This window comes from Gambusia affinis, linkage group LG11, assembly GCF_019740435.1.
Source record: "Gambusia affinis linkage group LG11, SWU_Gaff_1.0, whole genome shotgun sequence".
NCBI classification, from domain to species: domain Eukaryota; kingdom Metazoa; phylum Chordata; class Actinopteri; order Cyprinodontiformes; family Poeciliidae; genus Gambusia; species Gambusia affinis.
In genome coordinates, this window is record NC_057878.1 from 5,495,305 (window position 1) to 5,567,393 (window position 72,089).

At 40.3% G+C, this 72,089-nt stretch overlaps 1 protein-coding gene across 1 annotated transcript; it reads left to right on the forward strand.

Annotated features, from left to right (window-relative positions):
• Positions 1-7,970: 7,970 nt before the first annotated feature.
• On the forward strand, positions 7,971-56,916 carry tbx15 (T-box transcription factor 15). The gene is made up of 8 exons (XM_044131739.1): positions 7,971-8,548; positions 18,215-18,422; positions 23,669-23,770; positions 34,394-34,565; positions 44,105-44,272; positions 44,535-44,599; positions 52,338-52,435; positions 55,431-56,916. The coding sequence occupies exons 1-8, from the start codon at positions 8,362-8,364 to the stop codon at positions 56,273-56,275; spliced, it is 1,845 nt and encodes a 614-aa protein (XP_043987674.1). The 5' UTR covers positions 7,971-8,361; the 3' UTR covers positions 56,276-56,916.
• The last annotated feature ends 15,173 nt before the right edge of the window (positions 56,917-72,089 follow it).

Below are 72,089 nucleotides of genomic sequence, written 5' to 3' on the forward strand. Positions count from 1 at the left end.
CTCTTCTGACCAAATTGCAGAGTTCAAGTTTTGAAGTAGTTGTACCAGTTGGTGTTACCATTAAGGCCAGATAAATGAGTCCTTGTCCAACCTTGATCATCAATTTTATTCTTTTTTGTCATTTAAATTACTGCTCTGTCTTCTATGCTTACTAAAAATTGCTTGTTCTTTTGTCTTTCCTATTTAAAGGGGCAGTATGGTGTAAAATTGGGTGTTTTTGAGCATCACATCATGTTATAGTGTTATTCCCTCATCAAAAACATACCTGCAGTGTTGCTTTGATTCTTTCATGCATGTTTGAGAAATACTTCAATCTCCATGGCAACCATTCCGCTGTGCAAAACACCCATGTGGACCTAGCCCCGCCTTCAAGGACGAAGCTCCTCCTGGAAGCTGCAGTTTCCAAGCTTCCGCCTCACGGAGCATCCCTCCCCCATGGCCGCCCCGCTCGGCTCCTTCAGACTAGCCAGCAGCAATTAGCAAACACCTGGTGGAACTGAGCTCAATATAGGAGCTACATTTCAGTGAAACGCTGGGAAGAAGAAAAAAAAACGTTGCTAAGGGGTTAATAGCGGAGCCATGTTGTGACGACTTCCTGAAGGCGGAGCGTCATAAAGAACAGGAGCTTCTTAAAGAGACAGAAGCCTAATTTCAAGGCGTTAAATTAATTTCTTTTAAGTCAAATTTGATATTTATAGCATTGTTCTTCTAACAAGTGAAGATGACATAGCAACATTAAATTGCTAGGATTGGCAATTTAAAGTGTCCAGACAATTTGATCAACGTAAAATACTAAAGTCTTCATTACAAAAGGGTTTCATTAAACATTTTTATTAGCAAAAATAACCCAAATGTATTTGTAAAAATGTAAATGAAAGAATGTACTTGCATAGAAGGTTGTATTTATTTTTATATGACATTTCTGCAATAATATGTATTTATTTAAAGGCTTTGTCACGTCACAGAGGCGCTGCAATGCATGTGCTGTGTCCACCTCTGCAATGTGTCAATCCAAATCTAAAACTTATGAGAAAGCAGAATTGCTACAGTTTATGTCATGGTTACTTTTACAGAAAAACCTCAACAGTCCAGTGTAAAATATAGGGATCTAAAGTGTAAACCAGAATGTAGTTTATATATATATATATATATATATATATATATATATATATATATATATATATATATCACTTTAATTAGTAAAAATAAATAAATGTATTTGTAAACATATATATATATATATATATATATATATATATATATATATATATATATAAAATGTATTTGATGTTGAACAGGAGGAAAAATACACATTGAATTAATCAGGACATGAAAAGTATATTTTAATTAACAAAAGCAGAGTCCAGATGTGAGCTGCTCATTCACAAGTTACCTCCATGTACAATTTAATATGACAGGCTGTGGCATTTCAAAATGTGTGCAACAAAGAGCCAACTTTGTACATAACAAAATATACAAAAATAAAAATATATTTTCTCTTCATTGCCTCCTTTAATTGTTTTATTATTATTATTATTATTATTATTATTATTATTATTATTATTATTATTATTATTATTATTATTATTATTACTTCAAATCACCATCTTCTTCTTTTAGTTCCACTCTTGCTTTGTTCCCCTCCTTCTTCTCCCTTTGAAGTCCAAATCTAAAAAGATAAATTCCTTATTTTGCAGCAGATTTATTTAGGTTGCACTCCCTCTGGTTTTTCCATCCATTTATCATCCCTTCATTTTCCCGTTCCCTCCGTTACTGTGCACATCCTCCTGTTCCGTTTTCTTCTTGAATAGACTCATCTATGTAGTCCAAAAGTCGTGGTCATGAACTAGACCACATTTTAGTTACGTTTTTTTTTTCCACCCATGTATTTGAACACCCATCAGATTAGAATAATATTATATATACTTAAAGGGGGGGAAAAAACAGAAGATAAATTCAGACATTCAGGGTGTAAATCACTGACCCGTATGTGTGTGCTTCAGGCCGAGCCGCTTTACGCACTGTTTACACCTTTAAAATATTCGTATAATAAATTTGCCGTTTAAATTAACATTGCAGGGAAACATATACAGTGCTACGAAATAAAAATCATTAATAAGAGAGACGTTTTACTGCTGTTGGTTTAAGGAGGAACTCCTGCTGTGAGCAGAAAGGAAACTCGAATGCATTTTGAAAATGATGCCTTTTTTAATTTTATTTTTATTTTTTTTAACTCACGTCAAAAATCACTGCGCCATTAATGCGTCACGGTAAGTTTATTTAGGATGCAGACGTGTTTGCTTTCGGTTTAAGCATGAAGCCACGCAGGGCTGCAAGATCTCAATAAGTCCAGACTTGAATTTATTTTCTTATGGGTTTTTTTTTCTTTTTTTGTCAATGTTTTCCAAAAATAAAAATAAAAAATACACCTGACATGGGGATAGATGAGTTTAGCATCTGAATAACACACTTCCGTTCTTTAGCACAACTTTAATCATTTGCAGCCGAAGTTCCCTTTAGAATTTAATTTTCTTAGCCTTTATATGGCGATGTATTTGGAGCTATATTTGGTACAAAAGCAATTTACCTCTGAAGTTGAAGTCGCAGATGAGTTTTGGGAAGCCAAGATGTAGATATAGTGGGCACATATTTTCTTGTTTAAAATCATCTATATAAAATTTACTATAGTTGACACTGGTGTAGCTTTTGACGCAAGTTTGAAAAACGCGGACGAAAATGTCCAGAAATTCAGCCCAGAAAGACAGAGCAACGTTAAGGAGAGCTAAGCTAACTTAGTTAGCGGTGAACATAGCTAGCTAGCTACTAGCAACACAGGGTGAAACCAGCCAACTGGTTTCGAAGAGCAATTTTTTCCACCATTGCCTGAGACCCCAGGTAAGCTGCCAGGTCCCCAAAAGAACTAATGTGAGTGAGTCTGACTTTGTCATTGCCAAAGGAAAAAGTTAATGACACGGTTAGCAGGCTTGCTAACCAATTTCACACCAGATGCTCCAGAGAAAACATGTTATTAATGAGAGAATATGTCTGGAGTTGAAAAGAATGGAAAATCAGCCATTAGAGTGACAGACTGTCTGATTTGGAGCAATATGGTCGACAATGTGGTGTGACACAGAGAGAGATAATGTCCTAGCCAAAGTTATCGAAGTATGCCAGGAAATTATACCAGAGGAGAGGCTTCCTGATGCTGTGTTGTGTTTGGAAACATTGTAGCATCATTGTGAGAAAATAATAATTAATGCTAATGGTTATAACTCAAAGCAAGAAAATGAGAACCCTTTTCTGTCCATAGAGAACATTTCAATAAGTTGGTGTAGCAAGTATCCTATGGTCACACAGGAGGAACCACACTGCACTAATTTTAGATGCTAATTTTAGAGATTAGCATCTAAATTTAGCATTTTAGATGAACGAAGGATAAATGGCCACCCGGTTTACGTAATAGAACAAATCCAAAATTCTCTATTCCAATGATAAAGTATATGGAAGACTAGGTCAAGAGTAGATTATTGGTTAGTATCTGACCACTTACTAATCACATAGCTATTTCAATTTTAAATAAAATTTGAAACAAGGAAACTATTTTAAAAAAACATGGGAGTCAGAAAGCCAAATTAAGGAAAGCAAACGATGTTAGTATTTGAAGGAATATCTGCACTATTTCCAAAAAAGACCAGAAACGTTACTAGAGGAAGACAAATTTGAAGGATCAAATCTCCAAGTGAAGCTAGTTGAATTGTGTTGTCAAAATGCGAAGGGAACCTTCGAGTAGAGTAAAAAAAAAACTGATTAGTTCTTTAGTGTAGAAAAAACATCACTACCATTAATCCTATTGCTAAGTTGAACATCAATGGACCCATTTCTGAAAATCGGACTGTAATAGTGAAATATAGTTTCCAGCTTTTATAAACGACAGCCAGACTTATTTCTGAACTCCATTAATTGATGGAACAGGTCCTGGATTTGATCCGGCAAGGGGGATCAGAGAAGTTTCTCTTGCTTTTTCATACGGAGACAAATACCCGTCAGGCATGGCGGTATTTCCTGTTTGTTAATACTAAGTCCGGCAGCGCCTCCTGCTGTACGGGCGTACAAATTACCCACAGGTAATAGTTTTGCTCCACTTTTGGCGTAACTAATGGAGCCAAAAAAAAAAAAAAAAGGAGCGCGAGGAAAAAGAAGATATTTGTGACTCACACGAGCGGCTTCGTGCCGTTGCATTCACTGACTCGTGTCCGAGTACGTTTGCTCCAAACGTGCTGGATTGAGTGGAGCAAAAAAAAAAAAAAAAATTAGAGCAGGAATTTAATATTTTGCGGCTTGTGGAGTGGAGTCTGTGTTCGTGCAGTGATGAATTTGTGAAGGTGTCAGTAGTTTTGTGTCTTAGTGGCAAAAAATTACATGTTATTTGTTTATTTTGGATTACTTGTGGCAAAACTGTACATGTAAGATCTTTTTTATATATGTCGCTCAAACAGTGTAATCCGTGTGTAACTGAAGAGGTGTAACTGTTATTTTGTATACGTGAAATTTGTGTTCCACAGTTATTTTATCACCGACCTCCATATTCATAATCCTTTTTACACGCTGTTTTCTTTTCTTTCTACTTTTTGCGATTTTCTTAAATTTAGCGGTTTTATCTGTACATATAAACCGATATTGGTTTGAATCTAAATCTCAATACATCTGGTCTGGCATTAGAAGTTACCACAACTTTTTTATTTTTAGTTTTAATTTTTACATAAATGATTTTTAAAAGTAAATAAAAACTCGACGTGCAGTAGACGATTAGATGACGGATGGCGCATGTCAGAGGTCAACGTGTTAGATGTTTGCGCCACATTTGATCGTGAAATTTGGCACATCTGCACTGGAGCAGTGAAATAACTCTGGAGACGACCTTATACGCGTTATATTTTATGCAGCTGTTGCCATATTAAATCTTCTCCGACAGGAATTTTAGCGCATAAATCTTCTTTGCCCTTTACCTGAGGAGCGGAGGGAGAAGGCGCGCTATTTGTCCAGCAGTATGGAAATAAATAATAATTTACTTCAAGATTATTTGCTACCGAACCGCTTTTAGAAATCATCTGGCGTTATTAATATATTTTTGTTTAAAAATAGACGTATTTGTTTAGGATGACTCTAAACTTTGTTATACAGTTTTTAGCTGCGGACTGTTTTGCGGAGATTTTCCTTCATCCCTTTATTGCCTGTATGTTCAGCTTCTCCGCGTCTTTTCCGAAACATCTCTGTTGATTTTTCATGTATGAATGACGCTCTCCCGTTGCCCTGCCAACAACAACAACAACAAAAAAATACCTCCATAATATAATCAATCAAAAGTTGCAATACTAAGTTTATTCTTTCCCTCTTTTGCATTCTGAATTTTAGATTTTTATTTATTATTAAAAAAAGTCAAATTCAATTTGTGCAACTGGCTTGATTTTATTTGGATTTTCACATTATAATAGAAAACCTCAGGTACGAAAACCTACGAATGTTTTTTTTTTTTTTTTATCAATAAGTTAATTTTACTGCGTATTCATTTCTGTGTGGGTCAGAAATGAATGAGAGCAGATTGAACCGGTCAGCCCCGCTGTTGCTCTCCACGGTGACTTTGGCGCTGAGGCTCAGTCTGCGGCCTCAGGCGATGCGGACAGAAAAAGTCCGAGTGCTGCTGGTGTGTGTATGTGTGTGTGTGTGTGTGTGTGTGTGTGTGTGTGTGTGTGTGTGTGTGTGTGTGTGTGTGTGTGTGTGTGTGTGTGTGTGTGTGTGTGTGTGTGTGTGTGTGTGTGTGTGTGTATCTGCCCTCTTGGCTGCTTGCTTCAGTTTCACTCTCCGTCCTTCTTGCGCTTCCTTGTAAATTAAACAACCAGTTAACGACCCGTTGCACGAAATCAATCAGTGCAGACATGCAGCTATGGGGGCCTGTGCGCAAGGACGCAACGGTCTGCCGACCGGAAGAGGAGAGGAAGGGTAGGAAGAGCGCGTGGACCCAAACGTGACAAGTAAAGTCTGAGTCCAAGAAAAAGAAAATCCTGAAAAGTTGGGATTATATGATTATTTATCCTAACAAAAAAATATCTATCTGTCTGTCTGTCTGTCTGTCTGTCTGTCTGTCTGTCTGTCTGTCTGTCTGTCTGTCTGTCTGTCTGTCTGTCTGTCTGTCTGTCTGTCTGTCTGTCTGTCTGTCTGTCTGTCTGTCTGTCTGCCTGCCTGCCTGCCTGCCTGCCTGCCTGCCTGTCTGTCTATCATTACTACTACTATTATTCATCTGTGTCCTCCATAGCACGTGCCACTTCCCCTGCCCTGATACTTCCGCCGCCTTACATCAGAGGAAGCCGTCATTAAGCCTGTGCGGTTGTTGTGTTTGCGGTGGAGGCGCGCGCCAGTCCCGTCCACGGTCCGGCCTGTGAGCCCGAGTGGAAAAAAAAGGTTCCGATTCGCTTCAGACCAAAGCCCGAAGCTACAGGTCTGTCAAATATACTTAAAAATAAATCGTCTCATAACAGCAGAAAACGTCTCAACACAGAAATGTCCACATCGAACATGGCGCTGATTTGATTGACTGACGCCAGTCTTGTGTTAGTCTTGTGTTACTGTTATCGCGCAGGTGTTATTTAATGGCCGCTCCTCTGCTCCAACATGTGGTCAAAACTAAATCCGCTCTGTGGGATTTTTCATTCTCTAAACAAGTCCGCTTCTTAATTTTTTATTTTCAGTATTTTTATGTTGTGAACTAATAAACTAAATAATTAATAAAGGGCTATAGCATTATTATTATTATTATTATTATTATTATTATTATTATTATTATTATTATTATTATTATTATTATTATTATTATTATTATTATTATTATTATTAAATCCCTGCCAACAGCCATCACCTTCTACATTAACCCCTTTGAAGAATTTGAATTGGGACGAGTGAGAATATCATTTAATTTATATCAATAAAATATTCTTGAATTGCACGTTTTGAACTGAGGCTCATTTTAATCCGCTTTGGGTTCAACATACCGACCGGATGTCCAGCAGTTATTGGGCCAGTCATGATCCGCTGGCCCAAACGAGACGCACTGAATGCCAATGAACATTTCTTCTTCTTCTTCTCTCTTTTTGTCCTGAAGATATTAGTAGGAGAAAATGTGTGACTGATCCGAATCCAGAATGCAGTTTTGTATTGTTTTTGTCGTGGGGGGGCCTGGGGGGGGGTTCATTTATCCCTTTAAGCGGCGACCTGCCTGCGCGCGGACACAGCCGCAGGTTAGAAAATATAAAGTGAAAATCAGCGAAATGTTAAAAGTTTTAGTTTAAATCGTGAGTCGAGGCGGTAATGTGGTCGTTGGAGCGGATCAGACGCGCAGCAGCAACTACATACCCCGACCCCTCACAACCCCTCACCCCGAAAAACAAAAAAACAAATCAACCCCAATTTTGGACACTCAGAAGAGAAGCCGCGGGATCTTTAATAAAAAGCAGTGGTGCGGGGGAACTTAGAAAATAATAATAATAATAATAATAATAATAATAATAATAATAATAATAATAATAATAATAATAATAATAATAAAAAGGGCAACGTTTTATTATCGGATGAGCTCACTGTAGAATAAATTTTAATTCCCCTCCGCTGTATGAGCTCCAACGTGCCTGTTTCATCAGTTCAAGCCGTCCTTCAGTGTTTTCCAGACTTCACGTCTCCGCCGCGCCGCCATTGGACAGAACCGTCCGTCTGGCTTTCCAGTCTGACTCCTCATTGGAGGCTGGGTGCTTTTTCTTTCTTTCTTTTTTTTTTTTTTTTGACAGAGTTAAAGGAGACCGCCCCTCCCCCTCTCCCCCCACTTCTCTCTCTCTCTCTCTCTCTCTCTCTCTCTATGCGCCTGAAGAACAAAAAAAATCCTCCAGAAGTGAGTATCAATCAGAGAGAAGTTAGTGGGGCACAAAGAGAAAAAGCAGGACAGAGAGCAGGGCGCGCAAAACGCCGCTGACCGTATCCAAACTATCAGTCCGCGCGCAGTCAGCGATGGCCGCGTCCGCGTTCAAAGACTAAAAAAACTCTCCGTTTTCTAGTCAAAGTTTACTGGGATTACTTTGGACACTTGGTGAGTTTGCGCCCTGCTGTAAACACTGACGTGTGCAGTTTCTTCTTCTTCCTCCTCTTCTTCTCCTCTTTTTTTTCCTTCTTCTTCATTGTTTTGCCTCGCTTGCTTTTGGACGGACGGAGTGAGGGGATTTGGGGGGGCTCGGGAGGTGGCGGGGTTTTCTTGTTGTTGTGAATTTTCGCCGCGTTCTCCTCCTCCTCCTCCTGCCCAATTTTCGGGTGGATTTGAGAGAAATGAGTGAGAGGAGGCGATCGGCCGCAGCTCTGAGCTCTAGAGCCCACGCGTTTTCCGTGGAAGCCCTGATCGGCTCCAACAAGAAGAGGAAGCTCCGGGGCTGGGAGGAGAAGGAGCTGGAGTTGTCCATGGAGAGCCTCGCCACGGACGGAGAGGATCCGGCGCACTGTCTGGATATGGACCCGGGTCAGTGCGCGCTCGCACGCACACACACACACACACACACACACACACACACACACACACACACACACACACACACACACACACACATGCATATATATATATATATATATATATATATATATATATATAGATAGAGATATATATATATATATATATAGATAGATAGATAGATAGATAGATAGATAGATAGATAGATAGATAGATAGATAGATAGATAGATATAATTTCCTTTAAAAACAAACACCGCTAAAAGTTCCCGTCAGGTCTCTCTGCGTCGTGGCTCCACGCTTATGGACCCCAGGCTGCTGACACAGAGCTCATCTGCTCCGCAGTCTAACCCCGAGAAACGCATCCGCTCCTCTGCGGCTGCGTTCCAGCAAAACACGGCAGAGAAACACAACTGTTGCAGTTCATTTTAAAAGGCAACGCGTGGAGGCCCTGCTGTAACCTCACACAACTATGTCATAGAAAGTGTTGATTTTAATTAATTAATTTAAAGAGAGAGAGAGAGAGAGAGAGAGAGTCTGTTTGAACCTTTAAAGGATCCAGTGTCTCTGGACAGTGACGCACACAGTCACGGTTGTGTGTCTTGAATACTTTGGTGCGTAAAAACCAAGTCAACCTTTGGGTAACTTAGGCCGTAAACCGCCCGCACCAAGACTCAAATAAGTGACTCTCATCGATCGAGCTTCACTGTAAAACAGGAGCAGACATCTAAGATTGAAACATCCTGATGCCTAGTGGACAGGTGCGTAAAAAGAATCAACTGACCTTGCGCAGAACAGGTCAGGCAGGGGGCCGCTTGAAGCGCAGAAAGGGGCGCAATGCGTAAGGGAAATGTGTGTTCCAGCCTTGTTTGCGTTAACATGCATACAACATGCATGCATAAAATGGAGTGGGGAAAAAAAATGTACAGAAAGAATATTAATAACAGCTTACATTTGACAAAAATAAAAGAGCGACCCTATTATTTATTTATATTATTTCATATTTCGTATGTCAACAACCACACTGTACTCAGCATAAAACTATATTTTTGGGGGGAGTGCAATAATAGTATAGCCACTACAATTATCTGAATTTTTAATCAAGTATATAAACAGTGACATTAAGTCAGATACTATTCTCTTTAGGTCAAAAAAATAAAATAAAATAAAATAAAATAAAGGGAACTCTTATAAAAATTGTGGAGACTCGCGCTAAGCAACGGCGTTTTACGCTCATTGGACTTGAACTAGGCGTCTTAGCATCGAAAGGTTGATACGTTTTTAAAAGGTTTACAATTACAGTATTGATTCACAAACAGTTTGTGTGTGTGTGTGTGTGTGTGCGTGTGTGTGTGTGTGTGTGTGTGTGTGTGTGTGTGTGTGTGTTTTCTATCTTTTAGTTGGAATTGAACAAAGTTAGTGCTGAGTAAGCAAATCAAAAACTGACAAATTAATTTACGTGTCTTTTTTGACGTAACTTATATCCAAAAGTATTAATACTCCCCCCAAAAATACCTATCTTTATTATTATTATTATTATTATTATTATTATTATTATTATTATTATTATTATTATTATTATTATTATTATTATTATTATTATTATTCAGTTTGTCTCCCCAGTGTGTGAACGGCTACATTCATATTTTTCATTTTTCATTTTCACCTCACTTGCCCGTTTCATTTGTTTTCCACATGTGGACCTGTGTCACAGCCAGTGTTGCTGAATAGCAGCGCCGCCGCTTAATTTGCCTCGTGAAATCCTGCCGCTGCCTCGCGTGCGCCCGGCTCTAACGCGCGCGCCAGCGTCAGGCCTCCTCACAGATTTCCAACCCCTAACTTCTCAGATTAAGGTCCGGACGTGTCCTCCATCCTCCTGACTGGAAAGCGTACGCGCTTTATGCGGTGCAGTAAGTCGGCCGCCACACTTGGACCCTTCATATACACACGGTTTAGAAGCACGGGTTATATATTTGGACATTTAGATACATAATAACAACAGAAAACAGGTATTTCACTTTAATGTTGCGTTGATTTCATCGTGATGAGTTCGGTTCGGATCGCTGTGGGACTCGGGCGGACGGAGCTCCTCGCGCAGCCTGACCTCCGGAAACACTACGCTCTTTTTACGTCGCGCGCCTCTTTCTCTCCGATAAAAATAAATAAAAATAAAAAAGAAGAAGAAGAAGAAGAAAGAAAGAAAGAAGCATCGAAAAGAATGGAGTTGTGTCCCAGAACCGTTACAGGAAGCGTGTTGTTGTTGAAGCACTGAGCTGTCTGCGCTGCGGTTTAAATGAGGGAGCGCTAATTAGAAGCAGCACTGCTTTTTTTGTGAGCCCTAAAAGGGGCAAAGATGGTAAACAAACAAACAAACAAACAAAAATCGAACTTAAAGCCTTTTTTCTTTCCTTTTTTTAATAAAAAAAAAAATAATTTAATATAATTTTAACTCTCGGTGGTCGTCCCAGTCGTTTTAGGCCTGAATAAGAAGCACTTTTCTTAATCAGAGTTTATCTGGAGTTACTCCCCCCCCCCGTTCCTCCATCCAGAGCCCCCTCCTCTCATTAGCCGCCGGGGCTCCTGGCAGGATCCCGCTCCGGACTTAAAGCCCTCCGCTGTGGAGCATCAGGCGGCGGTGACCGAGAACAGCGAGTCTCTGTGGTCACATTATGTGGTTTAGAGGAATCCTTAGCGGAGTGATTAGATTTTCTTCTTCTTCTTCTCCTCCTCCTCTCTCTTTTTGCTCAGCTCCAGCAGGCTTTAAGGCTGGAAGCCGGCCGGTCGTATAACACGTTTATTAGCCTGAGAAGACGGAGAGCAGGACTGAGTCTGCAGCAGTTTATTTTTTATTTTTTTAACAGGCTGACCGGAGGAGCCCTCTAAAAAAAAAAAAGAAAAAGAGAAAAAGCTGGTTTTGTGAGACCTCACAAAGTTCCTACTTCCACACGGCTCTAATATGGATCTTTTAAAGCGGCAATTAACAAGTGAAACTACATCTGTTATAAACCCCAGCTCCACTTCTTAGAGAGGCTCAGCTTTTACGCACAGAAACAGTTCTTAAACACACACACACACCCACACACACACTCTCTCTCTCCAACAGTTGGGTGAGACGATTACATAGTAAAATAATTGTGTTAACTTTGAGCTGATTAACTGTATAACTAATGCATTGTCTTTACACCGTACCTCATGTTAAAGCATAAATACATTTGGGGGAAAAAACAAACAAACTTTGAGCTGATCTAAAGTCAGAACTCTTATTATTTAGCAGGAGACGAGACGTCACAGCTGATCTGTTCATCCTTAATGAATATTAAAGTAATATTCACTGTGAGCTCCTCCTTAAACTAAAAAATATAAAAACGTTTCTATCTCCAAATCCAGAGTAAGATACTTTTTTCTTCCAGGCACTAGAAAATCCAAAATTATTATTATTATTATTATTATTATTATTATTATTATTATTATTATTATTATTATTATTATTATTATTATTATTATTATTAATAATAATAATAATAATTTTATCCTGAAACTTTAAAAACTTGATTCAGTTAGGAAAGCCACTCTGTTGTAAATAAAGGAATTTATATCAAAACATTTTTGGTTCATGACGTGTTATTTATGAGAGGAAGTGTTCACAACTTCATTTATTGAACCTTTTCTCTTATATGTAATGAATGCAAATAAAACATGTCTAATTATTTGGACGGTAAATAAAATGTTTGCTGAAACAGCCAGACGGTCGATTCTGTTTCCCACTGAGAAGCAGAGCTAAATATAGCCAGGCCATCATAAATACATGCTGCACACACGTATGTATTTCATATGTGTTCAGCTCAACCAGACGCCTTTAAATTCAGATAATTGTCCTATAAAATCAGCCCACCTCCCCCCCGAACAAAAAAAAAAAAAAAAAATCATCAGGCTCACAAGCCGCGTCCGTAAATCACACAGAAACGGCAAAGAGAATAAACTGGATAAACCTCCTGGTTTTAACTTGTGATTAAAACCGTAAACATGACGGGGATGTGCATGTCTGTGAACAATCCAACAATAATAAAAATTCATAATAATGAAGAGGGTTTCGCGAAAATCATTCCAGCGTCCAGGATTTAATCACAACGGCTGCAGGTCTTTCACTTTCAGATCAAACACGACCTGTTTGGTTCTTCATATTTACGGTCAGTTTACTTTCACTGTTCCAGGGAAGAGTTTGCCAAAAAAAAAAAATCACGCGACACATAAACATATTCCATTAGATGAAATGTTGCTGAGTAGACGTCAACCTGGTTGCCTTCCTTCTACTCAGAGTGACATTTTCGTTGACAAGCTGAGAGGACGAGGCGGCGTAGAGACGTCCGAATGTGTCCGTGAAGTTGTCGGGTTTGATGGAGCCGGATCAGCCTGACCTTCAGTGTCACTGTGAAGGTTAAAAATGTTCAACCTTTGGAATTGTAGCAACAATGAAACTGTGGTTATTTTAGGAAGCAAGTGCCAAAATCCCCAAAAAATCTTACCGAGTATTTTTGGTCTAGTTTCTGCTGCAAATATCTTCATGCACTTGAAATAAGACAAAACTAACTCATGAGCAACTTCTCAGCAAGATAGAGCAGCTTGTTTTGAGTCAATCATTCCTTCATATACAATGGAAAAAGCACTACTTCCACTGGAAGATTGCTTCATTTTCCCCATGTTGTACGGGAAGAAATCTGCACATGAAACTAGAACTTTATTGATGAATATTGAGGAATTATCGACTGAAAACGAGCTCCTGTTTGTTGCTGAACGACACATAAAGCTGTCCAGCCTTCAGCGCGTCTCTAACCGAGACCAACGTGTTTGAATGTGAAGTCGGGGGTCAGAATGCCGCGCGGCACCACGCTGGTTCACGCTGGGTGTCTTCATGGAGGTCAAGCACAGGACGATCAGAGTGTGTGTGAGGTAATGCGCGTGTGTGTGTGTTTGTGAGAGAGAGAAACAGATGGCAAATTTCCTCTCGTTAATAAAAAAAAAAGAAGCACCTTTTCAGAAAGCAAAATGAAAGCTAAGCTGAAAACTAGACGCTGAGTGATAGAGAAGTGAAAATGAGCTGATGCCGTGCTGACGTGTGTGTGTGTGTGTGTGTGTGTGTGTGTGTGTGGCTGCTGGGTGTCAGAGGACGGGTCCTCCAGCCTGATGACAGGGCATCCAGACATCTTTACCTGCTGCTCTCCATCTTTGAGCGTCCTAAAAAGTGCTGCACAAGTTTGATGGATCATCATTATTATCATCCCTTCATTCATTCAGTCTCTGCAGTGCAGCTGATTCCCCTGAAGCCTCTACTTCTTTTAACCACAAATGCACTTTTAAATTTTTTTTGACTGTTTTTCAAATTTTTCCAACAATCTAATCTATTTAAAGTTTTAAAATAAAGGAGGCAGAAACTAAACCAAACTGTACATGGTTTGTCGTCGAAACTGTAAGTCAGTGGCACAGATTTGACCCAGCAGCTCTGGTTTTTAAGTTGTAAAGTAAAACTGCAGCTAAAGCAAAGTGCAGCCAGGCAGTACTGACAGCTGAACCCGTCGCGACAAACTCATTTTCTGCGTGATAAATCGTCCCAGAGGGTATCGCGCTGCACGATGTTATTGCCGCTTTCAGAGCATTTTAAAGTCATCTAATAATAGCGGCGAAAAAATGATGCGAGAACGCATCGTCAGAGATCCGTACACGTAAGATTCTAGTGAATATGTAAACGCTGGAGCTGGGAGGCATTCTAAATATCCAAAAATAAATCAACAAAACAACAGGAACTGCAAAGAAAACAAATTATGGAGTCTCTGCAAACAAAAAAAAGAAAGAGGGACTAGTTGAGACAAAAGCAGCAGACTGAAAACTTTTGACGTCTAGTTTTTGGTAGAAAGAGAGAAAAGAAAACCGATAAATCACCCAAATGGAAATTAATGAGCTTGTTACGATTTATCATGCGGTTAATTGATTTATCGCTCATTGCGACAGGCCTTTCAATATGACCGTTAAACGCAGCACATATGAGAGAAACAAGAACTGATAACTCGTGATTTTCTCCCCTCTGGCCTGTTTGGGTTGCTGGAGCCTCCGTTCTGGAGCAGACACTCGAAGCCACCCGGAGCCACACAGAGTCTGTTTTCAGGCCGTTTTTTAATAAAAAAAAAATATATTTTTAGTGTTTTTGTTGTTCTAGTTGTTTTTACTGTAGCTTCATGTCACGGTTCCATGTATAGGTTTCACAAGAATACGCCGGAAACCTGCAGGGCCACGCTGTCAACAGGTCGTACTCGACGCAACACGTCAGTTTCACTAATATGAAATCTCCAGGGACACCAGCCCGTTGTTTCAACCCCGAGGAGCCGCCGTGAACTCAGTCACTGTGCAGTTAAAACAGCAACAAAAATATAATGTCGGCCCATTTTAACAGTTTATTATTTTAAGCCTCTTGTTGGTGACATATATATATTTATTTATATTCTAAAATGTAATTTTTAAGTCAAACTGTTGGAATATGTTACTGTATATGATCAGTTTAAGGTCCCACATGTCAGCTGAACCCAAACTGATTATTAATTCCTAATGATCCTTTATTGTTTTTTGCTCTTTGGAGATTTAAATATCACAGTTTAAATTTTTCTTTCAGGATTTATAATAATTATAATATATAAATATATATATAATTATTATATAATAAAATATAATTTAGAAACCAGAGTTTTTCCATCTCTAAACGTTACATTGTCTTAAGATGTTTTTCACTTTTCAACAGATTCTACATATTGCATTTTGTCAGCTGAAAGCAAATATTAATAATAAAAAAATGACATGCCAATCTGTTAGCCATACTGGAATAAATAAATTTAACCCAAAGAAACACCTTTATTTAATGTGTCACCTGGAAATGTTAATATGGGGAAAAAGGAGAAACTTTTCAGCTAGTTTCAAGTCAATAATTCCTTAATATTGATTTAAAAAGTACGAGTACCAAATGCAGATTATTTCACTTAAAACATGTGGAAAAATGTTTTATTCTGAGTGCAATAATCTGCCAGTAAAACCAGTTCTTCTTCATCAATATTAAGGAATTTTTGCTTTAAAACAATCTCTCATATCTTGCTGAAAAGTTACTTTTGAGTTAGTTTTGTCTTATTTCAAGATGTTTACACTACAAACTAGACCAAAGTCACTTTGTACAATTTTGTGGGTTTGCACTTAATGTCCAATAGTTTCAGTGTTGCTACATTTACAAAAAAAAAAAAACCCCAAAAAGACAGAAAGTGATTCGAAGCGCGACCGTTTGTTGGACGAGCGTGTTGTAATGAGCTCATCCCTGCGGTAGGCGCCGCTGGGGCCCCGGTGGGAATCGGAGCCACCGGGGCCCTAGCGGCCCCGTCGTCTTTTACCCGGGCAGAATGTGTTTACAAAGTGTGAGGGGGGGAGGAGGGAGGCTGAGTGTGAACAGTTAGAGGAGAGAAACGGACACTAATCATGTGCGACGGTCCTCCCTGGCTGCAGCGACACTGGAAGGATGATGGAAAGACTCCCTCCTCCTCCGCCCCTGCCGTCTCTCAGGGCTCATTACGCCCCTCACCACTCCTCGCCTTCTTGTCTTTCTCTCCCTCATCTCCATCTCCCCCATTTCTTCCTTCCTTCTCTCCTTTCCAGCGGGCTTGGCTGCGCTGCGGCGGTTTCGCCCGGGACGCTGTCCAGTCTCTCTCTCTCTTTCTCTTTCTCTCTCTCTCAGCTCCTTTCATTTGCATAAGCGTATTTGTGCTAGCCCCCCCTCGCACCCTCCTCCTTCCTCCGGCACTGCCAAGCCAACCTCGGTGTGTCAGGACCAGCAATAAATAATACATTATTGCATTTTTCTGCCTTTGTTTTTTTTCCCTCTCTCTTTCTTTTTTTCCTGGGTGGCTCTGGGGTCGTTGTAAAGGATTTTCTCCGAAAAGCGAAGCGAGATGAAATGACGCGGCGGTCAAGTGAGGATATCGTGCGCACGGAAAGGTTTCGATGCCCCAGCTGGAAAAATCACGAGGCATTCTGGGATTTCTCTTTCTGCCCCCCCCAAGAGATTTTCAAACCTAAATGAGCACACAGACGTTTCCCTCTGTGGCGGTGGCAGGGGACTGGCTGTAGTTTGGGATATCTAATATTTGAGGGTAGATTTATGGTGGGAATAAACAGTTTCAAACACTTTGTGTTTGCCAAGATTAATACGTTTGCCAGTGAATTCAAACGATTTTTACAAAACTTGTAATTTAATTGTTTTTTGGTTGTTTTTTTGTTCTATTTCCGAGCATAAAGCTCACATTATTTTCTCGTTCAAAGCGAAGAGGATATGAACTTTGTTAACTCTCAGAGTTTAGGGATGACCCTAATCCTAAAAGCAAGGCATCACTCAGCACTGGGTGACCTCAAGGTCGGGTGTTCGGCCCGCCGCCGTTCGCATGCAGCGCCTCGTCTGCACGAGGAAAGCCAGCCTGACTGTTAGTTAGATCCGTCTCTGAGAGTAAATGCACGGAAATGAAAAGCAAGTAGATGAAGGACGCGGACGTGAGATTCAGCCGTTCGCCAGGGCGAAGACGGAGACGTTTCCCTCTGCAGACTCATCCGCTGGGTTTCCCACAGCAACACCACCATGACCGGCAACTCCAATATTTCCTTTAGAAGCGTTTCTGGATTGCCGGCCAAAATCAAAAGAAACACAAATGAAAACCTGTTGTGCAACTGAGACATGAAACATTATTGAAATGTCACGCTTTTTCAGATGCAATGAACATCTGCTGTCTAATAAAGCGAGTCTTTATTAGACAGGAAGAAGATATTTACTGATACAATTTAGGAATAGTGTTAGAAATGTAGAATTTTCTCTAAATGTATTTATTTTTCTAGTGTAATCGATGACTTTGATGTTCTTCAGGATCACAAACTGGGCTGAAAATCCTCCTGTGCTCTGCAAAAAGCACAACATCAACCAAGTGTTTCTGGTCTGGTTTCTAGTGCATATATCTTAGTTTGCTTGAAATGAGACAAAACTAATTTACAAGCAACTGTTCATCAAGATACCGGAGCTTTTTTCCAGTCAATAATTCCTTAATATTGATACAAAAGCACAAGTAGATTATTTAACCTGTAATAAAACATTTTCCCATGTTATACATGAAATAATGTGACAGTGGAACTAGTACTTTAGTACTTCTATGTCAATATTTAGGAATTAAAACAAGCTCCTGTATTTTGATGAAAAAATATTTTTCTCTTTTTTTAAGTGTATTAGGATATTTGCACTAGGAGCTAAAATAAAAATACTTGGTAATATTTTGTGTTTTTGCAGTGTGGGTGTGTCTCTAAGAAAAAAAGATCCGATTTAACCTTTTGATTATTCTTGTGAATTCGTCTCTTCTGTCAATGTTCACTTTGTGGGAAATCTCACATCCCAGACCTTTTCCATTGGAATAGTCGTTTGCCTGACCAGAAGAAAAAAACAAGAGAGCGCAACAATTTTTCTTCGTAGCTCTGTAGAAGCTTCACGCAGCATTTATCCTCTACGGAAAAAAATCCCAACACACACTCTTTTTTTATTTTCTTTTTTTTTTAATTCCGTTAATCCAGAGAGAACGCCTTCCTCATCGTTCTCTCTCTCTCTCTCTCGCCCCCCTTCCAGACTCAGAGGCGAGTCCCGGCTCGGATGGAGAGGGTCTGGCCGAGAGGACGTCGTGCTCCTTCGGCTCGCCCGCCGACCTGGCCCCGGGCGCCTGCGACGCCTCGCCCTCGGCCTCCATGGAGGAGATCCAGGTGGAGCTGCAGTGCGCCGACCTCTGGAAGCGTTTCCACGACATCGGCACGGAGATGATCATCACCAAGGCCGGCAGGTAGGCGGTGGGCTCAGCTGCTGACCGAGGCACAGACTGGGCCGTTGCTGGGCCCCCGGGACGTTTGGGGCCCAATCCCGGCGTAGAAGCGGTCAGCCAGGCCTGTCGCGTTAACAAATGCTGCTGGACGATAAGTTATCCCCAGAACTTATTGCGATAAGTGATAATGTTGTTGTTTTGAGACCGTTTTCAAGTACTGTAACGGTAACGGCATAATAATGCAATAACGCATTCTCAGAGATCAATAAAGTTTATATTCTAATCAACATTTAGCTCTGGAACTGGAAGGCATTTTTTAAACTTGAATATCAATGTTTGGGTAAAGTCTTTGAAGCCCACGCACACAAAGACCAAACCTAATATATGAAAAAATAGAAGCCAAAGTCTAAACACAAACTGCACAAGACTGTCATTTAAAAACAGATTGGCTCCTTTGCTCTCTTTTTAACCTTTATCCTTTTCTTCTCTTCTTTCCATTAGTTTGATTTTGTTGAGTTTTTCCTCTTTACTTTTGCCTTACTTTTAATAAAAATGTAGAATTGTTGAATCCATGCTGTAAAGTTCTGTGGGGGAAAAAAGCAGCTCAGAACCTAAAGAAGACCCTCACCTTCCGCTCATCTGTTTGTCCCCTCAGCTGAGCGTCTCTGGCCCAAACGGTCCTCAGAGGCTGGTTTGGTGATGCGGACGTCGATTGTTTGAAATACAGAAAAGATGCAGACAGGTGTGCAGAGGCAGCTTCTGATGTGGGGAGGATGAAGGTTGCAACAACTGTGAAGTGCCAAAATGCAATACAAAAAGAAAAAAAAAAGTTACCTGTCAGTTACCTATATTTTCCTAACGCTGTAAGCAGTTTGAGAAAAAGTAGCTGGATGATGTCTTGGTGTGTTATTTTATCAGTCAGACTGCTGAGATAAGAGCTGGAAAATAGACTGGAAGGATCTGCAAGGCCATCAGACCTTCATTCTGTTTGCGAAAGCCACAGATATTTGGAGGTAATTTAGTGGTTCCTCTTCTGGTTGTCACCTCAGATCACCGTGGAAAGCAAAAACAACAACAGCGTGGAGTGACGCTAATGGGATAAGCTTTAAAAGACCGTCGGGAGAACTTTTACTTTGAAAAATGGAATGGTGTTCTCAAAATATCACGAATCTATCGTGGACTATATATTGAAGTCAATGAAAAGATTTTTCTTTTATGTGTAATAAACTATTAAATTCTCACCGCTGCTTTTTGTTGTCAACATAAAATCCCGACGACTTCTTAGTGCCCTAAATCATGATAACTTATGTGTTTCTTATATATATATACGGTGTTCTCAAAATATCACAAATCTATCGTGGACTATAGCCTATATATTGAAGTCAATGAAAAGATTTTTCTTTTATGTGTAATAAACTATTAAATTCTCACCGCTGCTTTTTGTTGTCAACATAAAATCCCGACGACTTCTTAGTGCCCTAAATCATGATAACTTATGTGTTTCATATATATATATATATATATAAATTTTTTTGCTTCAGCTGCGCGTGCTGCGCTGGGTGCTAATGTGTTGCACGTGGAGCTGCTTTTCATTAATCCCCTCTGTTTCGTGCTCTGGGGTGAGGCTCGCGCTCATTTTGAAGCGCACGGACCAAAAATAAATAAATAAATAAATAAATAAATAAATAAATAAATAAATAAATAAATAAATAAATAAATAAAAAACCGAGTAAGAAGAGGAATTGACCTGCGGTGTCTTGGAGGAAGGACCTCGCGCTCAACTTTTCGTGCTCGCAGCGTCGCGAGCCTTTCCACCCGGCACGCGCACTAACTCATCAATTCCTGACGTGTCATTATCAAACAAATTGTACGGTTTGTTTGCATGAGAGGGAAAAAAAGTTTTGGGTAGATAGAAGGTTTGGCATATTAAGGCAGTAAAAAATATTTTAATTATTTTTAAATATAGTTAAAAAATATCAGCAAAATTCAATTAGATTAAAATACTTTCAGATTATTATTGTTGTTACTAAAAAATATGTATAAACCATTTAATTTTAGCTTCCTGTTCTAATATTTTCTGCGCTTTATATTCCTGGAAAAAGAGTAATATTCTTTCATAAGCAACATTTATTCATCCTCGCAAGCAAATATAGGCCTACATCAGCTCTCTTCGTAATAATCACAGGGGAGTAAATGTCTCTAAACCAATCATTTTTATTTTATTTTTATGCTCCCAAACAGTTGTGAGGCGGCGTTTCTTTGTGTGCGCGTCTCGTCTAGACCAAAGTGGTTCCTTCCTCTCTGCTGCCGTCCTTCAGGGTTAAATTACGGCTCGGCTTCTCCCTGGAAATACACAAGCTGCCCTCGGCTGCTGGAATAAATTAGGATTAAATTGGTAATCAGCTCATAAATAGCACAGCAATCAGTTTGCGCTGAAGCAGAGTGAGTGAGGCGGACACGGCCGTCGCCGTGCGCATTTCACGGCCTTCTCATAATAAGGCCATAAATCCAGAGGAGAGGCAAAGGAGAGAGAAAAAACAGAGAGAGAGAGAGAAACTTCTTTCTCTTTTCTCTCTCTCTCTCTCTCCTTCCCCTCTCCCCTCTCCGGGAAACGTCTTTCTCTTTCTCGTTAGGAAGGCCTCGATTTACGATCTTTAAATGAAAAGAGGGGAAAACGCCGCACTTCAAGCACCGGAGTTCAGATGAACTGTCCTCCTCTGGACCGCTGTTTGTTTTAAAGCCGGTTCCCCTTTTAGTGCAGCAGCTCGTCCGTGACGTCCAGTCATTACTATTCACAATCCCGAGCGGTAACATTAATATGTTGCTTTACATTTGAGCAGATATTAAAAATGGTGGGGGACGTAAAAAGCAGAGGCGCCCCGGGAATATATGAGGCCCCGAGCAGAAGAAGAAGGGGGTCCGCCGCCATCTTTCTTTCTTTCTTTCTTTCTTTCTTTCTTTCTTTCTTTCTTTCTTTCTTTCTTTCTTTCTTTCTTTCTTTCTTTCTTTCTTTCTTTCTTTCTTTCTTTCTTTCTTTCTTTCTTTCTTTCTTTCTTTCTTTCTTTCTTTCTTTCTTTCTTTCTTTCTTTCAGGTTTCTTTTAATTCTAGTTTTTCTTTTATAGGCCTATATCGTGTTTTAAGTTCTGCATTGAATCATCTATCTAGAAATATAACTGTGTTTAATTTTTAGCAACCAGTCATTCAGGCATAGATGTAATATTAGTTTTTCATTTTATCTTAATTGTTTTAAGTTTCAAGTCTGAATCATCTATCTATCTATCTATCTATCTATCTATCTATCTATCTATCTATCTATCTATCTATCTATCTATCTATCTATCTATCTATCTATCTATCTATCTATCTATCTATCTATCTATCTATCTATCTATCTATCTATCTATCTATCTATCTATCTATCTATCTATCTATCTATCTATCTCATCAGTTAGGTCATTATAATTTTATGTTTGCATTGTAGAAGTTATAAATAAATACAAACTAACAACATTCCTTTTCAAACTAGATAAAGATAAAATATTATTTGTGAAATCCTGTTAAAATCTGCAGAGCTGTGTGACACAGACTGCTCTCTGGTGAACTAAGGTTGATTCTGCTCCTGATTCAATAGGAATAACTCATCATTAAACAAAATCCTGCTTAATGCTGCTACAGATTAAACAATCTAACACATGAGAAGAAATTTAAAGCTTTTTCTCCTCAAATCTTAACTTGACACAGCTGATATATGCTGAATCTTTTTATCTGTATATATATATATATATATTTATTATTTTTTTTGAGTGATAAAAACAGGCAGTTCAGGAGTTTTTACTTTACTATTAAAATTTTAATTATTTTATTATTAGAAAATCTTTTTGTAATGTAAAATTTCATCAGAAATTACAAAAGAAAGTATTCTTTAGTAGATTTCAGCTTAAAGGGAATCTGAGATTTACAAAATCGGTGACCAGAAATTGGCCACAAAATCTCTGATTGGTCGACTATTTTATTTTATTTTATCTTTTTCTATGAATGAAATAAGCCATTTTTAACAAAATTATACCAACAAATACAAAGAAAATCTTGTAGAAAAAAAAAAAAAGTATTTACATTTGGACAAGACGTAAAACCTTTCAGGCACGTTCCAGTGTGGGAGGAGCAACAGCAACTTACGTGGAGAAGGACAACAAATTTAGCTCTGTTTGCGTCTGACAGTCGTTGGATTTAATTTCCATGCCAGAGGAGTTGAAAGGGAGGCAGGACCAAGCAGCAGAGAGAGGAGACAGGAAGACATTCAAACCATCTCTTCCATTTCAACTGGAGCAGCTAAAGCAAATGAGGTGGATCAGCGGCGCTTATCAACAAACGTTGCCGTCATCCAGGACATGCGGCTGTGGAGTGTCGTCTCTGCTGCCTGGCTATGGAGCTGTTAGCATGTCATGACAGTCACAAATATTAACAAACTTCAGCCAGAAGCCTCTAGTCTACATGATCGTTGTGAGCAGGGCCGGCCCAAGGCATGTGCAAGCTAAGCAGCACATTACTAGGGGGTCCCCAAGAGCACCAAACTAGCATAATAGACAAATATTTTTAAATAACATTGAATATTCCAAACTAAATGCTATTACACATGCCAAAACAATTTCTGAGTTGTTTTAAAAATAATAATAATAATAATAATGATTCATCTCTTCTTGTCGATGGCTGCTGCCACTGCTGGGGAAATATAAGATATTTAAAATGAGTGTTTATCAACTGATGTTACTTTCAAATAGTTCAAATGAAACGCCAACTAACCTGCATCAAATATTACTACCCTGCATTCTCAAAATGATCCAGATGATTTTTTTTATTTTTGACTTTGTTACTCCTGTAAAGTTAAAATCGATAGTAATAATGGTAGTGGTATAATGTATGCTAATTACAAACGATGCTAATGACAGTAGGTGTGTTACACACATAGAGTTGCTTAGGAGTGATAAATCATTTGGTGTTGACATGTTAGTATGGGCCCCCAAAAAGCTGCTCAGGGCCCCCAAAAATCTTGGACCGGCCCTGGTTGTAAGACTGACTGTTATTGGAAATCCTTTAAATGCTTTGAGTTACGGCATTTATTTAGCTTTTGGGATTAAAAAAAAGAGATTTGAATGGATTCTTAGCAGGTGTTTTTGTTTCTGCAGCCGTTTCTACAGCAATTTCTGATTTCTAGTTTCATGTTGTCTTCAGGTCAGTGACGTCTTTGGTGCTTTTTGTCCCCAATCAGGAGGATGTTTCCGGCCATGAGGGTAAAAATCGCCGGCCTTGACCCGCACCAGCAGTACTACATCGCAATGGACATCGTGCCAGTGGACAACAAGAGATACAGGTGCCCTCCTCCTCCTACACATTTACACACACACACACACTCACACACACGACTGAGAGCTGCTGAGCATCATCCAAAACAGCAGCAAGCTCTCAGCGCTAAACCTGTCATTAAATCCGGTCGTTGTTATTTACGATGCTTGACATTTCAGTTCATAAATCCAGAGTTTTCCCGAGCAGAACAACTGCTTCACCGAACAGAGTCCGGCGGGGAGAGGGTTTTATTTCTCCGAAGCCCGGAGACATAAAATAAATGTGGATTCCCACGGTGGTCCTAATGTTGTCACACCTGCTTTTTGGCTACAACGAAAATAAAACTGTTTGCAAAATGAAAAAAAAAAAAAAGAAGAAGAAATACAAAACAACATCCGAGCTACAGATGCAGCAAATGAGCAGCGGGAAATCAGGTCAGCTCCGGTCTGTTAGTCAGCTTAGCCTTTCGGTTTTATTAAAGGCACATCTTTTTCCTTAGCGGGTTTCAAAACACCAGTCCTTGGCGAACACTCGTTGTTGTGCACGTCTCATTTAGAATGTCGGCCATGTCGGTTATTCAGAACGTTATTTGGATTAAACAAAAACAGTACAAGTTGGTCTTTTTGCCTCTCGCGCCACTACTGTCAGGAAAAGAGAGAAAAAAGTCACCATGATCATTTGGATTCTTTAAGAGAGAGAGGGTGTGTGCGTGTGTGTGTGTGTGTGTGTGTGTGTGTGCATTTGTTTCTAATACGTTGTGGGGACCATTTTCCTGACACATACGACGTTGTGGGGACCCACTGCTACTTGTGGGACCGAAGCCTGGTCCCCACAAGGAGAAACCCTGTTTTTGGGTCAGAGGTCAAATTTAGGACTAAGGTGTGAATTAAGTTTTTGTTAGGGTTAGGTATGTAATGGATAGGGTTAGGATAAGGGTAAGGTTTAGGCTGTAGAAATAAATAGAAGTCAATGGAAAGACCCACAAAAATAGCCAAGCAAACTTGCTTGTGTGTGTGTGTGTGTTGGAGGATGATGTGTGTGTGTGTGTTGGAGGATGATGTGTGTGTGTGTTGGAGGATGATGTGTGTGTGTGATGGATCTCTCTGGATAAGCTATAAGACTGATATCCTGGCTCACAGTGCCGCTCCCTGAAGTCAGAGCCAAGGACAGGAAGATTGAAATGTATTCATCATCCTCGTCCCACGGAGAAGAGCGGCAGAGCCAGCAGCGGCTGCCTGCAAACAGCACAACTCCCAGCATGCATCACTGCAAAAGTCGGGGTTTGGAGGAAAAGAGAGAGCAGGACAGAAGAAAACAGAAGGCCGTTGCTACGGAGCCGAGAGGCAGACATGATCGATTGTATGAAGAGGCTGAGAGAAGTGTGGGTTTCCTTTGAGATGCCGCAGGACGCTGACACAAATGAACCGAGTTGATATTTAGAGCTGCTTTCACATTTCTTGGCATCTGTTGGACAAAACAAAAACACAAAGCGAATACAGAAACCCTTAACAGTGGTGGTGCACTATTAGGAAAAACAAAATCCAACTTTTGGGAAGAAAATTAAATGTGAAACATTTTGTTTACTTTAAAATTCAACTGATCGAACAGCTAACGATTCCTAAAAGCAACCAAATCAGTTCTTATTTACTTCAATTAACCTCGATTAGTAATAGAAGACCTTCTGTTTCTCTGGTCTATAATATGATGCAACCTGGAGCTCCGTTTCTCGTAGTCAGTCTTCGAAAAGGGGAACGACGAGAATACACACCATTCAAAAAGAAGGCAGTCTTGAAATGTCAGGAAGCCTAACTCTATCCCTTACCCTAAGCAAATAAATTGCTTTAATTTGCTCAGATCTACATTCAGAGAAATAATTGAAAGAGTGGAAATCAACTGGACCTGTGAAAAAACAAGGCTGAAATGAACCCATGTTTGCCTCTGTTATGCATCAGAAGAAATTAGATTTTTAATCCACTTTAATAGTGTTTCATAAAAATGTGACATATGATCAGAAAGGCCTGCAAAAGACTGGCGACCTGTCCAGGGTGAACCCCGCCTCTCGCCCGGAACGTAGCTGGAGATTGGAACCAGCAACCCTCCTGACCCCATTAGGGACGAAGGGTGACCAGAAAATGTATGGATGGATGGATCAGAAAGGCAGTAATTACTCCTGCTGCTTCTGAATTTATTACACAAATGAACCGATTGCCATTGGGATGCATGAAAACAAGCACATAACGTACATGAAGTATGAAGAGCTGGCTTTAACTGAGCAGTGAATCAGGTTGTTAGCTTAGCTCTGCAGTCGGTTACCATAGAAACACGCTACTCACAGCTTTTAGTTTTAAAACATCAAGGAGTTCCTGCAGTTTCCGTTTTACTCCAGATTAAATATTTACAAAAAAAAGCTTGATTGGTCTTTCTCATAAGTGATGGTAGAAGTGTGGCGCCTTCTTTCAGCCAGCTGCTCAAAAGTGTGCAGCAACAGCCACTTGTGAATTAACTCCAGGACTGTCTCTTGCATCTTACTTTTGAACCGTATGAACGGCATGATGGGAAATTTAAGTGGTTTTAAATGAATGCATTTTAAAACCTCTGTATATCTCCACACTTCTGTCTAGCGGCGCTTCCACTGACCGTATGATTGCACAATTTGACACTTCGAAAATAAATCGGCTTGATGGAAACATTGCAGTTTTGAAAAATCTCTTACATTTCTACAAAAACTCGCAACGTCATGATGAGGCGCTTCAAAGTTGGTTTATTTAGCAAAGCTGAAAACATTTTTCACATCACATGAGTCACATGATCAACAACCTGGTCGTCGCCACAGGAGTTCCTCAGAAGTGTTACTCTCATTTTATAGGCAATATCAGAAAATAAATAAAACAAAACGTGCAGCATTATGACAGGATTTCTCCAGATTTTGAAAAACAGCTGGATGGTGGTGCAGTCGGTAGCTCTGTTGTCTTGCAGGAAGAAAGTTCTGGGTTAAAATCCTGGGCTGCGTTGATTTTGCATGTTCAACTTCTTTCTGGGTCCTCCAGCATCTCTGTAAAAGGCTGATAGGTGTGAGTGTTTGTGTGTACGGTTGTGTGTCTCTATGTTGCCTTGTGATGGACTGTTTGCAAATTGCTGCTGATGAAGGAAAAAAAGCAGAATATTAGAAGTCTGCTGCATGTCTGAGATGAAACTTTATTGATGGGATTGAAGCAGGTCAGTTGAAATGTGTTGCTGTGCGAGAGTAAAATTTATTAAAGGCAACATGAGGGAAAGATCCGCCATCTCCTCCTGTCTGCAGAGCAGATTTATTTACATCAGACTTATCAAGCAGAAATGAAAACGTTCATTAAATAAAACACAACAGATTCTAATCATTCGATTTGACCTTAAAAATATTTTTTTTAAAAAACACAAAGTTTCCACCGGAGCGTTCTGTAGGCGTTCTGCTCTGCAGCAAACCAAGACATCATGGAGGATTTTTAGAGGCCAGGAAGGTCTTGTAAAATTAAATAGGATTTTCTTCCAGGCTGGGGAATTTACCACAGGGCTTTGCAAACCCAGCCGGCCTCTGTCACTGGTGTGTCTCACAGTGCCTGGGAGTTTGCCGTCTGGAAATGTGGGGCTTTATTGGGATCGTTCCCGCTTTGCACGGTGCCGCTAGCCTCGCTTCAGCAGCGCCTCATGGTACTGCTCATCAAAAGCTCACATTGCAGTGATGACTTATGCTGAACAACTTGCTTGGGAATGTTTAATGTCAGTGATTTTAGTGCCTCAATTCCTAAGCATTTCATAACTCAGCTATTTGATTTGGAAACGCACTTACAACTCTTCAGGATCTTACTCTGCGTTGCTATGCACAGTCTGGAAAGTCTCTCGTCATTATTAAAGATGCTAGCTTAAAGACAATCCAGTTAGGACTGTTTCACCAACATATGAACCGATCCAAGAGTCAATTTAGCAAAACAGGATTCATTATAGATTTGACCCAACATGCTAAGTTAAGTTTTCAACCTGAAAAGTCGGTTAAAGTGACCAGTGTTTAACATGGAGGCTACCAGAGGATGAGTTACAAGAGATAATCCAAACTACTAACACATTTGCAACAATTCGATTTCTAAAACAGCAAAAACTCCAAATTTATACTCAATATATTTCAACAGCTTAATATTGTCAATGGTGCGTTCTGATTGTGCTTGGAAGTTGAGTTTTCCACCTTTCTAGTTGACGTTTTCCCGTTGGGAGAGTCTGGAGTCACAGCTGCTAGCTTAGACTAGCTAGCTAACCATAGCAGCAAAACATGACTGTAAGCTGTAGTGAGAGTTAATTGTTTACTAACTATCCAGACAGTTTGTGATTTATTAAACCAGCGTTAAAAACCTACTGTGAACCATCTTTGTGAAAATGTTTTTTAAGTCTTTAACACAAAAAAACAAAAATAGAGAGAATTAACTCGTATAGCTAATAACAGCTGGCGCTACGACATATAGCAAATGTCACTGGTTGTTGAAATTGGAAGTGCTTGAATCGGGTGTGACATCATTCCAACATCGGAGCAAAATCCTTCAGTTAGCATGTTGATATGGGGGGGTACTAGCTTGCGCTAATTAGCATCCAAAAGCTAATTTTGGTTTTATTAAACAAACCCTTCCTCTTGAGTGCCATCAATACAACTCACCAGGATTACTGGCATTATACAGCATTAGTTTACCTTTGTATTATTACTTATTTCAGGTTCAGTGAAGTTTAATCAGGTCGCCATTCAACATGGCCGCCTGAATGACGAGCTTTTCTCTAATCCGAAAAAACTAGGTTACAGTTTTGGACTCGGTTTTGCTAAGAGTCCCTAACTTCTGTCCCAACGGCATAAACCCAGTGTTTAGTTCAAACTAAGTACTGTATTAAATCTGACTCTCATTCTTCACAATTATGAAAATAAATGCACACACTCACATAAAAGACACGTTCACAAATGAAAAACAGCACTGCACCTGTGAGGGCAAACTGTGCCGCAAATAAACCACTCACCGCAATAAAACCTTCATTTTTACAAAGCTCTAAAAAATATATAACCAGTTTGAGTGTGAAGGGAATTGTTAAGCTAAAATTAGTCACAATGAGTCCAGCTCAAGAATTTAAATAAAAATAAAAATAAAACTCTTCAAAAAAATTGCAGTGATTTTGTTTTTGTTCCCGAGAATAGATCTTTTTCAGAGTTTACCAGAATATTCATATCATCCAAATTATCAACAAAATTTGATTTGAACCCATCCAGTTTGTGTGCATCTCTGATTTCTGGATATTATTTGTCAGATTACGTTTGTGCTACCGGTGCTTTCAGGCCAACATTGAGGCCTCCAGAGGCCTGGCCCGGTCTGAACCCCAAACTGAAGGTCTGACTTAAACATGATTCTTGTATTAGTCACGTCAAGATCAAGAATGTTCTGAGAGCGAGAAGTGAAAGCCGAAACATATCGACGGTTGTTGGTCTTCATTTATACGGAAATCTGAGAGGACACATTTGCTCTCTCAAAACTTTTTGGCCTTTTTTTTTTTTTTCTTTATGAGCCCGAGCCAAACATTCAGCCCAGGATGCTCACTCTGTCAGTGCAGTAACTCAATATACGGGCCGATCTCACGAATGCCACCCTAACAGTGTTGCAAACGCACGCTTTTAGCAATTACTTCTCGGAGCCACATGCTTGTGTGCGTATTTGTGTATGTGGTAATGTAATATAGGGAGAGAATCTGAGTGCGCATTTCAGTTTAGTTTTGTCAGCTGTACGGCTTGGTGTTGGCTGAGAAGTCGTAAAGCTTGCCCTCCTTCCCCCTCCGCTTCTCTCATCCCCATCTGTCCAGTAAGAGTGTCACATAAAGTCCAATCTTTATTGATCGTGCCGGTGCCAGATGGCGGATTTATGAAAGATGAAAGCGAGAGGACTAATCAGATTTCCAGTCCCGTTTGGGGGGCTTGAGTTTCCTCGTTCCTTAACACTTTCCCTGCTACGCCGAGCGTAACCCTAAACAGCGCTCCAAACAGGAAATTGCAGGAACGCCTGGCACCCTTTGTTGAGGTCTGTGCGTCCGTGAAAGGGGGAGCGAGGGCGTGAAGGTCAAAGGTCGCAGAGAAGATCGCGGCGTTGCAGTGACAACGTGACGACAAAGACTTAGATTCTTTTTTACTGTCCAGATATCTGAGTAAATATTCAGTTTTGCATATTTTAACCAAACTGAATTTTAATTACAAAGCTTTTTTAAAATTTTATTTATTTTCCTTTTACAAACTGTAGATCCTAATTTTTCAATTTCATGGAAAACCCTAAAACTGATCTGATTTGAAAAGAGGTCACCAGTGGTGATAGTTCCTTTCAGCCGAGAAGCTAACGTTGAATCTGATCTATGAACTCGTCGTTAAACCGTCTTCAGTGGTAGATTAAACATCTCAAAAAATGTGAATTCGAGAGAAATCACATTTTTCCCAACACAGATGCTAAACATATATGTATCAGTCATAAATAAGAACGGGAAGAAAAAGATAAAGCTGAAATGAAAAGTTGGAAAAGTAAAGCTTTGAGGTGCAATGCCCACTGGTGGCGTCGGATTAGCAAATAAAACCCCAACAACAAACAAACAAACAAACAACAACACCAAGTTCTTATTATTTTCTCTTAAATAATCCAATCCCGTGACCTTTGACTCTTTATGCATTAAGGCGGACATTTTCCTGTACAAAATGCGTCATTATTAAATTTACAATTAAGATAACTTTATTTTTAGCGTAGTACTTAAAAATGTAACAATCGTTTTTCATGCAAATGTTTATTTGCATTGGCTGTAGTCTTAAAGGGAATAAACAAAACCTTGTTTTTTTGTGGAGAACTTTACCATATTGACTTTACTAAACTCAGATTTTAAGGTTTGTTTGTCTTCAAAAATGTACAGTTGCTGGAATATTTTCTGAGATTAAAACAATGCAGATGAAAACTATAAGAGAAGTTGATTCTGACATGGCTCATGTAATTACTTTGAGCATAGTGCAGGTTTATAAACCAAAAGTTTGATCTATTATCAGTGTCATCCATTTGCTCTCACCACATAGCACAAAAAAAATGAAGTAAAAAACAAAAACAGACTTTAGCAGGAAGCTCACAGAAGATCCGTCTGCTCTGATAGAACCTCTGGTCCGACTTTTCTCTGCTGCCACGATGCCTCTTCAGGACTTAACCTGCTCACTCCGTCCATGTCCGTAACGTTTGCTTTGATTTGTTGTTGCACCATCTTAACTGATTTTCTAGATAGAGTGCTTTGAAAAAGTTATTCAGACCTGCAGATTTTCTTCCACATTTTGTTGTATTACAAAATAGAAAACGTTTTAAGGAAACGTAAAATCGTTTTTTGGTCTAGTTTCTATAATGCAAATATCTTAGAGCACTTGAAATAAGACAAAACTAACTCATAAGTAACTTTTTATAACTCATAAGTAACCTTTTAGTAAGATATAAGAGCTTGTTTTTAGTCAATTAATTTTGAGAAACGGGAAAAATGTTACGAGTGAAATAATCTGCCAGTGGAACCAGAACTAACACTTCTTCCTCATTATTAAGGAATTATTGACTTAAAACAAGCCCCTGTGTCTTACTGAAAATTTACCTTTTGTTGGTTTTTATATATTTCATGTGAAATAAGATATTTGCACTAGAAGCTAGACTAAAATACTTAGCAAGAGTTTGTGTTTTTGCAACAAACCTAAACAAATTTTAGATTGGGAAGTAAGAGGAAAATTCTGAATTATTTTCAGAATGTAGTACGACTATGTGTGTTCTGAGTTCACGTTGGATACTTCCAGTCAACCAACATCTGCTGCTCCTACAGCTGCAGGTTTTGTTGGTCGTATAGCTCCTGTAGTGACAGGATCTGTGTCTCGTTTGCAAAACTAGCACAATTCCTGTAACATCAGATCAATTTTGCAACTTCTAACAGGTTTTCCTGCATGATTTTCCCTACGTTTATCTACCTATCAACTCCAAACAGCTTCCCTGAGTTTCCATGCATCCACCACGTTTTCCCCCATAGGGACAGTGTGCTCCATGTCATGCAACACATTCCACGTTGCGCTTTGTTTCGGTCCCGCCTGAGCCGAGCTCTTCGTTCCATGTTCTTGTTACAGTACGGACATTTTACGACTTTCTTCGTTCCGTTCCCCCATTAAGGTCAGATTTGTGGACTCAGCAGTCAGTGCACGTCCTGTCAACAGCTCCACACCCAGGGGGGAGGCAGGGACAGGGGTTCAGAGGGCCGGGATCGTCAAATCCAGGCGTGGAGGTTCGGTGACCTGCAGCTCTCAGATGTGTGCCCGGTTCAACACACCTCAATCAAATGGCTGAACTACCTCCTCACCATGCATTCAAGTTCTCCAGAGTCTGGCTAATGGCCTCATTATTTGGCTCAGGTGTGTTGAAAGCGGAGGCACATCTGAAACCTCCAGGACTCCGGCCCTCCAGGTCCAGATTTGAGGGTCCCTGCCATAAAGGCCTGGGCTTTAAATTAGTGGTGGGACTCGAATCAGACTTACTGTTGAGTCAACTGGATGGTCTGTAGTTCATTAATTGAAGTGTAAGTTAACAAAAGAAGCAACATTTTCAATTAGAAGACCTTTTTTTCTGCTAAGTTATTGAATGAATGCACATATGATAACGATATTTATTGTTTCTAATGCTTTTCAGGTTATTCACCAATCAGATTGGAGCAAAGTGCTATTATACCTACTCATCTTTCAGTAGTTCACAAACCCTAGATTATTCATAGAACCTATTTAGAAATGTGGACGCTAACACCAGCATCGGCGACGTCTGTGCTAGTTGCTACATGTTTAGCGCTGAGATGCTAGTTTAAGAAAAGATAAACCTTTCTTAGTCCCACAATGGAAAATTTAAGCTGTACAGCAAGACATTAATAAGAGGAACAGAAATTAATAACATACAAAGCAGTACAGTGTAGAAAAAAACACCATACAAGCTAAAGCTAAGCTATAAAGACAGTCTTGATTAGCTCTGCTATATAAGACCAGCTCCTTTTAGCACAATAGTTTTCTCCAGCGTCCAATAAGATCTTTCTTTTTAACAATTAGCCTCCTGTGCAACAAGAGAAGCGTCTTTGTCATCCATTGTCGCTTGTGGATTTACGGATGTACCAGAAGCACGTGAATCATTATTTATCAGTCAAACTTAACACATTAAAGCTTTGGCTCTGCTTAAAATGTTTCGGAACTTTATCCCTGGTCCATTCTTTGGCTCCGTGTGACAAATTGTTCAAAACCATTCGACTTGGCGATCATGCATTGCTTTGTGTTGCTCTGTCACATGAAATCCCAATAAAATACATTGGAGTGTAAGTTCGTATCTTGACGAAAAGTGAAAAGGTTTCAGGGCAGGAAGACCATTTCTGATATGCCTGTGTGGGGTGAGAATGTGGCCATCCTGGACCAGAAATATCTTCTACCATGTGTGACGTTTGTTTTCTTCTTACACACATATGTGGGTTTTGCTTGTGGTAGAATGTATAATTTTTGCCTCTCTCTTGTGTGTGTGTGTGTGTGTGTGCGTGTGTGTGGGTGTGTGTGTTAAACAGGGTGGTGCAGCCCTTCGAAGGCTATAACAAAAGGCCCAAATGAGAGTCTTGTCCATGTTTCAGGAGTGAGTGATGACTTTGGCAGAGACGCTGCAGATAAAACACTTTCAACTGAGCTCAGAGCCAGAACTAAAAGCAAACAGCTGTGCTCCTCAATCTCTCCCTCTCTTTTCCCTCACTTATTTCCAGCCATACTCTGCCGTTCTTCTTCTCCTTCCCCTCCCTCTTACTTCTTCTACCCCTCCGTTCGCTTTATTTACCTCTGAGTTTCTCTCTCGACGAGCCTCCGAGTTAGTTAGCCTCGCTCCGCTCTCTGCTGTTTTCGCTAATTTCTTTGTCCTTTTAGTTCTTCCTTCTCTTGTTATTTTTCTCCACACCAATGAACTAACTGAACTCCTATGTTTTTGCAAAACTAACACTAACAATACTTACTTTTTTGTTTTTTATTACTCTCCGCTTTGTTTCCCCTCCCCATCTTCCTGCTGTTTAATGGGTGGAACTCCCCACAGTACCAAAACCTTGTGCACAACATCATCAAATATTATGGCCACGCTTAATTGAAACTACGCAGCCGAGCGTGTGACTGCATGTGGGTTATTTTATGTTGGCCTTGTTGAATATTTTAAATGGACTGGAGAAACGGCGGACTGGATTTTTTTTATTTTTTTGACGTTTAGGTTTTTTTTTTTTCCTCTGCAGAGAGAAACAAACTCTTGACACCTTACAAGGGTTTCAAGAGCGTCATAAGAACCAGACCGACCGTGAACTGACCTCAGTGAGGTGACGAGGCCAACGTTACGTCAAATCTTAACACCGGATGCTTCCAGAAGCATCAGAAACGGGCATACAAAAAGGAGCCGAAAATAGTAACATTGAAAAATTTAAAATAAATAAATATTTCAGATTTAACCGTCTTTATTTCAAGTCAAACATAAACTTTATGAAGTGTTTTAGTTGGGTTGTTATCCAGACGTTCACGCTGCGGTTGTCGTTTTTTTTATTTTTATTTTTTTATTTCGTGCAGGTACGTGTACCACAGCTCCAAGTGGATGGTGGCGGGAAACGCGGACTCCCCGGTGCCGCCGCGGGTTTACATCCATCCGGACTCTCTGGCTTCAGGAGACACCTGGATGAGGCAGGTGGTCAGCTTCGACAAGCTCAAGCTCACCAACAACGAGCTGGACGACCAGGGACACGTAAGAAAACGTCTTTCTTTCTTTTTTTTAAACCCGCCACGTCACCCGGTGCTCAGTGTTACGTCATCATTCATGTAGTTTTGAGTCGATGTCCCCCTTTGGTGCGCCTCCCACATTTACTATCTTTTGTTGCATCAACATAATCTAAAAAAAAAAAAAAAAGATCTTTATTTGAGAATTTTTATTTTGTAAATATAGTTTTGTAATTTCTTTTTGTTTTTTGAATTTTTTATTTTTATTTTTTACTGTAACTTCAACATAATTGAAAGCGTTTTTAATGTATAATTTACTTTTTCAAGTTAGTCAAAGTTGCTGGTAAGTCCAGCCAGCAATTCCATTAAATTCAAATTCAAAAATACTTTCTTGATCCCAAAGGGGGATTTCAGTGTTATTGTGACTCATTTTAATTCAAATGGTTGTCGATACTGATGGCTGTGGGCATGAAGGGTCTCCTGTAGCAGTCTGTGTTATGGGCAATTTGAAGAAACCTCTGACTCTGTTTCTCAATGGCAGTCTCATTAAGATGATGCTCAGGGTTTCCATCATTGTCTTGATTGTTAGTACTATTCTTATAACTCCTGACTTCCTGTTTCCTCAATTCTTTTATCCCCTTTTCAAAAAGGGAAACACAAGAGAACGTGCCATTTAAGTGAGGCTTATGTGTCATAAAATCAGTTTTTTTTAAAAAGAGCTGAAAATGGTTGGAAGGCTTAATAATGGCTGGAAAGCCATATTTAATTTCATTACCAAAACACAAATGAAGCAAAACTCACTTTCTGACAGCCGTGTCAAATGTTTTGCAGTGAGACGGCACTAAAGGCTTTTTATCTCCTCCAGAATAAAAACGTGGTGAAGCTTAAGCCTAAAATGGTCTGAATCTGGTTTAGTTAAATTAAAGTTAACTGTCCTGAAGCGGGGTGGGTTGGGAGAAAGAAGAGAGTTTTCTACATGTTCTGCCTCTCCGTGGCTCTTCGTCAGATTCCACTCAGTCGACCACAGCGTCCCGCTTCACCCGACAAACTTTTGCTCATCGATGTTCAATCTTTTCATTTTCGTTCCCTTTTGAGTCTCGCATGGTGCCGGAGCTGGATCGGCCTTCCTTGGATGGAAATCTTTTTCTTTTTTGATGCATTTGCATGAAAGGAAACTTGAAAGGGAATATCTTCGTGAACCCGATGCGTTCATGACTCACACGGCCATGAGACTTGCTCAAAATTGATTTTCTCTCTTCTGTGCCACACGTTGCCCTCCCACGCTCTTTTTGTCTTTTTTGAAGTCTGCGTCTTGTACGGGAAACATATTAGAAGTCTGGAATTTGAACCAGTGTGCTGAATTTAATACATAATATTTATTCCCTTCATGCAGCACAAGGATTTTGTTATAAAACGGTTCGGGTAAAGGCACATAATGACTGAAGTTGATTTGTATTTCACTCAAGCAGCGACGCAGCTAGAAGTCAAAGTCTCACCGCAATATGCCTGATTTACTGCCTCGCTCACAGGCAGCCAGTTACAAAGGTAGTCAGCTGAAGTGAGTTTCTTAGTGGTTCTTGGCTGCTCCGAATGGATAATGTTGGTTTCATAGGTGCAATATTTAACCATAATGCACCAAGTAAAGTCATCAGCTCTTTGATTTACTGCCCTCCGCGTATCTAATCAGGCAAAGCGACTCAAACGGCTCCGTTACCGAAGACAATCGGGACCCTATTCACATTTTGCGGCGACCGGGATCCTCCGTGATCTGCTTGCCAAGAGAACGGCACCAGACGCGGCTGATCAGTCCACATTCACAGGCGGTCTGGTACAGCAGGATCCACATCAGGTTCTGGCAGTCAGAACGCAAATGAGTCCTGGACATGATTAAAGAACCACATACCGACCCGACTCATTCTGTGGAGTTACAAACAGGGGGGATTCTTCTTTTTCTTCTGAATTAAAAATAAAAGCATCTATGGAAACCCATCCATCCATCCATCCCTGAGAATAAACGGATGACCACAAGTGGTTATACAAGTCTGAATCAACTTAATCAAAAAATAGGTCATGCTTTCAGTTTCACTTTGAAATTCAAGTGTCCAGAATCCTGAGGTGAGTGAAGCGTTTGCATGGCGTAGTGTGAGATTGAGTTCTAGTTTTGTTAAGTGATTGTCAGGATGTTTGATTCGCGGTCGTGTTTATTTTGTAGCAGTGGTGGGTGGTTTCTATCTACTGAATCTCATGTGAAAAGTGATCAAAACAATATTGATCTAGTCTGTTGGTATACATTCCATTCTATGGGTTCTTGCATAAATCGAATGATGTTTTTGAGTAATTGTGCTTTCAAAATGGAATTACTGAAAACTAATGATCGTCATCGCGTCATATTTTGCAAATTGTGTCTAGAAAATCAATCAGAAAAAAAGCAAGCATGGATGAAAACATGTGGTGTGTCATTCATATCAAAAATATTTTGCATTACACAACTGTGTGGTAAAAATAGTCTCTCTCGTGTAAAGCATGTGGTACATCTGTAGTCTGTGGTTAAACCTTTAAATTTTATCACAAAATCCCAAACTAGAGGAGACGTTTCTTGACAATTTGCCAGCCAGGACATAAATAATCCTCTTTCTAAAAAAGAAAAAAAAGAGACTCCGCTTCTGTTGGCATGTCGGATGATTCATGACACTTACTTTGTGTTGCCGGTTTCTCATGACACCGACTCTTCAAGGAACCCGCAATTCACAAAATAAAAGTCAAACAGGGAGTTGTGGGGCTTCCCACACAGGGAGCTTCCAAATTCATTTCCTTAAGCCCCTAAACACCCACCGGGAACAACACAGAGTTTAAACGGAACAGCAGGAGAGGGAAAAAATAAAGACACACTTCCATATGTTATTACATATGTCACCGCCGAGCTGATGTGATCATCTGCAGGGCCCCGACGCTGCCGGGCCCTTCCGGGAACACATAAAACTGGATGCTGCCATTTTGTCGCAGCGCTAGAAATGTCTCCCTCTCGGCGCCGCCTGTACGTCGTGTTTATGGTAACTGCAGTTCCCATCGAGACGACTGCTAACATGTGGCCGTAACGTACATAAAAGTGACATCTCTTTGCTGCTTTCCCTTCTGTCGTGTTAGACATGCTGGTTCTGATTTTGATAAAATGCCTCCTTCCCCCCAAAAAAGTAACAATAATTGCCAAGTAAGTATTAATAGGAATGGATGTAATACCTATGCCACACCAGCAGGTGGCTAAGACGCTTACAGAAACGGCATCAAGATTCAAAAGAAGATAACGTTAATTGCTATGCTAAAGATTCTAGCACAAACAATTGTAGCTCAACTTTTGCTTGGTGCTGCTTACCATTTCCTCTCAGTAATTCACAATTTAGATTGCAAAAGAATATCAGTGGAAACAAAGGAAAGGTAATGTGAGACAGGAGGAAATAAATTCAACAAAAATATAGCTCCATTCTGATTGTTGTGGCTTCTAGCACAGAGAGCAACAATGAGCATGTGCAAACGAGCATCCATGTAATCTCTCTCTCGCTGTGTGTGTGTGTGTATATATATATATATATATATATATATATATATATATATATATATATATATATATATATATATATATATATATATATATATATACTGCAAAGTTTTTTATAAGGACTTTTTACATATTTATTAGAAGTTTCAATATGTCATGACAACCAATCAGAGCCAGGAGGAGGGTCTTAACACTCAATCATGCTCGTGTATGTGGCTCTCCATGTCTTAAAGGCGACGACATCGTCAGTGGCTATGCTAACTAGCCTTAGCATCCACGACAGGCTCTGAGTGAATGCTAATGAGCTCTGGCGAGTTAGTTCAAGATGAAGGATTTCTTGTTTAAAGCAGGAGTTCTTAACGTTGAGGAGAATAATGAAAAAAAAAAAAAAGAGCCTGTAGTGTGAGTCAGCAAAGTTTCTGGAGAAGTGCTGAGTCACTGTTTGTCAAATGAACGTGGAACTGGACGTAAAGTTTGACACGGTCTCCAAAACTTCACAAATATTTCAAAAAGTTTTGTTTCTGTCTAAATAAAAAATGAATAATAATCTGCTTGGCAGCGTTGCTGACACTTTGGAAGATTGCGACTATGTAATAATAAAATTTAGTGGGGACCCAGAAATTAAGCCTTCATTCCAAAAAAAAAAAAACAAATAAAAAAACTGAACAAAACATCTTTTTATAATTTAGTCATACAATAAACCATAAGAAAAAAAAAGTTTGCGCAACGTCAAAGTGGATTAAGTGTGTGTAAATTGGCCAGAGATAAAAAATTGATAAATGTTTATCTACAACTGGAAAAATTAAAATTACTTCTTAGAGTGACAATGGTGAACCAAATAAAAAATAAACAGAAGGTTTTTGATTTAAAATGTTTATTTACAAGCAGAAAACGCAGTCCCTGAATGCACCGCTCGCCCTCTTGGCTGTCGCTCTCTCTATCGCGTACTTCCTGCCTCTCTGCTGTATGGGAAAATCTAATAAAACCCTGGAGCAGGCAAGACTATAACCGAAATCTTTTTGTATTTTTCCATTTTTCCTTTTGTTGCTTTCTTTTGTTCTTTATGGTTAATGGTGCGTTGCATTGTAACATATCTGGGCTGTTGTGTGAGACTGTTTCAAACGGCACAGTAAATATTTCTGAAAGTCCGCTTTGAACATCTGCCCGTCGCGGCCCACCTCCCCCCCCTCTGCCCCCCCACAGCCCTGAAAATCATGTAATTGGCCTGAAAGCGATGCAACTTTCTTTCTGTTCCTCTGCAGTTATGAAATGCGGGGCATGCTCTGTTCTTTCGTTTCGCGACTCGCCCGTCTCTGCTGAACTCAAACCGACCGGTTCATCTGCGCTCTGTAATTTATTCATCCTTTAAGGTCGTTATTAAGCTGCTTTTGACGCCGATCTGTGATATGAACACGCGCGGTTGTCGATTCAACCCCTCCCTCCCCCCCGGTGCCCCTGGGAGGCGACTGAAGGGGATTATCTCCGCCGAAAATGAAAACATCTCTTCTTAACTTAATTCAATTTGAACAACTGTCAGCCTTTTGTCCCCTGGCTGCTCCCTGAGTCATTTCGTTGGAGTTAAGAGGTCGGGTCATCTGCATTTAATTCGTGTCACCTCATTTAATGAGCTGCTTTCTAGTTTTGACCGGCCTTTTTGTCTTTGAAAATGTCTTTTTCTCCTGGAGAAAAACCAGATGTCTAAATACTTCAGTTAAGTCTTATTTAGATAGTGACGATTCACAACAAATGAGGTCTCAAGGCACTTTACAGAAAAACATGATTTATATATTAAAATGGATCCTAGCTATAAAACAGTACATTAATCTCAATGGTTGCCCAGAGTAGTTTAGAAAGTTTCTGTCTAATGAAACTAGAGATGCACTAGTCTGATGTTAATATCTATGTTGTTCCTGAGATTGAAGAAATTTCTTTGCTTTATTAATTATTTTTACATTATAATTATAATTCCTCATTTCACTTTCTGAAACCTTTGCAGCTTTTTTTTTTCTTTTTTACATTTGACCAAAGTAGTTAATTTAAAAAAAAAAGTTATACTCTTAATTTTACTGACTGAACAAATTAAAGTTGTGTTGTTTTTACATGTTAGGTGCAGAGTTATGAAATAAATTTGCAATTCAGTATATTTATGTCTGTGTTAATTTTTTTTTTAAGTCATTCAGTGATGTTTTTCTGTATTGGTATCGGCCGATACTGAACCTCAGATATCGGTATCGGAAGTGGGGGAAAAAAAGGATCGATACGACTCCAATAATATTCCTAGCTTTTTATTTTCCCACGTTTTATAATGTTACAGACACAATCTTCTATGTATTTTATTGGGATTTAATTTTTTTTGTCAACCGCAAAAGTGACGGTTGACTAAAATGATGCAGGATGCAATTTATTTAAGTACAAATATGCACATGAGTTCTCACCGTCTTTCTGTGGACACCTCTGAAAAAAACAAATCACTTTCCATCAGGATGACAGCAACCAAACTAGAGAGCCAGACGATTGCTGCACACAAAGAGGCAGCGTCGACTAGAAAACCCAGCAGAAAATGACTTTTTTTATTTTTACCTCTTCCGGTATCTGTTGTAGTAACAATGCTAAGCTAATTGGCTGAAAAACATGTAGACTTTATAACGCGGGTTTGAAAAATGGTGAAAACGAGCCGAACCACCTGAAGTCCTTTTGTTTTCATCCTGAGCTCCTTTTTCAAACGGCCGTTTCACCGAGAGGAGACAACATGTCTTCCCCCGGTGAAAAACCAGAGTCTCTCTTTCTCTCTTTCCTTCTTTCTTCGGGTCAGAGGAGGTGGGGATAACAATTTGTGCGACGTCTACTGAGCTGGGTAAAAAGACACCACAGCTCCTCCCACGTGTTCTGATTGACGGCTGATCCAAGAGCAGAGCGTGGCGGAAAAGACCACAAAAAAAAACCCAAAAAACGAGGATGGTAGATTAAAGCGTGCACCAGACTTAATTTCTTCTTCTGTGTGTGTGTGTGTGTGTGTGATTGGGGGTCTGGAGGTGTCGTGTTTTTCATATTCGGAGGTGTTTCCTCTCACCCCTGCGGCCCCGGCGCTTTGAAATGACCCCCTCTCGTTGCGGCAGGATGAGGGAAGAACTGGGGGTGTTTGGCTCTGGGGAGGTTTTCTCACCCTCAGATTAATCAGGAGCAGACTGGGGGCCCCCAGGCGAGGCTGAGGCCGACACGGTCTGACGCCTCCGCTCTGCTGTGAAGTAATCCTCCACTGAGATTCACGACGGCGTGAAGTTTTAGTCACGTACAGCGAGCCGGCTCTGGGAGGAATGCGTGGAAAAGAAACAAGGACTTCATCGCTGCAGAAACACCAAATTTCACCAAATGTGTGTGTTGTTGTTTTTAGTTCCTAGTGCAAATATCTCAATTCACTTGGAATAAAACAAAACTGTTTTGCTAGTAACGTTTTAGAAAGATACAGGAGCTTGTTTTAAGTCAATAATGTCTAAATATTGATTAAAAAAAGCATAGATTATTTCACTTACAGCAAGACATTTTAATAAACTGCAAGTGGCAGCAGTATGTTCTTCATCAACATCAAGGAATCATTCACTTAAAACAATAATTATTAATGAAAAGTCCCTTACAAGTTTGTTTCGTCTTATTTCAAGTTTACCAAGAACATATTTGTACTAGAAACTAGAAAAAAAAGTATTTTGTTTCTTTCCAGTGTAAATTTCAAAAACTTATATTTTAGATAAATGAAAACCAATAATAATATCAAAGAAAACTGCCCAGAGCAAATAAAGAAATGTCAGTTTTGAAATGATAATTTCATTAAGTTATCCCGTTCACATGAAAAGTAAAAGCCTTCAAAAGATAATAATGAACAAATGGAAACATAAATCCACTCTTTTTTTCCCTTATTGTCTTAATTTCACCTTATTGTCACAGCGATAGACTCGACCTTAAGAGTTTATCTGTCAGCCTTTTCAGATAAAGAGCAAAATTCATAGTTCCATCATTTACGACAATCCTTCTGTAGCGAACTTTGCCACTTCGTCACCATGTTTGACTTTAAGTATGTTTAGATGTTCATTTTTCTAAAATGTTGTTTTAGCTCAGAGAAAGCCCAGGAATTTAGCGTTGACCATGAACCTGATCGTAGTGTCAACAAATATCAAATTTCAGCACATTGTGACCTACAAACATGTCCAGGACTAGACGACCGATTGTCCCAACAGCGATCTGAAGTCACTTCTTGCCTTTGGTTTTACCAGACTCGATTATCGCAGCCCTGTTTTCACTGGACAAATAACAACAAGACGGCTTCCACTTCTTTAAAATGCTGCTGCGAGAGTCCTTACTAAAACAAAAGCCGATCAGCGTACCAGTCCGGTTCTGAAACCGAACAGAGTTCAGAGCCTCACTAATGGGTCTTGCACTCGTAAAAGGCTGGACTAGGTGTCTGATCCGACCGTCTTCGACGCTATAAACCGTTGAGAGCGCTAAAATCATCTGAATCAAACCTACCAGCCACTCCAAGAGCCAGAACGAAGCAGCCTTCAGGCTTTTATGCACCAAAAATTTGGAATAAGCTCTCTGTACTCTGCAGGAATGCTCCCACCCTGAGCTCTTTTAAAACGAGGTTAAAAACCTTTTCATTTGCTGTTGCCTACTCTAAACCAAGTTGGGGTTTTTTCCTCCCCTAAACTTCATTTTTAATTCTGTCGTATCAACGAAAATGACTTTGATTTTGCCTTGGGGCGAAAGGAGTTATATAAATAACCTCGCCTTGCCGGACTCCAGATGTAATAGGATGTCTCATAAATCCACAGAATATTTTTTCCGGGAGTCTTGAGGATCATCAAGACGTCTTTTTACCCCCCCTCTTTTTTTGTTTTGCAGTGGTTTTGATCTCCATGGATGCCATTTTTGCCCTTTCTCTTTCATACTGTTGAATCATGAACTTTGACCTCAGCAGAGCGCAGATATGCCTGCAGGGCGTTGATGGTCTTTATGACCCGCTGGGTGAGTCATCGATGCTCCTCCTCTGTTTGGGGGACGACGGCTCGCTCTCTGGTTCTTGTCAATGACTTTGTAGGTCTCACTTAAAATGTTCCACTGGTGTCAGTTTTGTAATTGCGCTGTTTCCTGTTAAACAAGAAGTCACGTGTGAATAAGTTTGTTCACGCGATAAATCATTTAAAAACACAGACATTTCATTTTTGGAAAACAAACCAAATTAGAGTAAAAAATAAAAACCTAATCGTCCTAACAACAAAACCTTTTTTTGAAAAATGTGTTTTTTCAAAATTGGCGTGTTTCCATCAGGCGAATGGTTTCACTTTACAATAAGACTTCCCTTTCAGATTTCTAATAAATAGTTCATAGATATGTTATTAATTCATCTTTATGAGTCATAAATAACTGCTAATTATGCATAAAGATGGAGAAGGAGACTATATGCTAAAAAACAGATTTGGCTCGCTAGTTAGCAAAAGAAACAGTAGATTTTGTCTCCTTCTTACCCTTAATTAATGCATAATAAAGAGTTATTCATGATTTATAAAGTGCTGAGATGAATTAATAACATATCTATGAACTATTTATTAACCAGCTATAATCGGAGCACCAAGCAAAGTTATTTTTGAAATGTCAAGTTGTTCAATCATATGTTCAATGGAAACTAATCACCGTTTCTAATCTGTTAAGTTTTTTATTAGATGTGGCCTTGATTATTTATTTACTTTTTATCCTGTTGGAGGTGTTCAGCCTACTTCATGTGGTCGGACTGGTCCTGTCCAAGTATTGAATAAACAAATCTTCTGGAATTGATTAATCAATACGTTTGATTAAGCACAATTCTTCAGACGATTACTTTGAGGTTCCTCTGTTGATCTGAAGCGTTTAAATGTGACAAAAGTGAACAAAGTTTTTAGGATTCCTTCCAACATGGAAAACAGTCCCAGCTGTAAACCCCCTTATAGTTTATTTCTTTATATATTCATAGAGATATTTGCTTTCAGATCATCCTTCACTCCATGCACAAGTATCAGCCTCGGGTTCACATCATCAGGAAGGACTTCAGCAGTGAGCTGTCTGCTAACAAACCAGTGCCGAGCGGGGAGGGCGTTAAAACCTTCAGCTTCTCCGAAACCGTCTTTACGACCGTCACCGCCTACCAGAACCAGCAGGTACGCAGCCCCATTTTGTTTCTCTCTGTCAGAAAATTTGTTTTGTTGCCAAGCATATTTTAAGAATTTGTAAAAAAAATAAAGAAAGTTGTGTGTTCACAGAGGGGGAATTTACTCTTCAGTTTTATGGATTTTAGGGTTTTTTTTGGTCACACATCGAATAAGATGTCGCGTCTTGCGGGGGTAAAAAAAGCCTTTTGTGTGAGTTAATTTTGAGCTTCATCAATTTCAGAATACCTTGTCCTGTCTGCCGTTTTGACAGATCACCAGACTAAAGATTGATCGCAACCCCTTTGCCAAAGGATTCCGGGACTCGGGCCGAAACAGGTACAGAATAAATCCTGTCGGGAGTGCTCTGTTTAACTCTTTGCATCTGTTTCCATCCATCAACTTAACCTATTCATTGTTTCAAAGGTTTTAACGTTATGTTCCGAAAAAATATGTATAATCTTCACTTCTCGGCCAGAGAAGTGCTCTTGTGAGGAATGCGTCCGGTTAGGAAAACCTGCCTTTTATTCCCAACAAAAAGCTGTTTTCTTTAATCTCTCCATGAGGTTCTGTTGCTTAAACCCAAACCACATCTTGTGTTCTTGCGCTGCCCTCTAAATCGCCGAGATCCACAGCAAATGAAACAACAGTGGGAACAAAAGAATCACTGGCTTTCTCCAAAGAACATTGTGTGATCGCTACCAACATTGTTCAACTTGTTTTTGTCAGTAACATATGTTGTCAGTCACTAGATAATATATTTTCAGGGACATTTTTTTTTCCTTTCCTCTTTTTTACGACAAGAAGTTTCACAACACCGTGACGACTTTCTGATATTAATCAGAATTGCTTTTTTAATCAAAGCAGACAGATGTATGTGTGCAGTATTGTGTGTTTTCCAGGCATACAGTGCCATTTTACAGTACAGTAAAGTAACTATATTACCTTCAGTTGTTATAAAATTGCCATATGTGTCAAATATGACTTAAAAGAAATTTGCCTAAGTAATTTAATACCTTGAAATTGGGCCTCTGTCTCTTTAAGAAGCTCCTGCTCTCTCTGAAACTCCGCCTTTAGGAAGTCATCACAACATGGCTCCTCTATTAACCCTTTAACAACATTTTTACCAGCGTTTTATGAAGAAGAAGCTCCTATAATGAGCTCAGCAGATGCTCAGCTCCACCAGGTGTTTGCTAATTGTTGCTGGCTAGTCTGAAGGAACCGAGTGGAGGAGCCACAGGGGAGGGATACCGTTTCGAAGCTCAGAAACTTGGAAACTGCATCTCCAAGGAGGAGCTTCATCCTCCAAGGCGGAGCTAGGTCCAACCAGGCTTTTGCATAGCTGAATGGTTGCCACGGAGATTAAAGAATCTCTCAAACATGCGTCAAAGAATAACATTATAACAAGATGTAAAGCTCAAAGAGGTTGATTTTTAATAATACTAGCTCTTCAATAATTTACAGATTAGGGATTAGATTGGGGAGATTTGTTAATATTTATATGAAAAACAGAGGCATTAAGTGGTGTATCCACAATAATCTTCCTGGATGAAACACAAATATTCAGTTTGGCTGCCTGGCTTTTAAGTAAAAAAACAAAATTGTCATTGATTTAAACGCACAGTGTGTTAATGAGAGTAAAGCTGCCTTACTCTTCTATCAAGTTCAACTTTCTCAATGTCTCACAGAGATTTATTGGCTTCTCTGAATATGAAAGGCCAGTGCAAACATGACGACAGTTCAAGACTTCATAGCACTGTAACAACCTCCAGAGCCCTGGGTTGTTTTGATAGGGACGTACAGATGAGATTTTTCAATATAATAATTATAATATAGATTTTATTTAGGATGTTTTTTATGTCTTGAGAACTCAAAGGACTGCAAAGGTCTAAAACAACAACAAAAAAAACAAGAATAAATATTATTTCCATCTGCCAAGACAAGTTAGGGATTTCCGACCAGTGTGAAATAATCCATTCTTGTAATATAAATGCAATAAAATGTGTTTTTACTGAATTTTCATCAAGGATCTCAGCAGTACATAAAAAGGTAAGCGCTTCAACAAGCAGCGCATAAGGTCACAATGAGGTCACAGAAGCAACAGGTCGTCTCTAAAGTTAGTCTTTGGTAAAAATCTGCAGATTTATTCATGTTGATGGAATCAAAAGAGATAAAAAGAATGTCAAATGATTTTCTATTCAAAAACTCACTTTAACCTCCTTCTAACATATCTTTTTGTTTTGCTCCTGTGAGGTGGCCTCAAGTTGATGTACTTAGCTAGAAATGTATTTTATGCTGCTTGCCTCTCCTCTCTTTCTGACACTTTGATTTGATCAATTTTTTTTGTATTGCAACGTCTAAATGCAATTTTCTGTCTTTGCTTGACTCCAAAAACTGAAAATAGATTTTTAAAAAGGGGACGCGCACCTAATGGTGGATGGAAGAGCAAAGTCTACCATCGTTATGGTGTTACTCAGAGAAGAAATATCGCTTTTTCCTGGTGATCATTAAGGTTATGGCTTGTGGTTCAGCTCTGGCACACGGCACACCCGTTCCAGAGTATGACCACCTGGGTCTGCTGGTCCGTCTACTTCGGCGTTTAACCGTAAATTCCTGCCCGGTTGTAAAAACCCTTTATTCATAGAAACCATAAATAAACCCAAACACTTTCAGAGCAAAACATTTGGTTATAAAATGCTTCTGGAAACAATGGCTTTGTGTGACAGAATGTTCCCTCCCTTTCACCTCGACTAGTCTAGACTTTTTTTAGTTTAATTTAATTATTTTTTTATTTTTCTGACCTGCAAATCACCACATCAGCAGGGTTATTAACACCGTCTGGACTCCTCAGACGTCGTACGAAGCGCCTAGTGAGTCGGGCGTTACATGTTCTGAAGGAACAAATCAGTACAATAAAAGTTTTTTTTCACTTTATTTTGCCTGAGCAAAATAAACAATGTTACTGGAGATAGATGTTGTCCTCCGCTACCTCTTCCTTCCTTCCTTCCGGTCTCTTTTCTTTTGAGTCGCGGCGTCTTCCGTCAGGTCTTTGAATCCCGATGAGTATCAGCGTGATGGAGGAGGAAGGGAATGAGAGGGACGGTAAACCCGGCAGACCCGCCTCACATGAAAGCAGCCTCTCTTCATCTGGTCCGCATTATTAAGCGCACAGATATTTGAGACATCTTTTTTCATTTTTCAAACAATAGACCGTTTGATTTACGAACTGGCATCGGAGTTTTATTGCAGGGGAAGCAACAGATGAAAAGATAACAGAAAGTGAGATATTGGTCTGTGGAGAGAAGCGAGGGAAAATGAATTTGTCCTCACGTGCGGCTTCGGATTCCATCTGTCGCTCACCGCTCTGCTTCTGCTAACCCTCCTTCAACCCTCTGCCGGTCTTCAGAGACCGAGTCATTTAGACCCAACAGGGTTTTTGTTGTTTTTTTATGGTCAGGCGGGTTGCACTGACATTTGTCGCACTCTTCCTGTGCGTCACGCTAACACAGAGGGAGGGTTGAAAACCCTCTGAATGCTTCATTCTCTCTCTTTAACTTTAATCAGTGAAAATTACACATATGCACTGCTAATATTTACAATATTATCAATATTTGATATATATTTACAATATATCAAACGTAGACCTCAGAGAAAGTTTGATGAGTAACGTTTTGTCTAATGCAGAAAACTTTCAATTCCTTCCTCTGAAGAGCTGCAACAATCAAAGTTGTTTTAGAAACCGTCGATCTGCTAATGCCGATTCTACCCGATCCCGGTTTATTTTTAGAAGCTGGGAACAGATAAAACATCACATCCAACGGGCTGGACGAAGGACAACTACAGGTTTCCGCCAGTGAACCCAACACACGGGATGCGACAACGACAGCAGCGACAGAAGTTTAACCTTTTTCGACTTTCTTGTGTCACGTAGCTAGGCGCGTGTGCACGTCTACGTCTACGCTGGTCGCTAAGCTGGATGAGGGCAATTGGCTTTTGGCCTCACAAGTTCTGCAGGAAATAAAGGCAGAGGAAGTGACGTCGCCTCCCGTGTGTGGAGCCCTTAATCTGGGTTTATTGGCGACTCAGTGAACGGGTGTGCGCCAAATGCGATGTGTTAGCCCATCCACGTTGGCCTGGCACATCTGGTTGTGTACCTCTGAATATTTGTAATTTGGCGCGGATCATTTTCAGGTAACACCACACCGACGTACACGTCCAGCCTAACCGCCACACAACTTGCTCAGCTCGCAAACGCTCAACGCAAACTTTCACAAGCACGATCCTAACTCAGCCTTCAAGAGAGCATTTGCTCTAAAATATGACTTTTATAACCTTTAAACAAACACAAAATGATTTAAAGTTGACATCCTCATGCTGCTTTTGCGTATTCCACTGGCAATTAGCTCAGTTAGCACAGCTAGCATTGCTTAAACAGCCGACCTTCTGCTCACATCTGGATGTAGAGCTTTTTACGATAACATTGGGATTTCTAAAAGGTTACTAACATTTAATTTAATGGTTCATTAAATGCTGTCCATCTTAGTTCCTGTATTCCTCCCAGCCTTCCTGTTATAATTTTTAAGTTTTGCTCTCTAGCGTCTATGAAGTACAAACGTGTCACAACATGGTCAACAAATAATTCCCTATTAAGTAGCTTCTTACCTCAGTTTGCCTTCATTTTAAAACACTTAACGAATGGCTAAGTTTGAGTCTTAGGAAGGTGCATTCACTGACCAGAAAATATTTGGTTTTATCATTTTGGGACTGAAAAGTCTTGGATTCTGGGAAATCTCCCGCTCTGCTCTTTATTTTGGATTTGTCTATTATTTTTTTTTTATTAACTTATTCCAGATTTGAGTCACATTTGAACAAATACTTAGGTTTTGTTTTATATAGCCTACATAGTTTATATAACACCAAGTAGTGTTGTACCAGCGGTTATGTTTTATTGTAAGAGAAAAAGAAACAAGAAAAGGGGGACAATGGTCCAAAGCGCACATAAAAACCTGGTTCTGGAAGACTAATAGTCAACTTTCTGCAAGGCCCTCCAAAAACCCAGACCTCAACTGTACTCAATATTTGAAGGCCGCGCGTAAAAGCCCAGTCCATGGCCGGAAACCAGCCGATTTTAAACGGACTTTACCGCTCGTTCCAAAAAGAGCGGTAAAACATCCTGCCAGGCTAAGCCCAGTTCTGCCTGTTCTTTCTAAGGAAAATGTTTTTTTTTTTTAGATCTAAATATATATGTTCTTTTTAAATACAACGACCTCGCAAAGAAGAAAATATCAGAGTTGAAGGCAGCAACGTTTTATTTGGAAAAAGAGAAGTCAAGCATTAAAAAAAGAAAAATAAAAGACCCCCGCTGTGACGTGCTTCGTTATTTCAGCCACTTTTAAACTTTAAGGAGCTAATATTAGAATCGGATATGGATTGCATAAACAGTCGTCGGAAAAACGCAATTATTGTGCACGTGTTTACACTGCAGGAGCTAAAAGAACAGCGCAGCTACTTTGCAATGGAACTTTACCGTTTCCTGCATCCAGTGGAAAATCCATATTAATGAAAAGGGCAAACCTCCACAGCCAATTATCACATTAAGCACCAGCTTTTTAAAAATATATATATTCTGAATTACCTGCTACATCCCAATATAGATCCAAGCTGGGCCCGGCGGTAACTGGTGGAGGTGTCTTTCGCCTGGTGTTTTGGTGAGGCGGCTTTACGGCCTGCCAGGAGGACACAGCTCATTTATTGTGTTTTGGTCCCACCGCAGTCGGGGCGCATGAATGATCGCAGTCAGATTAGCGAGGCGCACTAACGAGCCGCCTTGCTCTGGGAGTTAGCAGGCCTAAAATAACAGCGGCGGGCGCTGGCTCCCCCTCAGCCCCGGCAGTGGGCCGGAGCCGTGAGCGCGGGGAGGTAAATCAAGCCGGACAGAGAAGCTTGTGCAGATTCAAGGAGAAACGTCACCTCGGATTTATGTGCGCAGTAAAAGAAAGCAAAAAAAAACTTCCTCCTTTTTTAACGGCCCTGGGTTCCTCCAAGCAGACGTCGGCTTCTCCTTGCCTCCCTGTCGCTCTGGGTCTGACGGTTTTCGGACTCGGACAGCTGCCTCCGACCTCGCTGCCTCTCCTGTCGTTCAGGCAGAATCCTTCGCTCTCCGTCTTCTTCAAAACTCGTTTGCCGCTTTGATTACCTGTTAAAGCTTTCCAGACTCCCCACGTTTGTTTCTAACCCGGACTTGAAATTAATTACGACGCCATTTAAGATATAATCTTTTGACATAGAGTCAATATTAACCGTCTCACTGTGCGTATCACTAATACTTAAACAACAAACTTAAAATAAAATCACTTCGGATCAGTGAATGTAAATCCTTTTTATGAGTTCAAATTTTGCTGGACGATAAATCGTCCCAGAAGTTATCATGATAAACGATAATTTTGTTGTTTTGATACTGTTTTCAAGTGATATGATAATAATGCAAGGACACATTCTCAAACATCTATAAGCTTTACATTCTAATGAGCGCTTAACACTGGAGCTAGAAGACTTTTTAAATATCCAAAATAAGTAAACAAAATAGCAGAAACAGGAAATAAAATCAATTATGAATTATCACTTTTGTCGTCCAGTTTTTGATAGAAAAGAGAGGAAATAGAAAAACAATAAATCATGCAAAAATAGAAATTATTCAGCTCGTTGTATCTGATTTCACAATTAATTAGTTTGACAGGCCAAGGAGATGCTAGGAAGATATTTACTGAGAAGTGTGTAGTTATTTCCATTATTTCACTTTTCCTAATCACACAGGCAAAAACTCGGTGAGTCTCATCCTACTGATACACGCTCTGTATTCACAGAGTTACTGACAACTGTTTGTGCAGTTATTGCAAAGTTTTTACTCCTTTTAAATAACACTTCTTCTAGCATTTGCACATATCTGCTGTTGTGCAGTTTTTATTCTTGTAAAAAGTCTGTCTTTTAATGCTCAAATGAATACAAACGCACATTTTGAACATTTGCAATTAGTGGCGCATTCTTTTGGACCGGAGTCGCTATTTCTCAATAGCTGTGATGTGGTTATGTTGACATTTCCCCTGCTGCACAGTGTTTTCATTAGTTATAAATAAAATAATGGGATTTAAACTGAGCAGAAGTCAGAAGTCTTCTTCCAATCTTTCAATAAGACATGATTATCAAGTGATATTTTCAAATTTCCTGTCAACTTTAAACATTTTTAAACTCAAAAACACGACAGGCGGCCGGATGACTGACTGCAGCGCCCAACCACCGGGGTTAGCAGGTTTTCTGGAGGAAACCTTACCAACACATTGATTAAATTAGAATACTAGTGAAAAGTCCATTTATTTCAGGAACTTTATCACTAAGTGAAGCACATTTTATAAATTAACTACACACAGACAAAAGCTTGAAAGCCTTCCTGTTAATTCTGATGATTTTTCCACAGTTGCGGTTAATGAAAAAAATGACAGAATATTTACACCAAACAAATAAAAGAATAACATTTGTTAACACAGAAATGTAACCTTCATGAAAAACATGTGTAACAGTTGACAATTACAAAACAGAAGACATTAAATCCTGTCCAATGCCATCATCAAAATCATCATGAATAATTATAACCAGATATGTAATGACCAATGTTCCAGTTATTTTGCACCAGAGGCGAACAGGCGGGACTTCAGCCTTGATTGAAAGTGTTCAGTGTTTCACATTTATTGAATATGGCTGCATCCTTCTCACAGGACCTCACTTCAGAAGTGTCAAACTTTTCCTTTATGACATCAGGACGTCAAAGCACTAGAGTAACTTTGCTGAAAGTGAGAAATACCAATGAGATCTCATCAAAAACCTTTTATTTTGAAAGAACACAGGCACAAAAAAACTCACCAGGAAGGAAGACAGACACCTATAAAGGTAGAAACAAAGTAAAAGACTCACAAAGCAGTGAAACGTTGAACCGAATCCCAGCACGTCGCCACTTGACGTCACGTTTTTGTAGTTTCATACGTCTGACTGGAAGCGTCTCTCTTTCTCTCTCTCTCTGTTTCAGAACCGGCCTGGAGGCCATCATGGAGACGTACGCTTTCTGGAGACCTCCTGTGAGGACCCTCACGTTTGAGGATTTCACCAACATGCAGAAGCAGCAAGGTACGCTAATCTACGTTCTCTTTCCGAGAGAAAATCCTCTGGAAAATAATCTGTCAGCTAAATCCAGTCAGTCAGCTTTTAATTTTGTTGGCGAACCTCTTGGTGGGATTTCATCTGCTCCAGAGAACCAGATGGGAGCACGCTGGCATCTCTAACAGAGTAAATTTAATTTATTGTGAAGGTCAGAAATCCATGAGGTAACTCATTTCACTGTGAGTCATTATATTTGTGTTTCCCTCAAACTGGCCAACAAACAAAATATTTGACGCAGAGAACGAGCTGGAGAAATTCTACAATTTTGAACAAGCCGTAAAACTGAATTTTGCTTTCTTAAAGCTTGCCATCCTGGGATTTCAAGTGAACTAAGATGTTTGCACTAGAAGCTAGAGTAAAAAATACTTGGTAAGATTTTGACAAACTTAACAGAACTGCTGCTCCGCGCAGATTTCTGCCTTCAGAAGTCACCTAATTAGTCACATCGCTAGTCTTTGATTCCCTTCCACCTATTCCTGTCGCAATAAACAATAAATCAATTAATCAATTAATCGCGTGATAAATTAAAACAAGCTCAATCATTTTCAATTGCACGATTTATCGTTTTTCTCTTTCTACCAAAAACTGGATGACAAGAACCTTCAGTCGACTGGTCGCTTTTTTTAAAGGACAATTTGGTTTACAGAGCCATCATAATTCATTTTATTTGCTATTTCTGTTATTTTGTTTATTTATTATGGATATTTAAAATGTCTTCCAGGTCCAATGTTTAAATGTTCATTAGAATTTAAAGTTTATTGATCTTTGAGAGTGTGTCCTGGCATTATTATGCCGTTTCCAATATATTACCTGAAGATGGTTTTGATATGGCGATAACTTCCAGGACAATTTATCACCCAGCAGAATTTCTTATGGTGACTAGACCTTGTTTGGCTGAAGTCACAAATGCATAATTTCCAAACTTTTATTAGTAAAAAAATAAAAATGAAAATGAAAAAGTTGAAAAACAATTTTTAATTTTTTTTAAATAAATAGCCTACTTTGTTGGCCTATCACAGCATTTCAACACAATACACTGAAGGTTACGACTGTAACATGAAGTAAAAATCAGCTTTACTTTACCTTATGCGTGTATTTCATCTATTTCTACACAACTGCTTGATTTTTGTGATCCGTTTGGGTTACAGAGCAGCGTGTGAAGCACGAGGTGCGTCGCCATCCAGACGTGAACTTTTCCCTGCATTTTTCCACCCCTGCTCTCGTGTATCACCGCACACTGCATCAGCCATGCCTGTCCTTCACTTGAGCTTGGCCATGCGCCACTTTTCTGGCGGGTCCGCCGCGTCTGCTGAACTTTTCACATTGCGCTCAGGCCTCCGGTACGAAACCATTACCCTGCTGGCTCTGGACCGCTCGGAGTCACCGTCAGTACTGCGCTCTCTCTCCCCCTCCGGTGTCGCCCGAAGCCAGGCTTTAGTAATGGCTCATTTCAGAGACCTCTCCGCTGTGGAATAGCTTTCTTTTTTCTCCTTTCTGTGTAAATTTCCACCAGAGGTCAGTATGACGTGATGCTGACATGTGTTTGTCATCCTAAAACTCCTCTGCAGTAATTAAGATTTAATTAATCTTTTTACGGACCCCGTTTTTCTTTTACTTTTGATTTTTGGCATAAAGGGCCGTATCTGTGTGCGCACGCGCTGCTTTCACATCCTCCTCGCGCCTCCTTGAAGCACCTTGAATCCCGCTAACCGGGGGAAAACATGACATCACCACGCTATGGTTCTCTCTTGGCCGAGCGGCGCTGGCCGTATTATCGAAGGCATATGGTGCAAAATCACGAGAATCCCGGGCCAAGCAAGTCCTGGACCATTTAGCCGTGGCTCTCCTCCTCGTTCTGGTTTCAAGCTGAATTTCTCCGACAGCAGCAGCAGCAGCGGGAACTGCTGCCAGAGTCTCATTAATCGAAAAGTATGTGATTGATATCCCACAGCTATTGTTTCACTCCGAGAGGGCTGACTTGTGGTTATCGTCTGCTTCAACAACGTTGAGCTTTATGTGCGTCTTATGTGTGTGTGTGTGCGTGTGCGTGTGTGTGTGTGTGCAGAGCGGCCATGTTGACCAGCCAAGTGTTTTACGGTCCCGCGCGCGATGTGGTGTCACGGACAGCTTGAGAGAGTTTAAAAAAAGGAGAAAGAATTAGAGTGGTGTGTGTATTTAACTGGCCGGAGGGAGAGCCAGAGTTTTGTATCATCTGATCCAGTGCAGGTGTCCAACCTGGACAAGTTACTCCCTGCTAACAATCCCTTTGAACCAGGGATGTCCTGATCGGAATGTTTTATTCTTATTTTTTTGTGCCTCCAGTTCTGATAGGAGTTAATTTAGATTAGCAACCTGCTGATGAATATGGAGAATAAAAACTGTGACTTTAGTGTTTTGCAGTTTCTTGTACGTTTGTTCCAGATTTGTGGTGCATAGAAGCTGAATGCCACTTCTCCATGTTTGGTTCTGGTTCTGGTGGATACAGAGCAGAACCAGTTAATGATTTTTCTTCACCTTGGATTTTAAGATGGATATTTTTATTTATTATTTGTTCATGGTGTACAAACCATTTTTACTGACATTGACCGTCTAACTGGACCTTCATGCTAACTTCTCCTCAAATCCCTCTTGAATACCGTGGAATAAATCTGCAGGGTTTCCCCTAGAAAACTTTCAAAGCCCAGTGCTTGGGTCGCTAGGGAAGTCATCCATCTAGCCAGCCACCATGTTTATGAGTTAAAAAATGTTTAAAGGTGACAGGAAATTTGAAATTATCACTTGATAGTTATGCGTTACTGGAGGACTGGAACATTAATGCCTAAACACCAATTATAAAGTCTTAAAAAAAAGGCAATACTTAAAAAATGCTAAAGTTAATAAACAATGCTTAGCCTGTAAAGCCGTGTGGCTCGACAGGCTTATTTCACTGGGGGAAACCCTGAATCTGTGTTTTGTTTTCCAGGTGGAAGCACTGGGACGTCTCCCACCACCTCCAGCACGGGAACACCTTCACCGTCCGGCGCGGCCCACCTCCTGTCCCCCTCCTGCTCCCCTCCCGCCTTCCACCTGGCCCCCAATACGTTCAACGTCGGCTGCAGAGAGAGCCAGCTCTGCAACCTGGGCCTCTCGGAGTACCCCGCCTGCGCCCGCAGCAACATGGCGGCTCTGCAGGGCTACGGCGGCCTGGCTGACGGCTCCTACGGCCGCCTCCAGGCGGCGGGGGGAGCCGTGGCGTCCGCCCAGCCGTCGGAATCCTTCCTGCCACAGAGGACTTCCTCCCTGATCGCCGCGGGCATGCAGGGCGGCGCCCACGGCTCCCTGGCCGGCGGCGGGAGCGGTGGAGGCGGCGGCGGTGCTGCCGGCAGCAAGATGGATGCCTACGGCGGACAGCTGGGCTCGTTCCCGGCCTCCCAGCTTCAGTACGTGATGCAGGCCGGCGGAAGCTCCGGTTCCGCCTCGTCCTCTTCGTCAGGGTCGTCTCCGTCCTCCGCCCACATGTTCGGCGGCGGCCACCACCACGTGCAGCAGGGATCTTACAACGCCTTCTCCCTCCACAACCCCTATAACCTGTACGGATACAACTTCCCCGCCTCGCCTCGCCTGGCCGCCAGCCCGGAGAAGCCCCAGGGGGGGCTGCTCTGCTCCTCGGCCCCCGCCGGCGCCTTTGCCGAGCGCCAGTACCTGCCCAACGGCGGCATGGACACGATGCACATGATCGGCAACGCGGCGGGCGGCCAGCAGGGCGGCAGCTCCTGCGACGGACGTCAGTACGGCTCATCCTCCCAGATGTCCATGCACATGGTGTGAAAACCGCGACCTCGACCTTCTCCACGTCGCTGAAACGATTTCAGGTGAAAAAAGGGAAGGAGAAAAAAAAAAAACTGCAGTTGGTGAGTGTTGGTTTAAACCAACAGCGTTCACGTTTCAGAAACACGCCTACCACTCCAAACGCAATAAACACAAAAGCAGGTACAAACTTCTATTTAATTATTTTATAGTGATCTTGACAGCAGCTCAATGTTCTTACTGTTTGAAGGCAAATTTGGAGAAGTGGAAATGGAGTAGAGAAGGAAGTCCACGTGTCACGGTGCAATAATAGAAACAGCTCCAGTGTCATCCAGAAGGTTTTTTTTTTTTTTTTTTCACTTCTAGCAGCGCTTGTGCCGTTTCGGTTGAGGGACGTCAAAGAGTTGACGGCTCTCTGTGGAGCTCGGAGGTTTTGGACAGAATGAAAGGGACAACTGGACAGCGCCAGTGAGCGGTTCACTGCTGGAGGTGGAGGACCTGGACGCGGCGGAGGCTGCTGACGGAGGAAAACAGAGCCGGTTCTTTTCGCTGTACAGTAAAATGTGAGAACAGGACTCCAACCAGACAACTTCACCCACCTGTTTTCAGCAAAAGCTAGAACTCCTCACAATGTTTCCGGGATTTATGTGATTATATATAATTATATATATATATATATATAATATATATGCATATATATATATATATATATATATATATATATATATATATATATATATATATATATAATTATATATATATATATATATATAATATATATGCATATAGTGGAAAAGGATTTGCCTCCTTGCAGATTTTTTCTTGCATTTTCCTTTTAAATTATTTTATCACTCCTAAACGTTTCAGATCATGTCAGACAAAGATAACCTGAGTAAATACAAACATTAGAATCATAAAATGACTTTGGGTGTTTCCACACCTGACAGTCCGGTAGACTCGGTTCCATTTGTTGCATTCTCAGCAGTTTGCATTCTGTCAAATGATCCAGACCCTTTGAAAAACTTGTTCCCCTCCTCGCCTGTGGGGGCGCTGCTCAAAGAATTAATGAAGGAAACGACACAAAAACTTCTAAAGAAGACACCAAGCACAACTTTGACCTTCACAGAATGTAAGTAGCATCACATTTTAGTGGTTGTAGGATTTCTTTCACATCTTCGGTGAAAAACCACGAGCCATTTCTCCTTCTAGAGCTAGACACAAGCATTTGTTTTGGTTACCCAGAATGCCCTGCGCTACAACCCGCTTCCTGCTTTTGGAGCGGTTTCCGGTTCGCTTACATCTACGTACGCGTTCAAACTGCACCAGCGTTCACTTCAACCGAACAGAGACCTCTGTTTGTTAGGGGTTTGCAACCGGTCCGATTGCGCGTTCACATCTCCCCAAATGAACCGGACTTTCTAGACAAACAAACTAGAGTTTGGAGCCTTGAACAAAACCTGTCTAACAACATGAAGCATGCCAAAGATCTGAGAAAGATACACATAGTCTCCTACTCTAAGAAACAGAATTATTGACATCCATCAGTCTGGACAGGCTTAACAAGCCTTTGGACTCCAGTAAACCAGACTGAAGGTCATCAGTCCTGTTGCGGATACTGACTCAGCCATTGGCTGCGTTTCCATTACAAGCAAGTGCAAAACCTTTCTAATGCTCTGATAATGACAAAAAGTCGCAATTTCCAATTTCCCAATTGTGGTGTTACCATTTCCCTTTTTTGGGAATTTGCAGTGTACAGTTTTCTGGGAGAGCGATGGATCCAACTCTTTCAAATGACAAACTTTTGATGAGCTTTGCAATGCACCAGAACCAGAACTTTGTGATGCACACCTGGCTTTGCTGGAGAAAGCTATGCATTGTCCAAGGTGGCCAGTTCCTAAAAATAAATATGTTGCTGATGTATGCAAACTGGTGTGACTAGTGATAGAAACAAAGTGTTTCCATTGGAGTCTTTTTCAAAATGCATTCATTTTTATATGGCCAAAAAACAACCTTATCCTACAGCAAAAATTTATCAAAAGTCATGAATTATTATTATTTTTTTTTTTTTTTCAAAATTGCAGTGTTTCCATTAAGCAAATTTATTTTCGCAATTCCAATTTGTATTCATAGATTAGTTTGTGACCTTTAGGGTGTAGGGCATTTGGAATATGCAGCAAGACAAAATCCCAAAGCTCCAAACTTACTGTATTGAAAAGGTTTTGGAGCAGTTTGGACAAAGTCTGGGCTTAAATCTAACGAACATGCTTTGGTTTGACCTTTCACTGGTTCCTCGTGTTTGAAAACTCCTCAAGGTGGCTGAATAGAACCAGTCTGTGAGGTCAACCAGAACTCTTCGACAGCGATGTAAAGGACTCGTTGTCCCGTAATCTTGGGCAGCAGTGGATCAGCATGTTGGGGTTGCCCATGTAGCCAATGGGTTGCTGGTTCAGACCCTCACTCAGTCTGTCTCAGACTTTGCTGTTATGTCTTTAGACAAGATGCTTCACCCAGTCAGATTACATTTGGTGGTCAGATTAAATTTCAGACTTCCTTGTCGGTCCACATCCAGGGCAGATGTTGGTTAGCTATGTTGTAGCTATGAATGAGTGAATGACCGATTGTAGCGTACAGCGCTTTGGAGTCCTCTGGCTTGATAAAGTGCTAACAAGTGCAGGTCGTTTACCATTTTACCATCTTCTGTTGCTGTTCGACAGTTTCCACCAGGGTGGCCTCAACCAGCTGCTAGTTTTAGAGGTCAAGGATTTTCTCATGTTGGTTTGGATAGTTCTTTTCATCTTGGCTAACTGAAGTTTCATATAAAACTCCGAGTTAAAATAAGACACGTTTAAGTGTGACAAAAAAAAAAATAAAAAATAGAAGAACTCTTCCAGGAGACAAACACTTCTTCACGGTATTAAATATATATATATATATATATATATATATATATAAGAAAAAAGATGGCAAATGCAATCAATATTATAAGCTTAAAAAGTTGTTGTGTGAAATGTTGAATAATAAGCAATACTATAATAAGAGAGTAAAGTATGTTGTGGTGTGTACTAAGATGTGTATTTAAGAGTTGACCAGTATAGCAATTTCACCTATCTGTTATTAAAATGTGTGCAAACGGGAATTAGCAAAGTTAATCTTTTTTTTTCCTTTTTTTTTTTTTTTTTGGAGTAGTTGTAAATACAAGTGCCAAGCACATGAAAAAAACTCAAATAAACGTTTATTTCATGTATGAAGATCGGATTTGTTTCTTGTTTGTTCGCTGAATGTTTTCATTTAAAGGGGCAGCATTGTGTAAAGTCGGCTCTTTTGAGCTTTACATCACGTTACGTTATTCCCGCATCAAAAACATACTTTGATTCTTTCATGCATGTTTGAGAAATCCTTCCATCCCCGTGGCAACTATTCATCTGTGCAAAACCCCTGGGTGGACCTAGCTCCGCCTTTGAGACGCAGCTCCTCCTCTACCCTATTGAGCTTTTGTGTCACAGAACAGCCCTCCACTGTGACTCAGCTCCTTCAGACTAGCCATCAGGAATTAGCAAACACCTAGAACTGAGCATCTGCTGAGTTCACTACAGGAGCTACTTCTCAGTATAACGCTGATAAAAATGTTGTTAAAGGGTTAACAGAGGAGCCATGTTGGGATGACTTCCTGAAGGCGGAATTTCAGAAAGAACGGGAGCTTCTTAAAGAGACAGGGGCCCAAATTTCAAGGCGCTAAGTCAGGAAGTAATATTTATTTTAAGTTATATTTGATATATGTAGCATTTTTATAAAAACTGAAGGCAACAGAGTATCTTGGTTATGCTATAAAAAGGTACTGTGTGTCTGGAAAACACAAAATACTGCCCCTTTGAAATCAGACAGAAAAATAAAAAGGTTATGTATCTTCTTGAACGGAGAAACGAACATAAAAATGCTCGCATCTAACTCAACTCTGTTGCACTCTATGCTAATTCACATTGGTTCCGATCTTAATTTTGGTCAATTGAGTTTTATGAAGTAAGCTAAGCAGCAGCTGCCATAGATGAACAAAGGCCCAAAAAACAAGAGAAGCAGACTGTGGGCCTTGCTATTTCTGATGAAGATCTGCCATTGCATAAAACTTATGAAATGACTCAATCAAACAAGAAAACATGCTCTGCCTATAAAACGCAGCCATCTGCGATGGTCAGCAGCCAGGGTTTCTGTCATAAACCAAACTGAAGGAAAGGAACCCCCGAGCCCTGATGGTTCCGTTTATCAAGCAAATAATAATAATAAAAAAACCAGACAATCAGCTGCACTGCTGTTCTGCTCAAAGCATATAAATATGGCACCTGTTTTTAAACACAGCGAAATCCCCTTGCAATCATTTAAAGCTCCATGGAAGAGACAGAGAGAAAAAAATGACCGAGCTCTGCGGCTCCCCTCTTGTTGCACAGGCACAAGCCCCGTGATTTTAGCCGCAGCCAATCAGCATCCATTACACGGATGTCTCCTGAACAGCTCTCTCCCGTCACTTCCCATCACGAGCGTGGCCTCAACCATGAAATATCATATCTGAGCCAGCATCAGAGAACGAAGGGGGGGAGTGGCAGAGACAGCGACCAAACTATTAGAAACACCTGTTTTCCACGCATGACTCCAAATAATGAGCAGCGCGATATAACAAAGGATGATTTCAGAATTGGGCCTGGCTCCATCTATCTGGACATTATTTTCGATAATTATTCACATTATCTGTCTGTTATGTCTCGTTCCACTAATGTTAGGAATCATCCAGCTGCTCCCACACATCTTTACCCCAAATTTACTTCTGGGTCTTTGGAATCAGAAACTAATGCATAGCAGGTCCAGTTTTCTTTTTTTTTTCTTTTTTATATAAACCGCAGCTATCAATCAGGGCCCTAACAGGAAAAGTATGGTTAGGCATGAGTGGGAGCCCCTAAGCCTTTTATGGTGGCGTCTTCAATTAGAAACAAAACAAGCAAAAAGCTCCGTTGACTGATTGATGGTTCAGTGTGCCTGGCCTGCCATAAAAGCAAAAGAACTGAAGATCCAGGCCGCGGGTGTTTTAATGAGATCCTCTGACAGAGATGACGGTTTTGGGCTCAGTTTGAGAAAGAACACTTTTTGGATGCAAGGTACCCGTCAAGAAACCTGAACACATCTCACACATTTTCAAAGGCCCAGAAGTCGCTCTCCGGTGAACCGAGCCGAATGCTAAGACGACCGAGAAGAAGACCAGGTTTAAAAAAAAAAAGACAGAGAGAGAAACAGACTTATGGTTTAATTTCTGCGCTGCATGCATCTGGTTTTTATAAGGAGTGCAAGCTTATATCACACACTTTGATTGGGGATTCTTGGTAAACTATTGCCCTCTTGTGTTTAATCCTCTCTTGTGCTTGAGGTTCGGTCAGTAAATTACTGCAGACAGTAGGCAGATACACACTTTGCCGAGGTGTTGCAATGTGCCAGCATGTGAGTTGGGACTCTAAATCACAGGGGTTCAAATTGAAGAGGAGCATCTCAGACTTTCTGCCATTTTACACCTGCCCTCCTTCTGTCCTCCTTAAAAAAAAAAAGAAAACATCTTGAAACTATTGTAGGATTGCTAGAGTTATGATACAGATGTCAAGGAAAGGAAAAACATACACAGTAAAGAAAAAAACAGCAGCTGGCTACCTGCTGTTTTAGCTAGATGCAAGATTTAGTTAGCTAGCAAGATTTAGCTAGCAAGATTTAGCTAGCAAGATTTAGCTAGGTAGCTAACGATTTCTAGATGGAAATCCATCTTCAAACAGATAGCTAGCTATCTGTAGCATCAATCTGCGCTATAAATATCATACCCTTGCTCTCCATTCTAGCTGTCTAGCTAAAAATCTAGCTACGTATCTAGCTAGTCAGACACAGACAGACAGAAAGAATAGTTAATCTCTACAGCGTTTCTGCACTGGCCGTCCCTTCAGTGAAGCGCTGTAATGCAGTCCATGTGTGAGGTGGCTTCTAACTCTAGCGTTGCTTCCACTTCTGCTTCCGAACACAGCCACACATAAAGAGCGGGATCAAAATATCTTTCCCCCACCAAATTTTTACCGAAAATACAGGCACGATGTGGTGGTGAACTGAGCATTTTCCAACATTAAGTCATCTCAAGTCAGGAAGTGATAAAGAGGGGCACACATGGTCTGTGAAAAGTGTGGACCTGTAGCCAATAAACTTCCCAAATCTTAATTCAATTGAGAGCCTGCCTCACTTTTCAAAAAGGCAGTTGGATAAACAGAAGCCAAAAGGACTTTGATCAAATCCAAGCCCAAGACATGAAAGGGACACCATTGGTTAGCGTGTGACTCAATCACAATCCAGCATGCTAGTTAGAAGTTATGAGAAAGTAAGGCACAACGCCTGCATCACTGTAGGCGCAGAACCAATCCACATCTCCACCCCGAACTCCATTTTTCTCTCATTCGTCCCGAGATACTTAAACTCCTCCACTTTCCCGACTCGGAGGAGGCACACTTCCCTTTTCCGCCTTAAACCAAATGGGAATTTATACGACCAGACGCCTTCCGATCCGACTGAATCCCATCAAAGCACTGCAATCAATAAAGACTAAATGACTGAGTTTGCCAGTAAAACGTTTGAAGTGTTAATGGTATTAGTTTAATTAATATGCAATAGAAATAGAGGAGTTTGCGGTGGTGCAGGGTTCAAATCCCTGCCTGGGCTCTTTCTTTCTGCATGTTCTTGCTACTCTCTCTGGCTGCCTCTGTTGGGTTAATTAGTCTCTCTCTCATAGGTAGGAGTGTGTGCTTCTTCGTGGCATTTGCAGTGTTAGCAGGTTTCCAGACACAATATTTACACATGGAAATCAATCACTGTCCAAACACAAAACAGTTTAAAATGTAGTTTAAGGGGGCGTGCTCCGGTGGCGTAGGGGTTAGCGCGCCCCACGTTTGGAGGCCCTCAGTCCTTGACGCGGCCGTCGCGGGTTCAATTCCCGGACCCGACGGCACCTTGCCGCATGCCCTCCCCCCCTTCATTCCCCCTTTCCTGTCAGCCTACTATGAAAAAAGGGACACCAGAGCCCACAAAAAGGACCCCCTGGTGGGGAAAAAAAAAGTAGTTTAAGAAGATGGCCATCACTACATACCAATATGAGAAATAATTAACGTCTTTAGTGCTATTATCAGTGTTACTGTTGTTGTTTAATGATGTTGTCACTGCATTATGGTATATTGATTTATAAATAATTTCAACATGTTAAAAATGATTGATGCTTGTTCATAATGGCATGAATACATGAATGAATGCATTGTACCAGTTGTAGACATGGATATATAAAATACTAATCAAGAAAGAATGGGTAACACCTTATTTGACGGGTTGTGAATAAGACTGTCATGACGCCGCCATAAACTTGACATTAATGTCAAGTTGTCATAACAGACATTTTGAATAATGTCAACCTTGTATTAATAGTATCATGATGAACCGAATGACACTTTATGACAACAGTCATAAATATTCATGAAGACTTACTCTTATGACAGATGTTGTGACAGTCTTACTCACAACCCGTCAAATAAAGTGCTACCAAAGAAGGCTACAACCATGTTGACATGAATAGTAATTTATTGGATGATGCTATAGGATGTGAGAAGGGTGGGTATAAAAACAAGTTCACACTTCTACACACTCATTTGAACACGCCAACATACCTCACCACCGTTCTTCCTTTGCTCGTTTTGCTGTGAATTTATGTTACTATGCTGCGTTCAACGAAGTCAAACTCGATCCTTTTAATTCAAGATGTTCTCTGAAAATAAATCGGTAGGAGCTAACCGGGCTTTTGATTGGTTTTCATTGAGGTAAGCTGCTCTTACACGGTGAAGCGTCTGTGTCTGAAGAACAGAAACGACACACTTTCATTTCTTTCCCTAACTATTGAACTTTTAATTCTTAATTTCCAGCTTTACAAAACCTTAAAAAACGAATCCTGATTCCAAAGAGATTGCCTGAAGAGCCTGCAAGGCGTGAATGTCAGAGGATCTACGCACAGGAGGGGAAAAGCACTCCGATGTTTTTCTCGCTCTCTCACAGCCGGCACTCAGCCGTGGCGTGCGGGTCAGCAGAAAAACACCTCAAGGTAATTCCTCCTCTTCCTCAGGAGGGGAAAACAAAAAAGAGATGTCTGAGATACGGTGGCAGGTGGTTCTGATAAAGACGCCCCCCGGCCCAGATGGAGACATGCCCGTCCTGCGCTGTCCCCCGCTGCCATGCCTGCTGAGTACAAAGACCCCCTGCGGGGTCCAAATGAGAGAGGTCCGGTGCGGCGCGGTGGTGGTGCAGCAGGTCCTCTGAGATCCAGCAGATTGGGTGACTGACCGGGCAGGTGACCCGGATACTGAGCTCCCCATGGAACCTCCATGAGACGGGAGTGTGGTGTTAAAGGTACTCCGAGTCAAACTGTGTCAAAATGTAACTGATTAAACTCCCAGATGAGTTTTATTAAAAGAAACAGAGCAATTTATTCAGCTACAGAAGTACCAAAAAAAATCTACCATAATCATTTTAAAGCAAAGGAAACTGGTAAGGCAGGAAATGAGGGGTCTGGTTTGGACATTGACTCTGATTCCTCTGAGAGAGACCTGACACTAAACACACAACAAACCTGCAAACTCATGGTTTTTATCAGGGCCAAAAAATTCTGACGGTGTGCAAAACGCAAAGGAAACCTGTTAATGTTTTGTACTTTTGCAGTTTATGTCGTATGTTACCAATCAATCCACACATTCGGATGTTTTGTATCAAAATTGCAAACCCAATGAAATCAAATCATCTTTCAGTAATCTCTGCATTGTATTTTGTAATAAAACACATTGTCGTGTCCATTAGATATTAGATATTACTGCCGGCAGAAGATCACACTTATGGTTTGGTCAGAATCTCTGAACGGACGATTCAAATAGAACAGAATCCTAAATCTTCAGCAAATAACGTAAATGCTGCATGTTGGTACGGTTGGCAGCAATGTTGCCTTTCAGCAAGAAGGTTCCTGGGTTCAAATCCTGGGTTTTTTTCTGTGTGGAGTTTGAAAGTTCAGATGGGTTTTCTCCAGCTCCTTGTTTCAAAGGACCAACACAAAGTCATCAAACACTGAGAACTACAAAGACCCCTCAGTGACTTCCCAATGTCATTGTTGGAGACACAGCAAACACTTTTACCCATGAATGTAAAACATTATGTGTGGCACAAAATCTGTTTTGCACTACACTTTATTGTTGAGATTTGACCAGTTTTATGAACACCTATCTCTTTAAATACTGTGGTTAAAGTATGTGGATGTGACGTGATGTTGCTGTCATTTGAGGAACCCATTCAATTCAATATTTCACATTCAACATTTCAAAGGCATTTGATATATTTACACATTATGTGAAATTATGCCTTTGCTAGCGAACAGAACGGGTTTTCATTATGAGCAATTTCAATTCTTATGAGTGTATTTTATGAAAGCCGTCCATTTGCAACACTCTGAAAGGGGAAATGATACGAACAAGGAAAGATATTTGAAAGTATTCTTCAGTCAAACACACATGCCTTCTAAAAATCACCTTTATTTTTGCTTGTCAAAGAAAATGCTACTGCCTCTGTGGGGCCTCAGAGTGTGTCCACTGTGCCGGAGTGTTGGGCTTGGTTTCACAGCAACCCTTGGTCACCCCCTCACTCCCCACCATCACAACCAATCTATCCATGAGGGCCATACATGCCGGTGCGTGTCTGAATGCGAGTTTGCGAGTGGCAGCTGCGCCGCTTCATGGAGCTCACCTGCACTAGCTGGACAGAGGCCAGGGACAGATTCGCAGAAATTTCACGGTGACATTTACGAAACCTTCAGGGAGCAAAGTTCTGACTTATTGCTCTGATTTAAAAAAAAAACCAAACAAAAACAAACAAACAAAAAAAAAAACAACAAAAAAAAAACCACATTATTGGGGTCCCAGATTGTGCTATGAAACAACGCTGGGATAATCCCTGGTAACAGGCCTGTTGAAAGCTGCATCACACCCGCGCCGCATTGTGCCGCCCCGAAGATCGCTTTAGGAAGTGCCGCTTGGAGAGGAAAACAGGAAGCACGGCTCCTCTTTCTTTCCTCCAGTGGAATCTGGAGCGGCCGCACAGGTTCGCGGAGCTCCTGAAGCCTTTGTCAAACATAATAATAATAATAATAATAATAATAATAATAATAATAATAATAATAATAATAATAATAATAAAAATAATAAACCACACACTGAACAACTGCTTGAACTCTTCCAAGCCCTCTTTTTAAGTCCCTGAAATACGCAGCTGTAAGACAAAAGCTGGCCGAGTCCGTGTGTGCTGTGCGAATGGCTTTGGCGTTCAGTTACAGTACGCAGACACACACTCACACACACACACACACACAGGCAAAAACCGCATGAGTGAAGGCATACAGGTGCGAAAATCATAGCGAAAATCACCAGGAATATTTTTAATTGTCTTAGAGTTCAGAACATTTGTCACATAGTTTATTTTGGTCAATATATTTTCATGTACTATTTTCTGAAAAAGTTTGTTTTGGAGGAGAAGTTAAATTTTTGAGTTATTTTTTCTAAAACATAATTTAACATTTCTTAATCAAACTTTATGTAATCTGACCCTTTACGTTATTGTACCTGTGTGCTTGCATGATTGTAGTCTTCACTACTTTCATGAAGGGCTGAAACGATTCCTCAAGAGTACCTCGATTAATAAAAATCCTCGAGGAAAATTTATTTGCCTCGAAGCTTCGTTAAGTCATTTTTTTTAATGCACCGTGTTCCGGCCGGACAATATTTGCGTTGCACGGAGCTCTCACTTCCGCCTATGAGTCATTGACGAAAGCTAGGTGTTAGCAGCATGACGTCCAGTTTTCAAATTCTGCCCGTGGGGATTTTATTGATTTATGATTTTCGTCGTTTTGGGGGGACCAATAAGCATCCTTAAAATGACTAACAATGCCTGGAGTACGGCAGCCTTTCTCCTCCGAGAGCTGCTGGTTTCAGAGCGAACGGCGGGAAGAGAGCTGCAGGAGCATTTATACAGGTGAGTAGATAGACTCAACATGGCGGGCAACTGAGTAGTTGATGGTTACAGTGTAAACAATAAAATTATATATCATCTCGGTCTCAACAAACGGGTGGCGGAAATCATCGTGGCTGGTAGATGAGTTTCAAATCCCGTAGCTAACATGAACACAAAAGCTATAAATGTCTGGGCAAGGTGAGAGTTCATCTATTAAACTGACTGAAGATGAATACAGAAACTAAAAGCTGGAGTACAGACATTTTTTATTAGTGTATTTGTGAGCCTGCGTCTGTATTATTAAATTGAATATAACTTCCGATTCTTGTATAACTTTTCTTCAGGTTAACTTAGAAAGTGAGCTGTTAATGTTACAGGTTAATTTCGTAAAATACAGAAAAGTAACTATTAGGGAAGGTTAAATGTGAAAAATTGGACGGATGTTGACATGCAATAGTGACACTGGTGTGATTTACCAGTATTTTATTTATTTATTTATTTTTTATCCGATCACTCAATTAATCTTAAACTAAAATAAACTAGTTATTAAAATATTTATTTACAACAGCCTTACTTTCATACATACTTCAGGTTTTATCTCCGTTATTCACCGCAGCATCAAGATATAATGTTTTGTTGGTAGGATGTTAGCCGGTGGCTAGTAGCTACACTCAGCTGGATTCAATCCATTGTTTTCTAGTCATACAAAAATAAAAGCAATAATAATAAAATAAAAAATTCTGTGAGAAAGCTATAAACTCTGTCTGTGTAACCGCTTTTCAAATGTGGAATCTTAGTCTCTTAGCACAACACACCTGATGCTTCTTGACTCGGCTAATTCAGCTAGCTTAGCCGCCCCTCGGACGCAGCCATTCAAATCATAAAGGCATCAAAATTAGATATTAAAAATTGTGCTGGCTTGATGGATAAAGGTTGAAGTCATTTGAGAACCGTCTTTAAAATGAGCTTACGTTATCTATTTTATTGTGACAGTTTATTTTAGTATTTTAATAATAATGGAATCCACCGTTTCTTCAATAGCTGATCGTGTTGTTATTGTCCCTTGCGTATGTTGGCATATCTGAACCACTTTTTTGTTTCAGTATTGTTTATATTTAAACAAACAAGGTTGATGCTTTTTACAGTGTACATACTGATGTGTCTGCTGCTGTATAAAATCACCTCTCACTTTGAGATTTTTACAGAACATCGATTTTATTCTATTAGAAACATAAAAAAATCAAAGTAATTTTGTAAAACATCTAATCTGGTTAGACACTATATTATAACTGGGATTGAAGTGGGATGTATGTCAATGCATTTGGAACAGTCTCAGTGATTGAATTGATTGATTTATAAATCATATTTGTTCTGTTATCAGCCCTGAAGTGACATTTTTTTTAAAATACAATGGCACCAAGTAAATAAAATATATTGAAATAAACTTGAAAATGAATTATTTATAAAGCACATGGGTCACCTATGATGCACCCAGGATTTCGTATGCAACATTTATTGGAATGAGAGTTGTGAAGTCTACAGTGGACAGAACGGTGTAAGTTACATTCACCGTGACTTAATAATTGATGCTCTTTTCTCCATGCTTCATTACTTTCTGATCCTAAAGTAATGAACATTAAATGAATTGTACTCAGTCTGTGAGTCGCCTCAGGTGGTCAAATAATTGCTAACTGCTAACACAGCTAGTGGAGCCAGTTCAAGCAACCAGCATGGTGTGGTGATTGAATCTTTATCCTTGGAGTCAAATCATTGCTATTCATTTGAGTAGTTTTTATATAAATTCTATATTACACATGTGTGAGGTACATATGGTGTACAAAAAAAAATAGTGGCAGCCTTAGCTTAGCTTAGCTTAGCACATACTGTATACTGCAGTATCAGCTGGATGAGAAGGTCATGCTGGATCATCTTTTACTTCATAGCCTATTTTTACTCCAAAGGCCTTTGAACCACAAGACTGACAGATAATAGTTTGAGGTGTAGAGAAAAAAGCCAAAACAGTTTTATCGTTGAGTTATACATGCTAAGGAACATTTTGATTCAAATTCCTTTATTCCTACCAGAGGGGCAAGTTTAGAAATTAAAATAATACTTTTCTATATTACTTCCAGAAGCAGCAAGCATTAAAAAAGTTCATTTGTATTACCTTTATATAAATAAAACATAAAAATTATAACAGTGATACAAAGAAAGTCATAAGTTTGTAGTTTGAGGTAATGTATAGTTTGTTATGTATCAAAGGTTGCTCTACATTAAAGATTTGAATTGATATTTTTTTACCTTGAATGAAAATTTCCAGAAAGCTCTTTGGATGAACGTCGACGTTTTCGAGACACACATGGCTCTTATCACAGCTGTCAGGAACTGAGTAAGGGATACTCTGCAGCATTCGTTGATGGTCGGAGAACGTTGGAAAGGAAACTGAAGGTTCCAATAAGCAGATGGACTTCATTAGTTTAACTTCCCCGGAACAGATTTCACGATTTCTGAGAGAAGCCGACGACCCTCACCTTTTCAGAATTGATCATTCTGCGATCATTTGCCGTCTAAACACTGTAGAGCATCTTACAGTTTGGCTTTTTGGTCGGTTTGTTACGTTATTCTCCGTCTCCAGAGATTGTTTTGAAAGACTGAGTCAGTCTGAGTGACGTGATTTCACTCCAGCAGTCAGTTTAGTCCCTTCAGATACTAACAGCAAACAGATTTCACTGATCCGCAGTTGTTTGTTGTTTTATGTGTTCTTGGACATATATGCTTCATGACATTCAGAACCAGCGCAGGTGGCTGATGAAGATGGAAACTTTTATCTCAGAACTCTGAGATAAAGTCTGATTTCTTTTTTCCAGCGGCTCTAATCCTCTTCTGTAATTTACACATTTGTTTAAAAAAACTAGACTATTTTCTATTTCTAAATTAAATATTTAATGGTTATTTTTTTGTTGAGCAGGGCGATTCTAATTTAAAACTTCTTGTGTTTTTTATTTTATTTGTTCCGTTTTTTTTTTTTTGTTTGTTTGTTTTTTTTTTATCCTGCGAGTATTTATTAATTGATCATTTTGGCTGATGTCACTATAAGTTTGGACGCCCCTGATTTAATGTAAACACTTAGCAGTACCTTAACCAGAGCTCCATGTCTTTTTAATGTGTGTTTTGTATCTTTTGGCTAATGTTGGAGGATCTCAAACCGTGAGACGTCTCTTCACATCTTGAATCACAGTTTCACATTTTCTCCTCTCGTCCTATTTGCTCTCTGTTTCAGATTGACCGGCGTTTGGTCCAATCAGACGCGCCGGGCCCACACGCCCCGCCGTCCAGATTAAGACCTCACGCTCAGCCGTGACTTGGACAACAGGTTGTGTTTGAGCTGGTTGCGTTTCTGTTTCTGGCCCGCGCTCCTTTGCCCTCGCTGGCTCGTAATCCGCCTAAAGCCAACTACAACACCATTAGCGCGGTCGCCTTCCTGAAAATGACAATGCGGCCTGCCGCGGGCCGGGCCCCCCGCTCTGCTCCTCTCTTTCTCTCTCTCTGACGGTGCTGGACTTCATCCTCTCCCGTGTGGCCGTTATCTCCATTAATGGCAGCAGCACTGACTGATATAATCTCTGTTGTGGCTACAGAGAGGCCTAAGGTGTCGAAAGATGGGTTCCTACTTTAGCAAAACGACTTCTCAAATGTGTTAAACGTTGCTGCTTTAAGGTCGGAGGGACACGTCGAGTTGAGATGGTTTAAAACTCATCAGAACTGCTGAGATGTTGATACTCAGTGACGTGTTTTATTGAGTGGTGCAGTGGCAATGAAGGCAAAGTGATGTGTAAGTTATGGGCAACTTTACTGCATTTGTTTTGTTGCTTTTACTCCAAATGTTTTATGATCTGTCTCATATTTGAAGGAAAATTATGTTTTTTTTTCCCCCTAAGATGTGATTTTGGAAGTAGATTCTACAATTAATATTCCAACACTTTAAACCGTTTAGATATTTTCTCCAACCTAACACTAAGCTTAGATTCAGTCGAAGCGATGGCTCACATATTTCTTTGTCAACTTCAAAATGAATCTCAGGACTTCAAAGTCTGACGTAAGTATGTTTTTGGATCAATTTTTCATAAAATGTATTTCAGTTCAATTCAGACAGGTGAAAAGACAATCCAGTGAATAACATTGCGCACACATTATGACTGAAATGCGGTGATTACAGCATCATGTTAGAAGGATAAAGGAGTTGGCGGCGCTGGTACACAGATGATCCGGTGGCGCACCCTGGCATTTACACCCAGGGCAGGGTGTGTCACCCCCTCAGGACCGGGCACAAATGGTGACTCAGTGTCTCAGTCATACAGCCGTTGTTTCCTCTGCTGCCGGAAGTTGGCTGACAGCTGACCCTTGAAATCCAGCACATCTGTGGAGAAGTTCAAAACTGATTCCCACACACATTCCCTTGGGGGAAAAAGATAAGTTGACCTGAATGGACCGTAAACGCTCCGCGTGGAAACGCCTCATCCGGTTGAATATCTGAGTCACAGTCCCAGGGGAGGGAAGACATGCAGACTCATTTCACTGGGCCAGCAGGGTTCCAGAGAGGACCTGATGCTCTACCGCTCCTCACAGCATGATGTCACGACTGACATTAGCATGTCTCCTCACCACACTGACCGTCTCCTTGGCATCAGTTCACAGGTGTCGATGAATCAAAACCCAAATTTATTGCCAAACCTGATGTGGTCCTGGT

Bases quoted from the DNA above. Each gene is read 5' to 3' on its own strand.
- tbx15 (XM_044131739.1), top strand. From the start codon at position 8,362: ATGAGTGAGAGGAGGCGATCGGCCGCAGCTCTGAGCTCTAGAGCCCAC. The intron at 8,549-18,214 runs GTCAGTGCGCGC...CCCCCCTTCCAG, and splicing joins CTGTCTGGATATGGACCCGG to ACTCAGAGGCGAGTCCCGGC. The intron at 44,600-52,337 runs GTACAGAATAAA...TCTCTGTTTCAG, and splicing joins CGGGACTCGGGCCGAAACAG to AACCGGCCTGGAGGCCATCA.